We start from the raw sequence: 57,685 nt of genomic DNA on the forward strand, positions 1-57,685 counted from the left end.
CTCTGCCAGGCTGAGGAAGTGTCAGCCATCTCATCAAGAATCTCACAGGCCTCAGCATAAGGCAGCTTCATAAAATTGCCACCCCCCCCCCCGCGCTAGCTAATTCATCACACATTGATTGGTCGTGTTTATACCCCGATAAAATGTCTGTTGGATCATTTCTTCAGTCATGTGATTGTTGGGGGCATTCCTTGACTATAGTTCTATATCTATCCCAGATCTTATGAAGGGGTTCATTTGGTTCCTATTTAAATGCTAAGATCTCATCCCTTAATGCAGCCATATGTCCCGGTGAGAAAAACTTGGCTATAAACTTGTCAGCCATATCATCCCATGTAGTGATGGAATGGTTGGGGAGTCTTTCGAGGCAGTCTAAAGCTTTCCCTCTAAGTAAAAAAGGGAATAATCTCAGTCTCAATGCATCCTCTGACACATTAGTTTGTTTGCTTCCCCAGTAGGCATCCATAAAGCCTTTTAGATGTTTATAGGCATTTTGATGGGGAGCACCTGTAAAGTACCTTCTTTTCTCCAATAAGGTTAGCATGATATTTGTAATTTGGAAATTGCCCACTCGGATTCGAGGTGGGACAATTGCACTTGCGTACTGGAAGAACCCGATGAGCTACTCGTGGAGGAGCTGAGGGAAGGTCTGGCATATTTTCATTAGCCTGGCAGCCTCTTCTTTAAGCTTGAGGTACTAGAGGCACCTCATCTTCACCATTATCATCTACCTCCTCCCCAGGGAGAACATTTTTGATAGGATCATTATTTGTCATTTTGTACCTAAATCGATTAACTCACATAAGTTAGTAAAACAGAAGGAAAGAAAATAAGACACACAACTAGTCAAATAGATAGCCAAAACCGTTTAACTCCCCGGCAACGATGCCAAAAAATGATCGGCTCCAACCCTACACCATATATAATGGCGAGGAGTGGTCGATTCAGCTTTTACCCGAAGGGTCAGGATCGTTTTACACAGAGAGTTAATATTGGTTTGGAGTCGCGTTTCTATCTAATATAGCTATTTGCGTTGCTTTTAATTGCACTACTAACCATGTTTGGAATTGTTACTATTCTACTTTTAATACTGTTGATTGCTAAAAATAAACTAAGTACAATGTTTTTGTAAAGTTTTCTCAAGTGATAAAAAGCACTAGGGAAGTGACCTACACCTAGGCGAGTATCTAATGTGATCTAAAATTTAGGACAAGCTTGTTATATTTGGGGTCGTGATATAACCTTTACACAAAATTACTCACTATCTCTCGGTAGTTTGAGTGACTTTGCCCTAATTGGCTTTCTCAAGCCCAATTGGGTGTTCAAACAATACAAGTAAAATTGGCTCAAGTCGAGTATTACTATCTCTAGGTTTAACCTTTTAATTGAGGCTATCAATCTCTTGAGTGCACCCCAATTCCTTGTTAGCCTAATTTTCCTAGACTTAGTCCCCATTTCTCAAGAAGAGTCTAAGTCATAAAGGCATGAATCAGTGTTTGCAACCACCAATTCTACAATTAAAGCATGAATCAAGCTAAATATCACTAACCCATAAACAATTAAGACCTAAAATAGAAGACTCATTAAATACCCACACTAGGGTTGGGTCACAACCTTAGCTAATGGGTTTAGCTACTCATAATAAAGGCAGAAATCAAAGACGAAGATGAAATATAAGCCATAAAAGTTAATTATAAGAAGAAAATCTTAGGTTAATAGCTAAAGTTACTCTAAAATTACTCTAAGTAGTAAAATACGGCTGTTCACAAGCTCTTAAAAACAAAAGATACCCTAAAAGTTCTATTTATACATAGCTAAAATTACTGGACAAAAATACCCCTACGGTGGTTCCGCTGTCAGCGCAATACTGAGCGCCTTAGTGCTCGGACTTCCGCGGCCGCGCAAAAGTAAGCGTGGACTGCGTTTCTTCCATTTTGGACTGGGGCCGGGCTTGATTTCGCTGGTCGCGTAAAAGAGACCGCCTCAGTGTTGTCTTCAACCACGGCTACATAAAATGTTCGCGAACCGTGCTTTTCATTTAAACTCAAATTTCCAGGCCTCTGAATCTTTAATTCTCCCTCTGCAGATTTAGCATCGCGGCCACGTCAAGCAAATCGTTGTCGCTCTATTTCACTGTGGTCAGCGGTATCTGTTGTATCCACAAATGCCTTCTCTGAATCTCAATTTCGTTTGGAGCCTAATTGTGGCCGCCTCAGCGGTGAACCTTCCGCGGCCGCACTATTTCATCGTTGTCAGCGCTTTTAGCTCAACTTTGAACTTGTGCAGGTTTAACTCCTTTATGAGCTGGTTATGACTTTCTTGCTTCATTTTGACTGAACCCTGCAAACAAGCACAATAAGTTAGTTTTCGGGAATACTTTTACATATTTTTTATCCAAAACCTAAGCAAAAGAGAGCATAAGATAGACTAGAATCTGTAGTTATCGGTTATACATAATAGAATAACCAAAAAATTGGTATGGCAAAATTTTTATAAAATAAAAGGCCGAACTGAATCATTGACACCCCCAGTTTAAAGCCAATACTTGAGAAAAAATCATGATGGTGTTTACACGTTTTAAGAATGAAAAGAAAGACTTTAAAAATTCGTAGTTTGAAACAAAGTCATACAATATTCGTGTAGCTATAAATCATTTTATTAAGGATAAAATAAAAAGTTTAAATTTAGATTGTTATTACTAAATGTAGAAATATATTATTTTTAAGACTGACTAAAAAGAAAAAACTAAGAGCAACACAATACACAATACATGGCGCGTTCACACAGGGTTCGAAGAAGGACCACACCTTAAGAGGTGTGATATAGACAGTCTACCCAAATGCAAATTATAGTAGCTGCTTTCACGGCTCGAACCCATGATGCAGAGACAACTTACCGTTGCTCCAATGCTGCCTTCCAAAAAAATTGTTACATAAATTTAGAAGTGTATACGGTTAAAATAGGGCCTGTCCTGGAACGAGGTAGGCCAAGGTTCGACCCTATGTCATATCAGATCAGGGCGCAAAGTTAGATCGTCGAGCTCAAGACTAGGAGACTGATCGAGATCGAAGCTAGCTAAGATCGAAGCCGGGTAGAATAGAGATCAAACAAGGTCGAAGAAAGTATACCGCGCCAAATAACAGAAAGCCGAGATATCCTTGATAGGGCAAGGATCATGGGATTTCCTTCTGTATTTAGAATTGTACTATAAGTAGAATTCCTCTACTATAAAAAGGGTTCTAATCATTTTGTAAGTATCATATACTCTCGCATATCAAAGCAATACAACACTCTTTTTCTCTTATACTCTCTTGTTCCTCAGTTTATTTCATATTCCATAACTCTATTCTCAGTCAGTTCGAGGGCGACCTAGCTTGAGGGATGAACTGCATTTCAATACTAGTTTGCTTTACTTTACTGTTAATTTCTATTATTAATTATCATATTTATCAACTGGTACTAGGTAAAATTACGTATCCTTAAAACCATTTATAAGTTTAATTGTTATCCGATTTTACGGGTAAATAGTTTATCGCCCACCGTGGGGCTAAGGATAATAGTGATTTCCTGGTATAATTTTCATCACACACATTATTTTATGCTTGTTCTTTGAAGTGTCTTTGATTTTAGGATCAACATGTCAAACTCCCAAGTAGCACCCACACACATAGACAACGACCTTGGTCTTCATGGCGTAGCTGTCCCAAGAAACGGAGTACCTCTAGTTAACCCCGATGGAGCTCTGACTATATACCCAATCGATGTTAGCTCCCATATTGCCATTAATAGGAATTTGGGTGTCGGCCCTGAAAATAGCATCTGCAGAGATGCTCGAAAAGTCGATCAGAATGCACAGAGTGGTGAAGAAGTGGAATTAGCCTTCGAATGATATTGAAGATGTTGCAGACTCAACAAGCTATAATAGCACAACTCCAAAATCAGAATCATGCACCAAGCAGGATCGAGCTCGATCCATCACAAGAAGTTGTTCATAGAGCTGAATCGGTGCCAAAGAAATTGAATGAAGGAGAATCAGAGACTAATCCCGCTATCGTAAAGATGCTCGAAGAACTGACGAAGCAAATCGATATAGGGAAAAAGAAGATCAAGGAAAACCATAAGAAAGTGGAAACTTATAAATCCAGGGTCGACAAAATCCTGGGGGCACCACCAGTATTGAAGGGACTTGATTCCAAAAATTTTGTCCAAAAACCCTTCCCTCCAAGTGCGGCTCCGAAGCCAATCCCTAAGTAGTTTCGTATGCCTGAGATTCTGAAGTATAACGGGACGATAGATCCAAACGAACACGTCACCTCCTACGTGTGTACTTGTCACGACTCTAAAACTGACCCGATCATGATGGCGCCTATCGTGAAACTAGGCCAGCCAACACAAACCCAAAACTAACCAGAAAATCATAAGAAGTCATTTTAAGCCATTAATTAACCAAAATACCATAATATAAGTCTAAATAACTAGTGCGGAATAAATACACAGCCTGACATCGGGGTGTCACAAGTCACGAGCAACTACAACTTTGTCTCAATACCATAAAGTACAAACAAGACTGGAAGACCATACTAAATAAATCTAGGGAAGATATGAGGGAGAAGAATAGGGCTGCGAACGTCATGCAACTACCTTGTTGACTCCGAGACCTACTAAATGAATGAACAATGCTCACTATCGCGACCCGCAACTCCTGGATCTGCACGCAAGGTGCAGGGAGTAATGTGAGTACGCCAACTCAGTAAGTAATAAGAGTAAATAAAGACTGAGCAGTAAGAAAACACATAATCCACGTCATAACACCACAGTAAGTATAGTGTATTTCCAGAACAATATATAAATCAATTCATTTCATTAAAAATCCATTTTACGGTGGAAATCATTTGAAGATGTGTAAAATTCGTTTAAAACATCTTTTAGCAGTTTTCAAATAAGTGATGAAATATTGAGTAGAAATGATGAAAACATAGTCGGCCCCTCGGGAAAAACTTACTCGTATACAGCCCCTTGGGCAAAATGAATCATAAACCGCCCCTCGGGCAAAGTATCAACAGATCCAGCCCCTCAGGCTACCTCATAATCACTCGTACTCAGCTCCTCGGGCACAACATAAATCAATAATAGCCCCTCGGGCAACATCACATCACTCACACTAGGTACCCGAGCTCATTGGGGGGTGTTCAGACTCCGGAGAGGCTCCTACAGCCCAAGCGCTATCACAAGCCATCTCGTGGCATAACAGATCAGGCCCTCGACCCCTCATATATCACAATTAGTACAACATGTTGTGGGGCACAACCCTTTACCATAATATCCTCACAACAGAGGTCATCGGCCTCACTCAGTCAAAAATCTCTCAAGCCACTCGGGCAATAGTAAAACTTGATGCTTAGCCCAAAATATCTTTTAAAATATCAAAACGGAGTAAATACGGTTGAGTTATGAAAATAGTAGAATACGACATGACTGAGTACTGATATTAAGTCAAAACAGTGAGGAAATAGTAGTAAAAAGCCCCTAAGGGTCCAAAATAGTTGGCACGAGGCCTAGATAGGCATTCATACCAAAATATGGAAATACTTCCAAAACACAATGATATCAAACAGTTTTCAATTAAATACGTGACTTAACAGTCGTACGGGACGGACCAAGTCACAATTCCCAACGGTGCACGCCCCCACGCTCGTCATCTAGTGTGCGAGTCACCTCAAAATAGCACTACCATGTGAAATCCGGGGTTTCATACCCTCAGGACAATATTTATAATCATTACTTACCTCAAACCGGTCCAAACTCTAACCTGTGATGCCTTTGCCTCTGGACTCGGCCTCCAAATGCTCCGAATCTAACCAAAATCAGTATATTATCATCAATATACGCAAAAGGAACCAAACCCAAATAATCAAATTAACTCAAAAATCCCAAAATTGGCTCAAACCCGTCCTCTAGGCCCACGTCTTTGAATCCAAAAAAAATCACAAAACTGGAAAACTCATTCGCTCACGAGTCTACCCATATCAAATTCACCAAAATCCAACATCAAATGGCCATCCGAATCCCCAAAATCAACTCTCCAAATCAACTCTCAAGACATAATCATGGGATTTAACCAAATTTAAGTGAAGAACAATTACCCCAATCAATCCTCTGAAATTTCCCTCCAAAATCGCCTTCTCCTGAGCTCTCTAATGAATTTTGAGATTATGGACCAAAACTCTTGTTTTTTGAACTTAAACATTCTGCCCAATTATTTTCTTCATCGCGATCGCAGAATTTGCCTCGCGATCATGAAGCACAAAAATGTACTGCCCCTCAACTTACCTTACGCGATCGCAAAAACACACACGCAATCGCGGATAACAAACCCATCAAACACCGTGAACGCGATCCTCACTACGCAATCGCATTGAGAAATTTCTTCACCTCACGACCGCTCCAAATCCTTCTTCGTGATCGCGACCTTAGCCACGCGTTCGCGATAGCTAACTCCACAGACCTTTGCGATCACAGACCCAAGTTGGCGATCTCATGGAACAATTTCCTAGTTGCGCTCAACAGACCTACGCGATCGCGGCCCCACTCTTGCAATCACGTATAAAGAAACCGGCAGAAGAAAAAATACAGCAGCAACAGCAGTCTCTTCAAAGCTAAACATACTCCGATAACCACCCGGAACACACCTAAGGCCCTCAGAACCTCAACCAAATATACCAACACATCCCATAATATCATTCAAACTTAGTCGAGCCTTTGAATCACTCAAAACAATGCCAAAACACCGAATTAACCTCGGATTCGAACCTAAGAACTTATAAACTTTCAAATTCCATAAACGATGCTGAAACCTATCAAATCACCGCTGAATGACCTGAAATTTTTCACAAACGTCCCAAATGACACAACAGACCTACTCCAATTTCCGAAATTCCATTCCGACCTCTATATCAAGATTTCCGGAATTGAAAATGCCGAATTTTCAATTTCGCCAATTCAAGCCTAAATCTACCACGAACCTCCAAAATACATTCTGGACGCACTCCCAAGTCCATAATCACCTAACAGAACTAACCAAATCATAAAAATCTAAATCCGAGATCCAATACTACAAAGTCAAAACTTAGTCAAACCTTTCAAATTTAAAGCTTCAAATTGAGAATTATTCTTCCAAATCTATTCCAATTATCCTGAAAACCAAAACCGACGATTTACATAAGTCATAATCACACGGGGCTAGTCATGCCCAAGAACTGGAGAGCAAAGTGCAAATGCTTAAAACGATCGATCGGGTCGTTATAGTGATATCAAAGGAAATGACTTGGAAGATGACGAGATCGAATCCATCTTGTTGAAAAAATTCGGGAAAACTTTATCAAAGGGTGACATGATATGGTATCATAATTTATCATATAATTCTATTGATTTGTTTGCTATGCTTGCAGATTCTTTTGTAAAAGCGCACGTCGGAGCCATTAAGGTCGCAACAAGAAAGTCGAACCTTTTCAAGGTAAGGTAGAAGGACAACGAGATGCTCAGGAAATTCGTATCTCGATTTCAAATAGAACGAATAGATTTGCCACCAGTCACCGATTATTGGGCCGTTCAAGCTTTCACCCAAGGTCTTAACGTTTGAAATTCAGTAGTTTCCCAATAGTTGAAGTAGAATTTAATCGAATACCAGCTGTCACTTGGGCTGATGTACACAATCTGTATCAATCAAAGATCAGGGTCGAGGATGATCAACTGGGAGCTCCTTTTGGGTTTGTTTATCATAACAGGCCCGTGGATAGAATCAAGAGAGATATCAACCGAGAATCAAGGTCAAAAAGAGATCGATATCAACCGTATAATAGGGACCGTAAAAACAGCGGGTCTGGGTGAAATTCTACACAAAATGAGAGGAGAAATGATCAAGGTGAAATTTCACAGGGACTTAGTACTGAGGAAGGTCACATTAAACATCCAAAATCGAAATGAAGGTACGTATGACCCCATTTCAGTTTTTTCTATTTTTCGACTAACACTTGTAGATTATCGACAAGAAGCGGCACAAAGCTTTGGATCTTAAAGCACGCATTACACTTTTTTTCCCTTGAACCGTTTTTGTCCCAATTGGGTTTTTCAGTAAAGGTTTTTAATGAGGCAATAGCGTATCGTGTTAACTTAGAATTGAAGGCCGACCACGAATCAATGTCAAAGATAGTATTTAACAGTATTTGAGGTTCCCTACAATTAACCTCGAATATTGAAAAACATTGCCTTTGGATGTCAACTTTGTTGCGAGGAAATTACTTCATAATGATGGGTCTCGGTAGGGCAAAACGGTCGAACGAACTATGCCCACATAGGTTGTTCGAGCCCTGGCTCAAAACATGTACGCATGTGTAATCATTTTTCTCAGGAACAAAGAGAAGTATTTTTCCTTGCAATTATCTCATGTCTTAGAAAAAGTTTTTCTACTTTACAATTCCATGCTTTCAATCTATTATGGGAACGAGCTTAAGGGCCGATCTTAACCAGAGTTTGGATATCCACCCCTACACTCGAGGACTACTGTCCGAAAAATAAAACTCGAACACATCGAACTATTTAGCGTTAAGGGCTTAAAACCTTTTAGACAATCCTCGAATTTTAAAAAATCGCAGTTATTCCCACTCGGGGACTGTTATCTTAGGCACGCCTGGATAACTTAGGGAATCAAGCTCAGTGGGCTATACCCAAACAAAAAGACTATGGCTAATTTAACACGGCTCGTAGACATCCGAAACCCATAACAAAAAGGGCCCCGAAAAAGACACAAAGGAAAGCAAAAATACAAAGCCCAAGGGTTAGCTTAACCCGAGTTCGAGAAAATTCTCACTCGGGGACTATCTATCGAGCCCAAGGACCACCTTATCTCGAGTTCGTGCAAGTCCTCACTCGACTATAAAACCTAAGGGCTACTTTTACTTCAAGTTCGAGCAAATCCTTGCTCGACTATAAAGCCTAAGGGCTACTTTTACTTTGGGTTCGAGCAAGTCCTCACTCGACTGCAAAAGCCCAAGGGCTATCTTAACCCGAGTTCGAGCAAATTCTCACTTGGGGACTATTTATCCAGCCCAAGGAACAACTTATCTCGAGTTCGAGCAAGTCTTCACTCGACTATAAAGCCTAGAGGCTACTTTTACTTTGAGTTCGAGCGAGTCCTCACTCGACTACAAAGCCCAAGGACTATCTTAACCTGAGTTCGAGCAAATTCTCACTCGAGGACTATCTATTGAGCCCAAGGGCCACCTTATCTCGAGTTCGAGCAAGTCCTCACTCGACTATAAAGCCTAAGGGCTACTTTTACTTCGAGTTCGACCAAGTCCTCGCTCGACTATAAAGCCTAAGGGCTACTTTTACTTCGAGTTCGAGCAAGTCCTCACTCGACTGCAAAGCCCAAGGGCTATCTTAACCCGAGTTCGAGCAAATACTCACTCGGGGACTATCTATCGAACCCAAGGGCCACCTTATCTCAAGTTCGAGCAATTCCTCGCTCGACTATAAAGCCTAAGGCTACTTTTACTTTGAGTTCGAGTAAGTCCTCACTCGAATTCAAAGCCCAAGGGCTATCATAACCCGAGTTCGAGTAAATTCTCACTCGGGGACTATCTATCGAGCCTAAGGGCCACCTTATCTTGAGTTTGAGCAATTCCTCACTCGACTATAAATCCTAAGGGATACTTTTACTTCGAGATCGAGCAAGTCCTCACTCAACTATAAAGCCTAAGGGTTACTTTTACTTTGAGTTCGAGCAAGTCCTCACTCGACAACAAAGCCCAAGGGCTAACTTAACCTGAGTTTGGGAAAATTCTCACTCAGGGACTACCTATCAAGCCCAAGGGCTACCTTATCTTGAGTTCGAACAAGTCCTCACCCAACCATAAAACCTAAGGGCTACCTTCACTTCGAGTTCAAACAAATCCTCACTCTACTGTTAAGCCTAAGAGCTGCTCAAACTCAAGATCAAATGGTCATTCGAGGTCCATCGATCAGAAATGGTCGAGGGCAGTACTTATTATCGGTCCTTACCATCTCAAACTTTGGACCTTCAAAACCAACTTCATAATTTATGATAAGGTTCTTTGACCTGTACAAAAAGATAACAGATTCAGAATCCGTGGAAGGGAAAAAGTCTTATGTGTTCATCAAAACATTTTTACAAGGGCAAGACGGCTCGATGGAAGTCCTTTACAAAAGTCCAAAGCGGTCTCGACAGAAATACAAAAACTAACTAAAAGCCTAAGTGGCCTGGTCATCTCCGGGAGTGGCGTTTCCGCCCTCAGGGTCTTCTGTACTTTCAGATTCGCTCAAGCTTTCGGACTCGTCGTCATCATCAAGATAAGCTAATTTCTCAGCCTCAAATTCAAGCTTCTTAGCGCCCTCGATCCCGGTCGAAAGATCAAAGCCCCGAGCATGGATTTCTTCAAGGGTCTCCCTCCGAGACTTACACTTGGCATGCTCGGGAATCCTCTCTGCTCGAGTTTGAACGGTCTCAGCAACCTTCGTTGCCCAAACCTAAGCAACTTCCTTTTGCATAACAGTTTTAGATGTTTTGGCCATTTTGTTTTTGTAAGCAAGGAAGAATAAAGATTAGAATATTTGGTATTTTTGGAAGAACAAGCAAAGAAACTCAAAGACTTGGAGATAGGAAACTCTGAAGAATGCAAAGAACTATGAAGATTAGAATGAAAAAGATCTGAAAGTAAAGTTTGGGCAAAAGAAGGAAGATACATTTATAGGTTGAAGACGATGGTTCAGAACGGGTAGTGGCCGACAACAACTGACAGGCATTTAATGCCTCGACATCCAAACCGACGAGACGTTTTAGTGCGCGCTTGTCGCTGACGTCATGGTCGGGCTCGTCGCTTACGTCATGACCCATCGAGATGGGATTGGAAAAGATCATATCGTTTCTCGTCGCCTTCTCTCCGAGAAATGAGGGGACTATCTGTATACGGTCAAAATCGGGCTTGGCCTGGCCTAGAACGAGGTAGGCCGAGGTTTGACCCTATGTTATATCGGATCACGGCGCGAAATTAGATCGCCGAGCTTGAGACTAGGAGACCAATCGAGATCGAAGCTAGCTAAAATCAGAGCCGGGTAGAATAGAGATCGAACAAGGTCGGAGAAAGTATATCGTGCCAAATAACAAAAAGCCGAGATATCTATGATCGGTCAAGAATCATGGCAGAAATCTCGATAAGTATCAAGTCATGATTGGACATTTAGCCAACATAGGTTGTTCGAGCCCTGGCTCCAAACATGTACGTATGCGTAATCATTCTTCTTAGGAACAAAGAGAAGTATTTTTCCTTGCAATTATCTCATGTCTTAGAAAATGTTTTTCTACTTTATAATTCCAGGCTTTCAATCTATTATGGGAACGAGCTTAAGGGCCGATCCACCTCTACACTCGGGGACTATTGTCCGAAAAATAAAATTCGAACATGTCGAACTATTTAGCGTCAAGGGCATAAAACCTTTGAGGCAATCCTCGAATTTTAAAAAATCGCAGTTGTTCCCACTCGGGGACTGTTATCTTAAGCACGCCCGGATAACTTAGGGAATCAAGCTTAGTGGGTTATACCCAAACCAAAAGACTATGGCTAATTTAACACGGCTCGGAGACGTCCAATACCTGTAACAAAATGGCCTCGAAAAAGACACAAAGGAAAGCAAAAATACAAAGCCCAAGGGCTAGCTTATCCCAAGTTCGAGAAAATTCTCACTCGGGGACTATCTATCAATCCCAAGGGACACCTTATCTCAGTTCGAGCAAGTCCTCACTCGACTATAAAATCTAAGGGCTACTTTTACTTCGAGTTCGAGCAAATCCTAGCTCGACTATAAATCCTAAGGGCTACTTTTACTTTGAGTTCGAGCAAGTCCTTACTCGACTAGAAAGACCAAGGTCTATCTTAACCCGAGATCGAGAAAATTCTCACTCGGGGACTATATATCGAGCCCAATGGCTACCCTATCTCGACTTTGAGAAAGTCCTCACTCGACTATAAACCCTAAGGGCTACTTTTACTTTGAATTCGAGTAAGTCCTCACTCGACTATTATTCCTAAGGGCTGCTTTTACTTCGAGTTCGAGCAAGTCCTCACTCGACTGCAAAAGCCCAAAGTCTATCTTAACCCGAGTTCGAGAAAATTCTCACTCGGGGACTATCTATTGAGCCCAAGAACCACCTTATCTCGAGATCGAGCAAGTCCTCACTTGACTATAAAGCCTAAGGGCTACTTCTACTTCGAGTTCGAGCACGTCCTCACTCAACTACAAAGCCCAAGGACTATCTTAACCTGAGTTCGAGTAAATTCTCACTCGGGGACTATCTATCGAACCCAAGGGCCACCTTATCTCGAGTTCGAGCAAGTCCTCACTAGACTATAAAGCCTAAGGGCTACTTTTACTTCGAGTTCGAGAAAGTCCTCGCTCGATTATAAAGCTTAAGGGCTACTTTTACTTCAAGTTCGAGTAAGTCCTCACTCGACTGCAAAGCCCAAGGGCTATCTTAACCCGAGTTCGAGCAAATTCTCACTCGGGGACTATCTATCGAGCCCAAGGGCCACCTTATCTCGAGTTCGAGCAAGTCCTCGCTCGACTATAAAGCTTAAGGGCTACTTTTACTTTGACTTCGAGCAAGTCCTCACTCGACTGCAAAGCTCAAGGGCTATTGTAACCTGAGTTCGAGCAAATTCTCACTCGGGGACTATCTATCGAGCCCAAGGGCCACCTTATCTCGAGTTCGAGCAAGTACTCACTCGACTATAAAGCCTAACGGCTACTTTTACTTCGAGTTCGAGCAAGTCCTCACTCGACTATAAATCCTAAGGGATACTTTTACTTCGAGTTCGAGCAAGTCCTCACTCGACTACAAATCCCAAGGGCTAGTTTAACCCGAGTTTGAGAAAATTCTCACTTGGGGACTATCTATTAAGCCCAAGGGCTACCTTATCTCGAGTTGGAACAAGTCCTCACTCGACCATAAAACCTAAGGACTACCTTCACTTCGAGTTTGAGCAAATCCTTACTCTACTGTTAAGCCTAAGAGCTACTCAAACTCAAGATCAAATGGTCATTCGAGTTCCATCGATTAGAAACGGTCGAGGGCAATATTTATTATCGGTCCTTACCATCTCAAACTTTGGACCTTTAAAAACAACTTCATAATTTATGCTAAGGTGCTTTGACACGTACAAAAAGATAACATATTCAGAATCCATGGAAGGGAAAAAGTCTTATGTATTCATCAAAACATTTTTACAAGGGCAACACGGCCTGATGGAAGTCCTTTACAAAAGGCTAAAGCGGTCTCGACAAAAATACAAAAACTAACTAAAAGCCTAAGTGGCCTGGTCATCTCCGGGAGTGGCGTCTCGGCCTCAGGGTCTTCTGTACTTTCAGATTCGCTCAAGCTTTCGGACCCGTCGTCATCATCGAGATAAGCTAATTTCTTAGCCTCAACTTCAAGCTTCTTAGTGCCCTCGATCCAGGTTGAAAGATCAAAGCCCCGAGCATGGATTTCTTCAAGGGTCTCCCTCTGAAACTAACACTTGGCGCGCTCGGTAATCCTCTCTGCTCGAATTTGAGCGGCCTCAGCAACCTCCTTTGCCCAAACCTGAGCAGCTTCCTTTTGCATAACAGTTTTAGATGTTTTGGCCATTTTATTTTTGTAAGCAAGGAAGAATAGAGATTGGAATATTTGGTGTTTTTGGAAGAACAAACAAAGAAATTCAAAGACCTGGAGATAGGAAGCTCTGAAGAATGCAAAGAACTATGAAGATTAGAATGAAAAAAATTTGAAAGTAAAGTTTGGACAAAAGAAGGAAGATACATTTATAGGTTGGAGACGATGGTTCAGAACCGGTAGTGGCCGACAATAACTGACAGGCATTTAATGCCTCGACATCCAAACCGACGAGACATTTTAGAGCGCGCTTGTTGCTGACATCATGGTCGGGCTCGTCGCTTACGTCATGACCCATCGAGATAGGATTGGAAAAGATCATACCGTTTCTCGTCGCCTTCTCTCCGAGAAACGAGGGGACTATCTGTATACGGTAAAAATCGGGCTTGGCCTGGCTTAGAACGAGGTAAGCCAAGGTTCGACCCTATGTCATATCGGATCAGGGCGCGAAGTTAGATCGCCGAGCTCGAGACTAGGAAACCGATCGAGATCGAAGCTAGCTAAGATCGGAGCCGGGTAGAATAGAGATTGAACAAGGTCGAAGAAAGTATATTGTGCCAAATAACAGAAAGCCGAGATATCCGTGATCGGGCAAGGATCATGACAAAAATCTCGGTACGTATCAAGTCAAGACCGGACATTTAGCCAATCATGGGATTTCCTTCTGTATTTAGAATTGTACCATAAGTAGAATTCTTCTACTATATAAAGTGGGTTCTAATCATTTTGTAAGCACTAGATAATCTCGCAAATCAAAGCAATACAACACTATTTTCTCTTATACTCTCTTGTTCATCAGTTTATTTCATATTTCATAACTCTATTCTCAGTCAGTTCTAGGGCGACCTAGCTTGAGGGCTGAACTGTATTTCAATACTGGTTTGCTTTACTTTATTATTAATTTCTATTATTAATCATCATATTTATCAACTGGTACTAGGTAAAATTACCTATCCTTAAAACCCCTTATAAGTTTAATTGTTATCCGATTTTAAAGATAAAGAAGAAGGAAGAGTACAATGTTACACGTAGTAGGGCTTGATAAACCGTACTACTAAGTGACCCATTAGTTGTTGATATATGCACAACTTTAATGGGTGCTTCGTGGCTTAATTTGAGAGGCAACCATCGAAAATCTCACTAATTTTATCAGAATGACATTCACATTTCCTTGAAGTTCCTTAATCAGAGAGATAAAGCAACTAATATAACACAGTCAGTTCAAGAGTCACTTTTCAATGTCCCCATCACAGTGGGTACAAAGTTCTTTTTTTAAGGTCTCTTTCTTTTATGGTCTTTACTCAATTCATCCTCCAACTTTAATTTTCTCAATCAAGTTCTCACATTTTTAATAGTTCTCATTTACTTTTAGCTCTCTCTTATGTGGAATATGAGAAAATTATCAACTTCTTCAAAACGTAGGAATGAGGCAAAAGATGAGAATAAATACACTGAGAGTCAAGAGGTAAATGTTTGTATTATTGATTGGGAAGTTAGGCCTGGTGGTTTATTGGTTCAGAAAAGAAGTGGAGTTTCTGCTGAGGCCAATTTTGTTGCTTGTCCTATGATCAAGATTAAGGTTTCTTATGATTCTTGTTACCATGATCTTACTGTTCCAGCTGAATCAACATTTGGTAAATCACTTGATAATCCATAGTTTTTGCATATTAATATTGTTTATCATACTTAAGAGAGTACTTTATATGTCTAAGTTTGTTCAAATTGCCGGTCTCAAGCCGGAATAAAGGAGAAAGGTTGTAGTAGGTTAACCATTACAATTCATAAAATACAAAGAACTTCTAATATTATTTTTTTTGTTTCTTTACTTTATTTTTATTTTGTATAATGTAATATTGATTTTTTTAATGTAACTAATTTTGAATTGAGATGAACTTAAGTGGAGTGACAGGAATAATGAGAATTCATATATTGGGATAAAGACGTAATTTTTGTTGTTCTTGTTGTTCATCATACTTAACAACCTGCTTAATTAGATGGGATTTTCATAATATCGTATTCTCGGTATATCTTGATGACATCTTCTTTGTTTATGTACTTATATTAGTTAATTTTAGCTTAAGGGGTGGGGTGTCCATTAACATTCTTTCGTAGGAAAACTATGCTGTGTAGCTACTAGCTAGGTTAAAATTTTATTTTTATAATTATATATTACTCCAAATGTTGAATTCCATTAGTTTCTTCGCGTATTTACTTCTTTATATTTTAACGCCCTTGATGAAAATTTTGGCTCCGCCACTGCTTGCTGCCAATATTTACTAGCTAATTTCTTTTTCTACAATTAATTTGTGACTTAGTCGATTTGTTTTAATCAAATGAAGGGGACCTGAAGAGAATTCTTACCGACAGAATTGGGCTACATCCTACAGTTCAGAGACTATTATTTCAAGGAAAAGAAAAGGATGACAATGAATGGTTACACATTGCTGGTGTAAAAGACATGTCAAAATTGATCCTAATGGAAGATCCAGCAAGCAAAGAGATGAAGAAAATTCAAGATAATTTTATCTCTTGTGAAGCCATTGCTCGAGTAAGAGTAGAGGTCGATAAGCTCTCACACAGGGTACGTAAGTAAATCAATCTTGCTACAAGAGTCGGCTTTAATTTCACGAATGGTTATCCAACTTTTATCGTATATATCTAGTGTAAACGAAACATTAGTCATATTCACATATATATCAGTAAAAAGGTGAAGAAAGGCCAGCAAATGCTAAATTCAGTGCCAGAAACAAACAAGTTGCCACATGTATGAAATTGTCATGTAAGTATAGTCACGTCAATAATTCACTTTATGTAATATTCACATTGCACATTTATAAAATAAAAAAAAAAATCATTTCCTAACCCGACCTAATTCCCCCATGTCTTTCACCATGTTATCATAGATTTTTTTTTTTCTTGTTGTTGTTTTTAAAGTGGTACCGTGTGGATATTATATAAGGTGAGTTGCTGAAGTGGCGACGTTCTAGTTGTGTTTCGTGGACCAAATTTAGCTTTAGTGCATTTCTGACGCTTTTTATTTCTATGATATTGTATACGGATAAAATCGGAGAGTCCAATTTTATGATCATTACGATATTCCATAGCCCGTTGTTAGGAGGACCGAGGCACAGTTTAGGGCCCGACCCCGAGGGGTTCCATATGCTCGACTTCGGGGGAGAGCAAATCGGCGGCTATGATGAACGAGTGGGGAGATTCCCAAGGCACGTGATTAAAGCTGACTAAGCCTATTAGGCTAGTGCAAGCTCGTACCGTGGCATTAAATGGTTGTATCAGCCGTGTATTTTTATAATAAATGCATATGTACTATATTGGAATTCCCCCTCCTATATAAAGGGGACCCTTGTTATTTTTGGCACACATGATATTCAATACAAGAAAAAAGACATTCTCTGCTCTCTAACTTAAACGCTCTCTATTGCCTTTCCATTGATTTATTGCTTACATTTATTGTGTTTCATTGATTGTTCTTCATTTATTACTCATCATTGATCATAAAGAGCCCTCATTAAAGCTCTTAGAATTGCAGCCTAGCGCTTAGCTAGACCTCGAGACCCAGTGCAGGCTAGCTCGATACCCCGATTCCTGGCTACTCGGGTTGCTTATTATACTATCTTCAAGCTCTTGTTTCATTTTCCTAACTTACACTGAGCATCTACTGCCTAACAATTAGCATTAAAATAAATCACATATTTTTAGAACCACTAAATCAAATTTAATTGTCATTACCATTTTCAAGGTAAACAAATATATAAGTATAGTTGAGTTATTTTCGGCTTAGAAAATTAGTTTTATAACCTCGGTATAATAAATGAAAAGTTGGATGATCATCCATGAAATTAACCACTAGAGTTCTGTTTGTTTGTTTTCTCTTGTAGGTTGTTGCCGTACAGGAATCTGTGCAGAAAGGTATGAAAGTTGAGGACATGGAATTTGTTGTCCTTTCAGAGTTGTTTATGATTCAGCTTCTTACATTGGATAGTATTGAATCAGATGGAGAAGCAAGAACTCAGAGGAAGAAGGAGGTGAGTTATTGTATATCTAAAAATAGAATTAAGAACAAAGTTACTAGTCATTTTGCCTTTGCTGCTACATATTTTATGTATTTGTTGTTATAGTGGATAAAGTTCAATGATCATATGTGAAATTAAGTATCCATTTGATTTAGGCTAAAAAGATGAAGTCCGTGCCAAAAAATTTAACACACATAGGGGAAGAATTGTTGACCTCCGAGGCCTAAAGCAAAGCCTTAATAAAAGGCCTTATATATATATATATATATATATATATATATATATATATATATATATTGAGCATCATTTTTTGACAAATTAGACAAGCGAGGATGTGAAATAAAAAAATGAGAACTTGATTTTATAAAGTACAAAAAGTTGAATGAAATTAACGTTGATTGCATCACAACTGAAATGGGAGAACCCAGAAAACATACTTGCTCCTTCCCAATTTATGTGACTTCTTTTTTTTTAGTCAGCCCCCTTTCTATATTTGGTAACAATTCAACTTTAGATTTTCTTTTTTGCCCTTAAGGAGATGATTTCTAGCCCACAAATTTCTATGATTTATTTTAGATTACAAAGTTTAAAAGTCTTTCTTTATTTCATAAACTTCATGTCCAGTCAAACATTTTCATATAGATATAGTTACGTGACTAACTAATGAATAGAGAAATATAATTCAGTACAAACGTAAAATAAGATTGACAACAGAAAACTATTCTAGTTATATTAATTAGTGGAAGAAATTGAGTTATTAAAATTACTGACAATAAGAAAATAAATTTATCAACAATAAAAATAATTATATAAATAATATATTGTTATACATAGAGAAATAGTAATTTTGGGGCCCTTAAATTTGTGGGGCCTAAAGCAAGTGCTTCACTTGCTTTAGGCTTTGGCCGTCCTTGCCTCATATAGACTAATATGATTCTGCACGAGTGACGTGATGGCGGATCTACACTAAACACTTATGCTTTTGACTAGAACTATATAAAAGTTGTTTATCTGTAAAACGGTACAGTTTAATTTGTAACGTGGTTTATATACACATGACTATATATCTATTTCTCCATATCTTGACAGGTTCATCGCATTCAGAGTCTCATTGATATGCTCGACAATTTTAAGGCAAGAAACTCTTACCTTATTAGCAATTGTGCTGGTACTTCATTGGTGACTACCAAATGGGAAACGCCTGCGCCAAATCGATTACAACAATCCACAAAAATCAATCAGGAGTGGGAACTGTTTGACTGATTAATTCTTAGTTATGAGTTTCATGTGAAATGATGGTATTTTTTAACTCATTTTTTTTTTCATATAATTTTGGGGAAATATATACACAGACATCTAAAGTTGGCATGTTTTATAGGTTAAGAAATGCATGAGAGGCGGATCCAGGATTTGAGACTTATGAGTTCCTACCGTAATTTCAAACTAATATGCAGTAGTAACTAGGTTTACCGTTAGATATTTACAAATATTTAGTGAATTTCTTAATATAAATATAGGGTCTATGCAAGAGTTACTAGGTTCCCGGGAACCCGTAATCAATGCTCTAGGTCCACCCCTGATGACGGTACATCCAAAGCGAATCTAGAGCGGGCGTTGTCAGTTTAACTGAGCTCATTATTTTTTCTATTTATTTTTCTATATATAAAAAGTTTGAAAACGTTTGTATATAACAGGATAACCTTACATGAGATGGGAGCAAAGGTAAAATCACAATATAAACTTTATAGGTTCTAAATACTACAATAGCGATATGAGATTTTAGTAATTGAGTCCTAAATTTAATTTTTATATATATTTAATAAATTCCGTAATTCATATACAGGTTTAGATTAAAGTTATTAGGTTTGACCAACTCGTACACTGGCTTCTAGCTTTGCACCTGGATGAGAGCCTCTCATCTTACAACTTTATCTAAATAAAAGACACTTAAAAGGAAACTGATTGGTCTTTCCTTTGTTTTCTTCATTCGCTACTTTATCCCATTTGCAAAAGAAATCATTTTTACTTTATAGGCAACGTGATGTATCGATTTTGCATATAATCCTTTGGCTTAAAGAGAGAATGAAATAAATTCGGAGCAAAGAGTCAAAATCTTTTTGTTTTCGGTCTCAATTCAAATATAAAAATCGTTAATATTGCAAAGTAAAATTTACGTAATTAGAAATTAGATAAAAAGTAGGAGTAGTACTATACTTCAAAGTTCAAAACCTATTATTATTGAAAAATATTTAAAATTTTTGGTTAAAATAAATTGTTTGACTCTTCAAATATTAATAGTCATCCAAAAAGGAAGAATATCAAGAATAGTAACTGCCAAATTTGTCATTTTATAAGGTAATTGAGGTGAAATTTCTCGTCTCCTCCCTTCTTGTGGTTCGACAATTTTAATCATGAAACGACCAGAAACTTGATCAAATTCATATTTTAGAGAAAAATATCCTAAAACATGTTATTGAATTTGGTGATAGGTCTCTTTCTTAATTCTTTTCCTACTGCTGAACCAAAAAAATTGGTAGTTCTTTGCTTGTATTTTTGACTATTTTTAGAATTTGTGCACTAGCTAAAGCACAAATCCGTTGTAGTCTAGTTGGTCAGGATATTCGGCTCTCACCCGAAAGACCCGGGTTCAAGTCCCGGCAACGGAATACTTTTGCTTTTTCAACACCAAAATTTACTTCCAATGCTAAAGTTACAAATGTCGTAAAAAAGTTTGCTACTAATTGAATGCATCCAACGATAGACAATTCCTTTTTCCTAAAGAAATGTTGATTTCTTATTTTATTTTTTGCTCTTTGTTCTGCACAATATTGGGAAGAGTTTTCTGGAAAAATTTAAGGAAAATAGTTTGTGAAAAAAGAAAAAAAAACTTGTTTAAACAGTCGTAGTATTTTGTAAGTGAAACAAGATTTTTCAACCGCCTCCTTTGTTATTCTTCATCGGAAATGTTTTTTTTTAAAAGAACTTTAAAATAAATCTTTTTTTTAAAAAAAAAAAACTTAAAATAAATATGTTTTTTGAAAAACTTTTTTCTACTTAATTTATATACCTTTTGCAAACTAACTGTCTAGACTAAAAAGTATTGAATGCGAATTTTTCCCCAGTGATTAGGTTAAAATCATAAGAAGTAAAAGGTGTTTAAATTTGAAAGAATTAAGTATTTAATCAATTGGCACAGCAACTCAATTAAAAATGACCTAGGTTTGAAGTCTTTACCTGGTTTGGCCCAGATTGTATATAATTTGAAAGAAACTTTTTAGCCTTTGGCCCATTATTAAAGACATACTTCTAAGGTTTTTTTTTCTTTTCTTCTTTCTTCTTTCCTAGCATACTCAATCTCTCTTCACTCGCCTCTCTCTTCGTTCTCCCTAAAAATTACAGAATTTTTTTGTACACACTCGTGATAATCTTCGCATTTTATGTTAATAAGATTTTGATTTTTGAGTTAATTGACAAAAATAGGTTAAGGAACCACAATAAAATTTGGCATATCAGTCCAAAAACTATCATGTCTGTCCTAAAACTATCAGATCTTGCCTAAAAGAGCATCTCCGGCGATCTCATCTCGTATTTTCTTATTTCTCTTAGTTTTTGTTTCATCCTTTGCTACTGGTAGCTCAGATTTGAATGTCAAAACCTCGCCGGAAAAATTCAACACCAGCAACCACTGAAAACTGTAATGTGATGATGGACAGAAGGTGTCTTCTAGTGTAAATTTGTATAGGTAGTGTTTATCCTTACTTATACAATATTGTATAAATATGTATAAGTGTGTATATATGCATACAATATTATATAAATTAGATATATTTTTAATGTATAAGTGTGTATATACATTGTACGTGTAAAATAGGCATCCATGGATGTTTGACACTTTCTTTTTTTCTTCTTCTTTGTCTTATTTTTCTAATATACATTATTAGAGATTGTATATACAAGTTTATACAAAGTTATACATCATTATACATGTAATGCACATGTGCAGTTAAATCTAAAATTAAAATTTTATATGTTCAATCTATGTATAAATCGACTTTTTTTGTTGATTTATTTGCAAAATCATGAACGTGCAATAACTTTTTTAAATTTTATTTTTTATTTATGCTATTTGGAACTTGGAAAAGAAGAAAATTTAAGCTTTTCAAGTTGCATTATATAGCAATTTGAATTTTTTATAGTTGGAATAGGAATATATACAAACTTGGGGAAGAAGAATAAAAAATTACCGAATTTTCGTGCTTGAAGATCTGCAGAATAAAAAAAGAAGAAGAAAAAAATGCTTATTTTTCAAACTTTGACCTATTGTTAATGGGCTACAGATTTGCAAAACTGTAACTGAATTATTCTGTTGTAATGTATATAAATGGACTGTATTTTTTGTGTAATTCAATTTAGAGAATGCACGGGGTCTTTTTCTGTTGTTGTAGCTCTAGAAATGAGTTTAACTAAAGAAGGACAAAATTTTATCATCATTTGATAATTGAGAGGTGTTTAAAATCTTTTGAAAATTTCAATAATTATTGTCTTGTTCTAATAGTTGTGACTTTTAAATCGATAGAATTTCTGCTTTAGAATATTAAGATCATTTCTCAATTGTATTTATTAGCTATCATTAGGGAGTATTTAAAAGAAAAAAATGAATGTATTTACTCGTACCCAACATTTACCGTACTAAACTAACATATATGGCATGAATCTAAAAAAGAAACTCATCATTTTGTCGTAATTAAAAAATATAAATTGTCATTCAAAAATATTTTTCATAACCATGATATTTTAACCAATTTCAAGGTTAATTTCGTTAATGTCATATCTTTTCGTAACCACCACCACCAACAACAACAACAACAAACCTAGTAGTTTCTCACGAGTGGGGTCTGTGGAGGGTAAGATGTATGCAGCCTATCCATACCCCTGGATAGGGTAGAGAGGCTGCTTCCGATAGACCATCGGCTAGAGAACGACTGAAAAAGAAAAGGTAATTGCAACAAGCAGGAATAACAACAAGATGAAATAAGATCGAATTCAAGAATGCAGTCAAACTCTAGATAGTAATAGCCAACTATGAATAAAACATAACATACTAACACTAATGCTAGCGAACTGACTAGGACAAAGAGAAACGTTGGACTACCTACCAACCTTCTACCATAATCTTTGATCTCCACACCCTCTTGTCTAGGGCCATGTCCTCGGGGTTAAGCTCTACCCCTACCTCGACCTCTAGCACGGCCTCGACCTCGCCCTCTACCCCTCGTGGGAGCTGCTGCTGGGGGCTCGGGCTACTAAGAGGTAGATGAGAAAGCGTGTGTTCTCGCCATCTGCGAAAGAACAGAGTAGAAATTCAATTAGCATTTGAGAAACAAAACCGCACGACAAGAAAGAACAAATGTGAAGGTTTTCCTAAATCTGCATCCTCTAGGGGATAAATATAGACGACTCCGTACCGATCCCTCAGACTCTACTGAGCTTGTCCATGAATTGTGAGACCTATGTTACCTAGAGCTCTGATACCAACTTGTCAAGACACGGTTTCCCCACCCTCAGGAGTCGTGATGACGCCTACTCGTAGAAGCTAGGCAAGCCATGAACTTAGAAATCATTAACTCTTTTGTTTTAAATATTCTTCCCAATTATATTAACATGAAATAAATATTTAAATAACAGTGGAATATGAAATTTAGCAGAAGTCCTATATAAATATAAAGCCAAAATATCTCGAAGACCAACACATGCCTCTAACCAGAACCTGGTATCACAACATCCACGGACTACTAAGAGTATTAAATACAACCATTCGAAGAAAATATAACACTATTTGTCTCGAATATATGAGAAAACAAAATTAAATATAAGATAGAGGAGACGTCGGGCCTACGGACGCCTGCAAGGCTACTTCAGTGTCTCGGTGGACTGAAGGTTGGCTCCCGAGATACTGCTGCTGACCAAATGCTACTCCGGTCTCTGCACATAAGTGCAGAGTGTAGCATCAGCACAACTGACCCCATGTGCTGGTAAGTGTCTGGCCTAACCCCGGCGAGATAGTGACGAGGCTAGAACCAGACTCTAGATAAACCTGTGCAGTTATATAATATATGGCGGAAAAATAAACAGGTAATAAGCAGTTTAAAAGGGATAGGGCACATGCTTCGGGGAACAAATCAACCTAGCAGAAACCAAATAGGTATATGAAAGTACAGTACAGTACCTACAACAATACAATAACACTACTATTGCGGTGCGTAACCCGATCCCTTATCATTTAACACTGTTGCGGAGTGCACCCCGATCCATATATATATAGTTGTTGCGGTGTGCAACCCGATCCAATATAATATCTGTTATGGCGTGCAACCCGATCCAATATAATATTTGTTGTGGCGTGCAACCCAATCCAATATAATATATGATAATAAAAATGTTGCAGCGCGCAATCCGTTCCAAATATACAGCTTAGAGTGATCATAACAACAGTCCCGGCAAGGGATCAACCATAAATTATAATATCCCAACAAGGGAACTCAACAGTACAAGTACATACGTCCCGGCAAGGGAGAATCAGCTATAACCAATCTCAACTCAACTCCTAATCATCTCAATTATCACTATTTCTAAATCATAAGTAACTTCCAGGAAACTAAACTATGTCTTTGCTCGATGCCACGGGTTTACTCACTATTGCAACCATAGTATCATTCAAGAATACAACAAGTATCAAGTTAAGACTCACGGCCATGCTCGACACCAACGTATAGATACTCGTCACCATGCCTATACGTCATACTCAACAAGAAACAAGTAGCAAATATGACTTAACTCATAATCCCTCAAGCTAAGGTTAGACCAGACACTTACCTCAAACTTCCACGGCCGACTCAATCCTCAATTACCGCTTTTCCTCTCGAATTTGGCTCCAAATCAATTGTATCTATACATAAATGACTTCATAACATCAATAAATACTAAACAATTCGAATCCAATACCTAATTATAGCTTTCCAATCATTCTTCCCAAAAATCGACCCCGGGCCCGCTTGGTCAAAACACGAGGTTTGGACCAAAATCAAATCACCCATTCACCCACGAGCCCAATATATAATTATTTTCAGAATTCGACTCCAAAACGAAGTCTAAATCACAATTAATCAAAAAGCCCTAACTCTACCCAAATCCCTAATTTTCTACCCTTAATCACATGTTTTAGGCCTAGAAATCTAATAGATGTTGATAAAAATGGAAGAAAACAAGTTAAAGATTACTTACCCAAGAGATTATGGTGAAGGATTTGTCACACCTCCTTTTTCCGCCCCCACCAGGGGTGAAGGAGTTTTTTCCAATTAAAGGACAATCGAAACGGGATTTATTTATTTATTTCAGAGTCGCCACTTGGGATATTTAGGGTGTCCCAAGTCACCAATTTTAATCCCGAATCGAGGAAAAGAATGACTCCATATTACAGTCTGCGTACCAGAAATCCGGATAAGGAATTCTGTTAACCCGGGAGAAGATGTTAGGCATTCCCGAATTTCGTGGTTCTAGCACGGTCGCTCAACTGTCATATTCGGCTTATTTATCTGATTTTAATACAATTATGAACCGATGTGCCAATTTTAACTTTTTACCACTTTATTATTTTTAAAAGAATGTGAACATCACTTAAAATACGTCTTCGGACTGCGTCACATGAAATGCACCCACAATCCGGAACACATTTTATTTGATGTTTTGGGATTTGGATTTGGGTCACATGAAATGCACACCCGTGTTTAGGAATGTATTATTATTAAAATCGTGCCTAAAGCGATTAGCGTATTATTATTTCTGGGTAAGACCGTGGAATTCACTAAACAGTCCATCCCGAATTCTAAATATTCAATTAAACATTTATTGAGGGCCCCGCAATTGGTGCATTTTATTGGGCGAGGCTCATCTCATTTTATTTTTAAAGGACAGTCCTAAAATGCCTACATTTTTCTCTTATTAAATTTGTCTTTACAAAATAAAAAGAGAAAATGTCTTAATTTATTTACATGTTTGAGTTGTTATAGATGGGTTTCGAATATGATTCATAAAATCTGAAAATGATGCAAACAGGACAGTTCGTTGCCACTGCGGGCCCAGGCCCAACGTGTATGACATAAAACTAGACCTGGGCCATCTTATTCACATGTTACTACCTATTACATTATACTAAGCATGTTCTCAGTTTGTCAAATTAAAAAAAAAACTTAGCAATCTAATTTTAATCCTAGATCATTTACATGCTAAAATTAACCAATATTATTTAACTAAACAATATTCCTACCAAGTTCCTAAATGGCCTATTCGTTTGAATTTTTGACTAGACGGAATTACTACACCATTTATTTATTTTTAGGCAATATATAGATAGTTCATCCGTTAAACTATCATCGGATGTTCCACTATATATATTAAATAGCTACATGATTCTAATTTTTGCAATCTAAATAATTTATACATACAAATAAAATTCAGAATATAATTAAATTAAATTTAGAATTTCAACTCTTCATTTTCGTATTCATACTTCATATTTCGGTTTACAATAACCAGCGTGTCAGTTGTGTACCTGATATTGGAAGCAAAAGAAAAGGAAGATGAGAATCAGCAGCAGTAATAACAATACAGCACAACAACAACAGTCCAGCAACAGTAACAACCCAGGAACAGACCGGTGGAGTAGTAATCCCAAAACGAAAGCTTCAAGCTTTTATGAAACAACAACAATTAATGCTGATTTCAAACAATGAAAGAAAGCAAAAGATTTTTTTTTTAGTTTTTTTTATTTGAAAGTTTAAATATTTTTCGGAGTTTTTCTTTCTCTCTTAAATATTCCGCTCTTTTTTTTCTCTCTTATTCTCTCTATTCTTCTCTGTCCGTTCTTTTTCTTCTTCTCCTCCTCCTCTTAAATCTGATTCAAGACCTCTTATTTATCTCTCATCCCAAAACCCTTTAATCAATTAAAATCAACCACTTTCTCCTACCAAACCCATTATTTTCCCACTCATCCCCACTACATTAAACAAATATATCAAACCAACCCATTACATCTTGTTCCTCATGCCTACCATAAATAATTACCATATTCCCCTCCACTACATTTTGTTTTGTCCCCCATTTATATTAAACAATTATATCACCCACATCCCATTACATTTTGTCCCTCATGCTTAACATAAAGAATTATTCAAAAATGTTCAATTACCAAACTACCCCTTCGATCTCATTGCAATTACCATTTTACCCCGAATGTACTGCAATTTACCAAACTACCCCCATCAGCTATAAACACTTCACTTAATCAATTTCAACCAAAATATAGCAAATATGACCAATTTCTAACAATGTTCATCAACAAATTCAAACTAAATGATGAACAACAAAGAAACAACTAAAATTATCTTGATTGAACAACATCTTTAACAACAAACAAACCTAATTTCAGATTCAACACCAACAAACATGTATATTCAGATTTCTAAATTCAATAATCATTTGAACTTAAAATTAAATCTAACAACATTACAACCAACAATTTCTATATTAAAACTAAACAAGATCATGAAGCAAGCTGAAGAAATAATCATAAATGATAAACAATAAACAAGAAATCAAACTATACAAATTTCGGATTCAAGATCAACCAAACAAAGTATGAACATGAATGAAAATATTCAATAACAATAACAAACAAACTTTATTCAAACTTCGAATTAAACTTAAACAAAACAAATAAACATATTCAAATCACTAATCTTCAAATAATCAACTAATCTTTCTTAAATTAAATCCAACAAAACTTATAACAAAGATACATGATCCAAAAATTAAAACCAAAACATAACTTCGCATTAAATTACTAAATTAAAAACGAACTTCAAACAAGATGAACACGAACTATATCTATTTTTAAACAAAAAACATGACGGATTAAATGATTCAAACAACATTAATAATTTCTGGAAAATACATAACAACATGAAACAAATTGAAGAAATAATCAATTAAATTTCAATTTGAATCTGACAAACATTAAACTAACAATTCCTTTTCTTACAAAAATAAATAAAATTAACATGAAATAAACATGAAAAACAACTAATTAAATTTCCATTTGAATCTGAAAATTAAATCAACAAAACTAAAAAAAATTAATTCAACGATAAACATGAACAAACAAGAATCGATCATTTATAGATTTTAGATCCGAGAATATCAAAATAAAAATAACTGACAAAATAAAACTCAAAATCTACTAACCGGATCGAAACGAAATATGTACGGACTGTTTTGACGACCCCAACAAAAACTCGAACAAACGACGACGAACACGAACCTAAGAAGCAACTGAAGCAACGCCGAAGCAGTAGCAGCAGTTGACGCAGCAGAAGCGATGAAACAGAAGCAGCTGGGGTGCGTTTGGTTTGTTTGTGCGAAGAAGACGAAAGCAGCGATGAAACAGTAGGGGAGGTCGACGGACAGTGGCGAACAAAATCAGCAGTTGGACGCAGCTAAAGCAAACTGCGAATGGAGATGCATCAACACTGTTTGGAGCAGCCATGGCTGCTCGTCGTAGCTGGACGCATGCAGCAGTAGTGACGCGTCGGAGCAGGCTATAGCGCGACGCAGTAGCAGCGATGAAACAGATGGGGAAGTGAAGGAGGCGTCCATGGATGTTGGACGAAGAAGAAGAAACAACGAAGGTGTTCGACGGAGGGGTCGTCGCTGGTTCGAAGAAAATGAAGATGTGAGGGGTCTGTTTGGAGGGTGGTTGACGATGAGAAGGCAGCCATGGCTGCTAGGGAGTGGAGCTTGGGGAACCCATGGTTGTGTGTTTGGAGTTTGGAGAAGGAGAAGCAAAGGTGGGGGGGACGGATCATTTTTTTTGTGTTTTTAGGGTTTTTGAAAAAATGAAAAATGAAGATTAGGAAGGGTTAGGTCATTTTGGGGTTAATGGGGCGGACCGGGTCGACCCGGTTTGAAATGGACCGGGTCGTGGGGAAGGTTGGACAATTTTTTTTTTTGGCATGTGGCTTACAGTTGAAGAAATGGCTCAATCCGATTTTTCTTTGTATTTTTGCTCTCTTTTCTTCTTTTATTTTCCTAAAACTAAATTCTAAAAATCCTTAAATTATTATTAAGCACTAAATTAAGCTATAAAAGCGCAAATTAACTCCCAATAACAATTAACGCACAATTAAGTAATAATTAAGCATAAAATTGTACATTTGGACATTAAATGCTAAAAATGCAAAAGATGCCTATTTTTGTAATTTTTAATTTTTGTAAAACAAATTTAATTACTAACAATTATAGAATTAAATCCTACATGCAAAATGCAACATATTTTTGTATTTTTTATTAATTTAACAAATAAACATGCACATACAATACAAATAATTATCCACAAATGTCACAAAAATTCTCAAAATTGCACACCAAGGAAAATCATTTTATTTTGAATTTTTTGGGAGTAATTTTTATATAGGGCAAAAATCACGTGCTTACAGGATTGCTTCAAAAATCGCCTAAGAGCTTTGGAGAAGAAGGGGTTTATGAATTTTTATGAAAATCCCGTAATGGGTTCTGTTTTGAGAATTTAAAATAACTGAAGTGTTCTTCGCGATTGCGACATACCCTTCGCGTTCGCGATGGGTTAGGCCTGCTAGGCCTTCGCGTTCGCGAAATGTGGCTCGCGTTCGCGGAGCTTGGCTCCTCAAGCCTACGCGTTCACGGACCATTGGTCGCGTTCACGATGCACAAGTGGTGACCCCTCCCTTCAACCTTACGCGTTCGCGAGTGGAGGGACGAGTTTGCAATGATCTCCCCCCTCAGCTTCGCGTTCACGTCTCAACCTCCGCGTTCGCGAAGAAGAAAAATAGGCACCTGGGATCCTTGCCTTACGCATTTGCGAGAGGGACCACGCGAAGGGTAAAATCCCAGGGTACTAACAGCAGAAATCTGCAACATTTTCCTAAGTTCAAAACTTCCCGAAACACATCCGAAACATACCCGAGCCCTCGGGGCTCCTAACCAAACTCACGTACTAACTCAACAATATCATACGAACTTATCCGTGCGATGAAATCGCCAGAATAACCTCAATAACAACGAATCAAACCTCAAAATCAAGAATATTTCTCAAACTTCATCAAGCATCAAATTTAGCAATTTAGGTCTGAATCACGTCAAACGGACTCCGTTTTCAACCAATTTTTACAAAAATGACTTAAACCATATATAAGACCTGTACCGGGCGCCGGAACCAAAATACGGGCCCGATACCACCATGTTCTAATCAGATTTCTTTTCAAATTTCCTTAAATAATTTTCCTTAAAAATTCATTTCTCGGGATTGGGACCTCGGAATTCGATTCCGAGCATATGCCCAAGTCCCATATTTTCCTACGGACCCTCCGGGACCGTCGGATCACGGGTCCGGGTCTGTTTACCCAAAATATTGACCGAAGTCAAATATATTTATTTTATAATCAAAACTTAGCATTTTTCACAGATTTTCATATTTAAGCTTTCCGACTACGCGCCCGGACTGTGCACGCAAATCGAGGTGATGATAAATGAGGTTTTAAGGCATCGGAGACGCAGAATTCAATTAAAAGCAAGTGATGACCCTTTGGGTCGTCACACCCAAACTTTTATAGTATGGCTTAGCAGCTTAATCCCCCTATAATTATTGCAATTTTTGATATCGCCCTTGTTTTTATATAGAAGAATCATCGTATTCTACCTCTAATCATTGGACATATTTTTCGTCCTAAAAATAACGTTGAACAGCCTAGTGAGCCACTCCAAACCCGCCTTACTCGCATTCTTCCAAAATTCTACAGGTATTTCATCTGGCCCGATAGTTCTACCCCTGTGCATTTTCTGCATAGCCCCCTCGACCTCCTCTACTCTTATGCGCCTACAATGCCCAAAATTGTGGTGCATCTCGGAGTGCTCCAAATTGCCCAACACAATGTCCCTATCACCCCTTTCATTCAGGAGTTTATGGAAATATGTCTGCCATCTTCGTCTAATCTAAGCCTCTTCCATCAAAACTCTACCTTCCTCATCTTTGATACACTTAACTTGATCCTGATTACGGACCTTCCTCTCTCTCACCTTGGCTAACATGTATAGCTTCTTGTCCCCGCCTTTGGTCCCAAGATCTTCATACAAACGCCCAAGCGCCGCAATCTTAGTCGCAGTAACCGTTAACTTCGCCTCCTTCTTAGCCCTTCTATACCCCTCCCTGTTCTTCCTTCTCGCCTCCTCGTTCATGCTCTCTATAGGTGTTACGTACGATGCTTGCTTGGCTTCCACTTTCTCTTGTACCTCCCCACTCCACCACTAGTCACATTTGTGGTTGCTAGAGAAACCTTTCGGGACCCCTAACACTTATCTCGCAGCTACTCTAATACACTCCTTTGTCGTGCTCCACATACAACTCGCGTTCCTATTGCTCCTCTAGGCTCCCATAGCTAACAACTTCCCCCCTCCAACTCCTGCCCTTTGTCACTAGTCAAAGCACCCCACCTGATCCTGGGTTGATCATGCACGACCCTCTTCCTCCTCTTCCTCATGATCTCTAAGTCCATCACCAATAATCTATACTGAGTCATGAGATTCTCGCTTGGTATAACCTTGTGATCCATGCACAAAATCCTATCGCACTTCCGAAGGAGTAGATAATAAATTTGAGTCTTGGCCAACGAACTCCGGAAAGTAACCAAGTGCTCCTCCCCCTTTCAAAACACGAGTTGGCAATTACCAAATCAAAAGCTTTAGCATATTTCAACAACGAAGTATCTCCTCTGTGCCTAACTCCAAAGTCAAAGCCGCGATGCACACCGTTATACCCCTTCCCCCAGATGTCGCCCCAATATGACCATTGAAGTTACTTCCTACGAATAATTTCTCGGTGAGCGGAAGTCAAACACGAGTTCTCATAACCATGATATTTTAAGCAATTTCTCGTTAAAGGACAATTTCGTCAATGTGATATTTTTGTTTAAATTCGTGAAAAAGTTAACTCAAAAGGAAGTACAAGAGAAAGACAGAGGAATGGAGAAAGAGGGCACAAGCGATACTGATAATCGGAGCACGATAACGGTGAACGTTAAGTTCAGCGGCCGATCGATACCGGTGGAAATCACCTATGAGTCCACTGTCGAACACCTCAAGTCTCTCCTTCAACCTCACACTAATGTCCTCCCTCGCGGTCAAAAACTCATCTTCAAAGGTTACTTTCTTTCAATTCTACCCTATCAAGCTTTATTTTTTACTGAATTGGAATACAAGGCATGAAGTTTAAGAAAGCCAGCAACAAATTTTAAATTTGTAGTCTAAAACAAGTCATTTGACATTTCTGTGGTTATAAATCATGTCATTAAAGCTAAAAAGTACGAAGTTTAGAGTTAAATTGTTTCTAATTATATAAAGGTATCATTTCTTTTGGAATTTTTGGACAGACTAAAAAGGAAAGTATATCAATTTGTGTGTTTTTCATGGACAGGGAAAGTTTTGGTGGATGGAATGACATTGAAGTCGTCAGGGGTTTTAAATGGTGCTAAGATCATGCTTATGGGTTCCCAGGTTTTACACCAAGAGGTACTTCATGAAGTCTTCTATGATGTTTACTTTTCCTTCTTTGCCTCTATTAGAAATTTGTATGCCAGTAGAAAATAGTAGTGAATTTCTAGTAATTTTATTTTTAATTTGTGTAATGTTGGCCTGAGAGGAATTTGAATAGAGAAACATGGTCAGTGGGATTTGATAATTTATATAGCGGATCCCTACTTGTTTGAGACTGAGGTGTAGTTGTTGTCGCCTCTATTTTCATACACTCTTTGCAGTGATGATTCATATAGCCGACTCTAACTTGCTTGAGATTGAGACCTTGTTGTTGATATTTAGAAGCCTATTTAATTAGATGGGATTTTCATAGTTCTGCTAGCCCGATATATCTTATATTTACTTTTTTCCAAAGTTAATCTGGTATATCTTGATGTCATGATCTTATTTGATTATTTGCTCATGTTAGTTAAGTTCTCAACTTCAAGAAAGTAAAACATGAAGCCTAGAATTTTATTTGTTTTGGTTGTGGAAAGTATGTGAACCTTCATCTGTCTGATTTATATACAACGCCAACTCTGCAAAGAACGTGCTATTAAATTGATTGTTTATGATTGCTCTTGATTTTTAGCTAGACAGTAGACTTCCCACAAGCACCTGCAGCCACCAACATTGTCATTTAAAGTAAAAACCTAAATTTACTTTAGTATGGAAGAAAACTTATTCCTGCGGGTGGCAATTAGCAACAAGGACGGAGCTACATGTTTGGATCCCAGATGTGACATTCTTGCAGTTTTTTTAATACCCCCCTTGGTAAAAATCCTTGCTCTGCCATTGATTAGCTATTGTGACACTCTGGATACTGAATCTAGATATTGACATATTGCCCTGCCAATATTTACTAGCTATTTTTTAAAAAACGATTGTGAACTAATTGCTTTAATTTGTGTTAATCAAATGAGTGGGGCCTGAAGAAAATTCTTTGATAGAACTGGGCTGCATCCTACAGTTCAGAGGCTATTGTCCCAAGGAAAAGAATAGGATAACAATGAATTCTTACACATTGCTGGTGTACAGGACATGCCAAATGTATTGGAGGATCCAGCAGGCAAAGAGAGGAAGAATATTCAAAATACCTCGGTTTCTTATGAAGCCATTGCAGGAGTAAGAGTAGAGGTCGATAAGCTCTCACACAGGGTATGTAAGTATTCTTGCAAATCAATGTTGGCACTAGAGTTCGGGATAATTGTCACGGATGATGATCGTTAACTTTTATTTTATTGTACCAAAGTTATAAATCGAATTTGGAAAAATAACTCAACTAGACATATGTATCACAGAAAATGAAAACACCGAAAAATGTCAAATTCGGTCTCAGAAAACATAATTGCCACATATCTAAAATTGCCATACAATTATAGCCACGAAGCTGCCTTATATAATATCCACTAAAAAACTATTAAACCCCTCTTTTTCCAAACCAACCTAATACTTGGTGTTTTGCACTATGCGGCACATCATGGTTTTTTCTTTTGACTTTTCTTAAGAGGGTCAAAGAATAGTCTTTTTTTTTTCAGGAAAAAAAGTGGTTCCATGTGAATAATATGTAAGGTGAGTTGTTGAAGTTACAGTCAACGTGTGATTCAGAGACGGGTTTAGCATTTTTCGGCGTTCTTTATTTTCTGTGAGGTATAAGCATAATTGAGTATTTCTTTATTAGGAAAATTAACTTTATGACTTTATAACAGTAAGTCAGATGACCATCTGTGAAATTAACCTTAGGGTTTTGTTTGGTTTTATTTAGATGCAGGAAGTCTTGATTATGTAAATTGTACTTCTCGTGCATGTAGGTTTCGGCCATAGAGGAGGCTATGCAAAGAGGTACTAAAGTTGAGGACAGAGAATTTGTGGTGCTTACCGAGTTGTTCATGATTCAGCTTCTTAAACTGGATAGTATTGAGGCAGATGGAGAAGCAAGAGCTGAGAGGAGGAAGGAGGTGAGTTGGTGCATACTTTAGAAAGCTAGTATTAAGGCAAAATTAGTTACTAATCATCCACAGATCATCAAATAAATATCTCAATATAGCATTTAAAAACAGAGTTACTAGTCCTTACCCCTTTGCTGCAACATCTTCTGATCTAAATTTAGTGGTAGCAAATAGGTTCAACCAGATGTTTTCCAGGTCAATCTTCAGAGTTGCACCAATTATTTTTTGTCACATTAAAATAATTGAACTATGTGTGACTTGCTCGAAAATAAATATGATTCAAAGGTCAAAATTTTTGCATTCCAGTTTGTCAATCAGTCTAATTATCCAATTATGCGTGGAATAGTAGCACAGTTGGCTGTATATTAGTTCCAGTTTCTGAACTTGATTTCTTGTATTAAGTTCTGAGAAATTTTACCTTCAAAAGAGACTTTTCTTTAAATGATGGTTTAAGGGATACATCAATCTTTTGTATCATGGAGAAGTAAAACGTAATGCCCTACTTGAGTAGTGATTGATTCAATATTTAAACGCTGTGGGTTTTGAGTCGTGAGCTGAGAAAGTGAGTTTTGAAATGTGTATCTAATTCTATCTATACTTATTGTTTTGTGCGCGCGCACACACACACATATATATATATGATTGAACGGGAATCACTGGGATCTATGGATCCAATGAACCCATTGTTGGATTGTGCTTGAGTGATGTCTCTGACTACAGATTCTACATCTCCTGGCAGGTTCATCGCATTCAGAGTTTTGTTGGTATGCTTGACAATTGTAAGGCAAGAAACTTTAAATTATAATGGTACTTGAATGGTACCATATGAGAGATGTTGGATTCAGGAGTTTGAAGCCTCAATGTACCAAATAGACTACAGCAATCCACAAAAATTACTCAGCAATTGGAACTGTTTGATTCTGTATCATAGTTTCTTGTTGTTACTGATTCATTGTCCTTTTACATCGTTCATCTTGCTTATGTTAGGTAAGAGGTAATTCTTTTCATACTTCGGTTTGGCCGATTTTTGATTAAAACCAAAATCAAACCAATTTAATCGGTTTTTAAAATTTTAAAACCAAATTACATACAAACCATCGGTTTGGTTGTTGTTGGTTTGGTTCGGTTTTTCGGTTTCTAGTAAGCTAATGATAAGTCGATAATAGTAAAACAACACTAGACAACAATCTGAAAATAATCTGCTAAATTTATGTTTTTTTATATATTTATTTCGGAACTGAAAGTTTATTTACCTGTTTATACGAAAAAAATGAGCAAAAAACAAACTAAAAGTTTACTTTCTCAAGCTTTAGCTACTATAGTCTTACAATTTGAGTTTGCTTTCTTTACTCTTGTCGTAGATTTTTTTTTCTCACTCTTTTATTAGGAAAAAGTATGTGTGTAGATTAGAGAATTAGATTCTCTTTAAGGAAAAGAAAATTGGTCGATTCCTATTCTTTTGGGCTTAGGCAATCTTTTAAGATATAAGTAGGATAAATCAAAATTCAAAATAATAATTAAAATGCATAAAGTATTTAAAATTATTTACAAAAAGATATTATATCATATATCAATAATTATTCATATTTTTATATAATTAATCGGTTCGGTTTTTTATAATAGAACTAAAACCAAACCAAATATTATCGGTTTTTAAAATTAAAAACCAAAACCAATCTAAATCAAAAAAATATCGATTTACTTAATCGGTTTGGTTCGGTTTTCGGTTTGGATCGGTTTTCGGTTTGGATCGGTTTTCTGTCAAACCGTGAACAACCCTAATTGTGAACTTTGTTAAGCAACAATCCGTTGTAGTCTAGTCGGTTCTCACCCGAAAGACCTGGGTTTGATTCCCGGCACCGCAATTTTTTTCACTTTTTTTTATAAACTAAAAAATTAATACTATGTGGCAGCAGCAAAGCTATTTCAACACAAAATTTGTGAGTATTTTGTAGGTGGCAGAGTAATTTTCAGCACAAACTGCCTCTTTGGATTTCTTCATTGTAAAGGTTTCTGAATAACTTAAAAATGAATCAAGACAATACTTACAAACACGTCAAATTGTAAAAATTATTTAACAAAGTTAAAAAGAATTATTCTGGAAACAACTCTTTAGAGTTAAAATAATTGCACTTGGTTTAAATATTGAATGCGAGTAATTTAGCTTTTAATGAATAGTTTAACCGTGAAAAGTAAAAAGTATTTGAAGTGTTAGAGAATGCTCATAGGGTTTTTCTATTGTTGTAGCCCTAGAGATAAGTTTCACTAAAGAAGGATAAAATATAACCATCACTTGATAATTGAGAGGTGTTTAAAATATTTGAAAGTTTTTAGCAATAATTCTCCTGTTCTAATATAGTCAAACCTCTCTATAACAGTCTCGTTTGTTCTAAATATTTTTGGCTGCTATAGTGAAGTGTTGTTATGGAAGACATATATTATAACATAACATAAGAATCGATTCCGAAAAAAATATGACTTTTTTAACGAATGATTGTTATATAGAGATGTTGTTATCGAGAGGCCTGACGATAGTTAAACAGACGCGACTGGCACTTAGACTATTACTCTTCAACAGGCGTACTAATTCCAAGTCTAATTAAAACGTGATATCATTAACCATAAGATTATAGTCATAATAATGAATACAGCCGAAAGCTCTCAGCTACATAGCAGAAGTCTTAAGTATGACGTAAATCTAAAATCAACCACAACCTACTAGTATAACCAAGTCAAACAGCATCTGAAGTAGACTCGGAATACAAAGGTTCAAGGAACAAACACGAAATAATAACATAAAACTAAGAGAGAATTACACGTAAATATAGTCCATGAACATATGTTGCAATTAGATGACCCTAATAAAACTTCGCAAAGCTAAAAGAGCAGCCTGGCATATGAAGTATTCTGCGTTCATGCATAATCCGGAGAAGCACCGCACCTCAAGGGTGTAACGTTGACCAAGTTATAAACTAAAAAATGATAGGCTAAGATTCAACATCCAACTCCAATTAAGGGTGTATTGTGGGCTGGGCCCAACCTGGGACCGCGGGCCGGTCTCAAATGGGCCGGTCTCTAGTGGTGCAAAAGCCCATAGCGGGCCGGTCCTTACCAAAAAGCCCGGGAGTTCGGGACCGGCAAGCGGGCCTGGGTCGGTTCAACCGGGCCAAACGGGCCCAACGGCTAATTTTTTTAAAAAAAAAATATTAAAAAGGGACAACGATCAAATATTAAAATGTAGCCGTTGGACTGCATTTTTAGCCGTTTGTCACTTTAAAAAATAGCAATTTGGCTCCCAAACTTTTTATAATTACACTTTTCCCTATTCTCAACTATAAATACCCCCTCATTCTTTCATTTTTACTCACAAATTCATCAATCTCTCTCTAATTTTCTTCTATAATTGCTTATTTTATTATTGCAATTTCGTAAAATATTGTGAAGTTGGTGAATTGAAGTATTCAAGTCTTCAACGATATTCAATTTTCAAGAAGTTGTTCGTCAATTCGGTAAACTCATTCCAACTCTTAAGTTTTAATATTATAATTTTGTGTGTTTTATTTAGTATAATTATTATTAATATGGACTTTTCTTTGAAAAAAATATTTGGGGGTAAGGGTAAGGGAAAATCTAAAATTGGTGAATCTAGTCGCCAAACTACTAATCTTCCTCCGGCTCCCCGACCCAGACCTGTTACCTGTTCTCCTCCACCTGTTATTCTTGATAGTGATAACCCTTGTTTTCAATTTTTCGATAGTCAATTTTGCCATAATGTTGCACCAGGTCAACAATTAAATGAAGAAGTTATGAATGCTCTTTATCCTATCAAACTATCTTTGAAAATGTAGAGGAAAATGATGATTTAGATGAAACGCAACCGGATTTAGATGATACACCCACTAGTCATGTTAATAACCCAACTGATGCCCCGTCTGACCCTCCTGTAGTAACCCCTACTTTTAATAGACAACCTTCTAAACGGCCCGAAACATCTCTTGTTTGACACTTTTTTACTCAACTAAGAGAACAAAATAAGGCTAAGTGTAAAACTTGTGGGTCTTTGATGGATCATAAATATACTGGAGACCGTAGCAGTACGGTTAGTTTGACTAGACACATAAAGACACACCCTAGAGATAAAGCTATATATTTACAAATGAAAGCTGCGCAAGAGGGGACAAGTGTAGATAGTACGGTTAACCCTAGTATATGGTCAAATCTAGTTCAACCGGAAATTAACACTGTTACCGGTGGCATTTTATATTATGAGCCAAATAAAGATCGTGAAGAATTGGCAAAAATGGTTACTGTTATGTGCTTACGCTATAGTTTTCCTTCTAACCCTCATTTTGTGCATTATATTAGAAGAGTTTTTAATCCTACTTATAAAGGATGGCCTCGTGCAACCGTAAAGAGCGATATTTATAAATATAAACATGAATATGAACAATATTTGCGCTATTTATTTACTCATATAGATTGTCGCATTGCTATTACTACTGATATTGGTAGAAGTGGTAATGACTGTGATTATCTAACTGTTACAAGTCATTGGATAGATGAGGAGTGGATAATGCAAAAGCGCATTATTGCTTATAGAATAATTAATTCACGCCACACAGGTAAGTTTATTGCTAACACAGTTGCAGATATTTGTAGATATTTTTGCATTAGAGATAAAATTATGTCGGTTTCAATGGATAATGCTTCTAGTAACACTAACGCTATAGGCTTGCTTACAACTACACTAAATCCTGCATTTAGTAATATTTTCATGTTAGATGTATTTGTCATATTTACCATTTAATCGTCGGTGATGGTATGAAAGTTTTAAATGTAGAAATTGAAAAGGTTAAAATGGCTCTTAATTGGCTTTTTTATTCAAACCGTAGAAGTAGACTTAGAGACTATTTTAAAAAATGTGATGAATTTGGCCTTAGAGAAAGAAAGGTTCCTAAACCTTGTCCGACTAGATGGAATTACATGTATGAAAGTTTAGTTGTTGCATATGAATATAGGAACCCAATAAGCGCAACATATAATGCTCGTGTAGGTGAAAATGATGATGATGATGATGAGCACCTTACAAATCAAGATTGGACTGATGTTAAAATGCTTGTAGACTTTTTAGAACAATTTCATGTTGCTACAAATGAATTATCTGGGCAATATTATCCTACTATTTCTAACTGTTTAGTTTATATTGCAGCACTTGCAGATTTGTTTACTCAATTTTCAGAGGGTAAGGTAATTTATCAACTTGCTATTGATTCTATGAAAGCTAAGTTTAACAAATATTTTTTCCCTATCTCCCCTATTTTTGGTGTTGCTGCAATGTTAAATCCTACAATGAAATTAGGAGGTCCTCGCTTTTGGTATTCAAAAATTTATAACGCTTTATCACTTTCAGCTGAGGAATATGCTACACTTGGATATGCAAAAGCCTCAATTAAAATAAATGCTCAAACAATTTATAATACTTATCAACTTGCCTTAGATCATGCTAGACCAAATGTTTCAACTCCTACTTCGTCTAGTTCGCAATCATCTAAAAGAACTGCGGGCCTAAAAACCCTTAGTTCTTGGACAGAGTTCAGGGGTTCTCAAGGTGATAATATTGGTGATAGTTCACAACTAAATGAGCTTCAAGTTTATTTGACGCAGGGACTTGAATCAGAGAATCCCGACGGCTCCTTCGATGTTTTGAAATGGTGGAAGGACAAACAAAAACACTATCTGATTCTTTCAAGGATGGCTCGAGATATTTTAAGTATTCAAGCTTCAACAGTTGCATCGGAGAGCGCTTTCAGTCAAGCGAGACTTCAAATAGGTGATCATAGAGCATCTATGAGGGAGAGCTTGGAAAAATCAGTACTCTTCAGAGATTGGATTCATTTGGAAAGAAGAAATTTTGGACTTGCAGAATCACAACCGAAGATAGACGAAGCTTATGAAGAAATGCTAGCGGAACTTGCGCAGGATGCTGCTTCGCCCGGAAGTGGTAATGAACAAGCTTCTTTTCCACCACCACCAACGGAAATTCCTCCGGACCTTGAAGGATTTATGAGATTTGTTAGAGATAATACATAGACTAATATGTAACTTGTATTTTGGCACATCTTCCTTAGTATTTTTTCCTTTTAATGGTGGTATTAATACCTTGTTGTACTCATTCCATTGGGGGAGGAAGACTAAGAAAGATATTGCCATTTTTTGTTAATGTCGTAATAAGAAAAATTATAAGACATTCCCTTGAATATTTCTTTGCAATTTATTTTGTGTTTAAATTTGATATAGTATATATTATATATCTAATACATATAAACTATATATATATATATATATATAGCTATATATAAGCAATTTATATGAGTATTACATATATAGTTTACAAGAAATTGTCTTAGATAAAAAAATTTAAAAAAAAATAGCCCGGAACGAAAAGGCCCGTTTAGGCCCGTATGCCCGGCCCATTTAAACCGGGACCATGTGGGCTTAGGACCACAGTGGTCCAGTTCCACCCATTGGGACCGTTTGGCCCGGGACCACCAAACCCAGCCCGCCAAAGCCCGGGACCATTAGGCCCAACACGTTTGGCCCGTTTAGGCCCGGACCCGGACCACAATACAACCTTAACTCCAATCGGTTCTTGAAATTGCTGATTAGTTTTTTTTTTAAAAGCTCAAGCTTCTAACTCAATCTCTGAATCAATAATTGTGATCAAATATTAGCTCAACAAACCAAATCTATTTGGGTGGTGAACATTAGATCTTTAAGATAACCCATCATTGTTGGGCGAGTATCAATAAGTGAATTTAAATTTCGACTTTGATTTTGCGAGACATTTGAAGTGGATGTGTGTTGAACTTATTAGAAATAGTCTAAGGAGGTTTTTTTTTATTATAAAATTTGAAGTCATTTAATAGAGATTTGAATAAAAATTATATTTTATACAATGTAGCTATATTATGTATATAGGTGTATCAAAATGTATAATTATCACGACCCGGATTTCCCATCATCGGGTGTCGTGATGGCGCCTACTGTCGGAGCTAGGCAAGCCAACCTTAACATACCTTTTCAACTAATTTTCAACAAGATAATAATAAAATCAATAAATTCAAGCGGAAGCCTTAATTTAATATAAAATGAACGAAAATGCGGAAAAATTAACATCATCCTCTACCCAAGATTTAGTGTCATAATACTCACGGACTACTGTAAGATAGTACAAATAAGAGTTTGAAAGAAAATACATAAGGAGTCTGCTTCGATACAATGAAAACAAACAGAAATAAAATAGATGAGACTCAGGGCCCACACACGCCAGCGAACTACCTAGGAGTCTCTGGACTGAAGGCACGCTCCCAATCTACTGCTACTGCGGTGCGTAAGCTACTCCTGAATCTATGCACAAAAAGGGCACAGAAGTGTAGCATCAGCACAACCGACCCCATGTACTGGTAAGTGCATGGCCTAACCCCGGCGAGGTAGTGACGAGGCTAGACCGGACCTACCTCAAATAACTTGTACAGATATATGTGCAACAACAGAAAGATATACAGAATTTAAACAGATAATAGGGAGGGGACATGCTGTGGGGTGTAACAATTTAGATATAAGACCAACGAACAGAGAGATGGAAACTGAATAATTAGCATCTATGAAAGAAGAGCAAGTGAATCAACAACTGCACGGCACCAACCTTCGTGCTTTTACTCTCAATTCTCACCAAAACTGTCAAATATAGTGCACGACATCACCCTTCGTGCTTTTCCTCACATAACTCTCACATCAAGGCACGGAATGACCCTTCGTGCTCAAATAATTAGAGACATAGCACGGAAAGACCCTTCGTGCATAATTATCAAAACATGGCACGAAAAGACCCTTCGTGCATAATCGCTCTTCCTCACCCAATCAACAGTCACAACCAATCGGGGAAAGGGAATATACAACAAGATTAAACATCCCGGCAAGGGAGAACAAATCAGCAATAGGTCCCGGCAAGGGAAAAATACCACACTTCCTTCTTTAACTCATCTGTTTCTCAACTATCACTTCATAATTATATTAGCAAGTAATTAGCTCAACTATTTCACATCTTTCGAATTTAAAAGCAACTACGACTCACGGTCATGCTAGACTCCGGTGTATAGATAACCGTCACCATGCCTATACACCGTACTCCACAGTTAACACGTAGCAAATAATATCCAAATCCTAATCCCTCAAGCCAAAGTTAGAACAAACACTTACCTCGAATGCTCCAAACTCAACTCACGCTTCTAGTATAGCTTTACCTCTTGATTCCACCACCAATCCGCTCGAATCTAGTCATAAGTTACTTAATCACATTAATAATTACTAAATGAATCATCCCCAATGCATGAAAATAGATTTTTCAAGGTTTTTCCCAAAAAGGTCAAAAATACCCCCGGACCCACGTGGTCGAAACTCGAGGTTCGGACCAAAACCCGGTTACCCATTCCCCCATGAATCCAAATATATGATTTGTTTTTAAATCGGACCCCAAATTGAGGTCCAACTTCTCAATTTGTAGAAAACCTAGGTTCTACCCAAAACACCCAATTTTCCCCATGAAAATCTTTGATTTGAAGTTGAAATTATGTTAAAAGATGTTAAGGAATAAAGAAATTAAGTTAGAAATCACTTACCAATCGTTTTGGAGAAAAAACGTTGTTTGGAAAATCGCCTCTTAGGTTTTGGGTTTTTGAAAAGTGGAAAAATGACTAAAAATCCCGAATTTATACATTTTTCTGGGGGCTGGCGCGGACCGCACAGAAATGCACCGCGGCCACGCCGAGGGATTGGAGAAGTGGGCTCTCTCTGAACCCACCCAGCGCGGACCGCACTGTTTTGGTGCGCGGCCGCGCTAGTTGACCCGAAACCCTAGCCCTCAGACTCAGCCACGCGGACCGCACAGAAAGGCATCGCGGCCGCGCGGAAATGACCGCGGCCGCGCTGGTGTCTGCAACACCTGAACCTGCATTTTCTTAAGTCCAAGACCTCCCGGGCCCCATTCAAAACTCACCTGAGCTCTCGGGGTTCCAAACCAAACATGCACACAACCTTAAAAACATCTTACGGACTTACTCGTGCGATCAAATCGCCAAAATAACATCATATACATAGGATCAAGCCTCAAACACATGATTTTCTTTTCTTCAACTTTCATAACTCAAATTCTCCATTTTTTTGTCCGAAACACGTCATATGACATCCGTTTTTAGCCAAACTTTATAGATAGTGCTTAACACATATTTAAGACTTGTACCGGGCGTCGGAACTAAAATACGAGCCCGATACCTATTTTTCTAACTCCTTCTCATTTCAAATTTTCATATCAAATTTCAGAAAAACAATTTCTTTCAAAAATTCATTTCTCGGGCTTGGGACCTCAGAATTTGATTCCGGGCACACGCCCAAGTCCCATATTTTTCTACGGACCCTCCGGGACCGTCGAATCACAGGTCCGGGTCCGTTTACCCAAAATGTTGACCGAAGTCAACATTATGCATATTAATACCAAAATTCATCAAATGTTTCACATAATTCACATATTCTAACATAAAAACTTTCCGGCTACGCGCCTGAACTGCACACGCCAATCGAGGCAACTAAAAGCGAGGTTTTCAAGGCCTCGAATGAGCGGAACAAGGAAGAACTATGGTGATGACCCTTCGGGTCGTCACATTCTCCACCTCTAAAACAACCGTTCGTCCTCGAACGGACAAAAGAAAGAAGTACCTGAGTCGGAAAATAAATGAGGATAACGGCTCCGCATATCGGACTCGGACTCACAGGTCGATGCCTCAGGAGGCTGACCTCTCCACTGAACACGCACCGAAGGAAAACTCTTCGACCTCAACTGTCGAACCTGCCGGTCTAGAATAGCCACCGGCTCCTCCTCATATGACAGATCCTTGTCCAATTGGACAGTGCTGAAATCCAACACGTGCGATGGATCTCCGCGATACTTCCGGAGCATAGATACATGAAACACGGGATGCACAGCTAACAAGCTAGGTGGCAAGGCAAGTCTATAAGCCACCTCTCCCACACGATCAAGAATCTCAAATGGACTGATGAACCTAGGGCTGAGCTTGCCCTTCTTCCCAAATCTCATCACGCCCTTCATAGGCGATACACGGAGCAATACCCGCTCACCAACCATGAAAGCAACATCTCTGACCTTGCGGTCTGCATAACTCTTCTGTCTGGACTGAGCTGTACGAAGTCTATCCTGAATAATCCTGACCTTGTCCAAGGCTTCCTGAACCAGTCCGTACCCAATAATCGAGCCTCTCCTGGCTCAAACCATCCAACTAGAGACCGACATCGCCTACCATACAACGCCTCATACAGAGCCATCTGAATGCTGGACTGGTAGCTGTTGTTGTAGGCGAACTCTGCTAAAGGCAAAAACTGGTCCCACGAGCCTCCAAAATCAATGACACAGGCTCGGAGCATGTCCTCAAGAATCTGAATAGTCCTCTCGGACTGACCGTCCGTCTGGGGATGAAATGTTGTACTCAACTCAACCTGGGTGCCCAACTCTCGCTGAACCGCTCTCCAGAAATGCGAGGTAAACTGCGTACCCCGATCCGAAATGATAGATAGCGGCACCCCATGAAGGCGAACAATCTCCCTGATATAAATCTCGGCTAACCTTTCGGACGAATAGGTGGCTGCAACAGGAACAAAATGCGCTGACTTGGTCAGCCTATCAACAATGACCCAAACTGCATCAAACTTTTTCCGAGTCATCGGAAGTCCAGTAACGAAATCCATCGTAATTCTCTCCCACTTCCACTCGGAAAGTGCAATCCTCTGAACTAGACCACCGGGTCTTTGATGTTCGTACTTAACCTGCTGACAATTCAAACACCGAGCCACGTGCGCAATGATGTCTTTCTTCATCTTACGCCACCAATAGTGCTGCCTCAGATCCTGATACATCTTCGCAGCGCCCGGGTGAATAGAATACCGAGAACTGTGGGCCTCTGCTAAGATCAACTCTCGAATCCCATCAACATTGGGCACACAAACTCGCCCCTGCAATCTCAATAAACCATCATCATCTAAGGTTACTTTCTTGGCACCTCCACGCTGCACCGTGTCTCTCAAGACACACAAATGGGGATCCTCAAACTGCCGCTCGCGGATACGCTCTAATAGTGAGGAACAAGCAACCGTGCAAGCTAACACTCTGCTAGGCTCAGAAATATACAACCTCACAAGACGATTGGCCAAGGCTTGAACATCCAAAACAAGCGATCTCTGGCTGACTGGAATATAAGCAAGACTACTTATGCTGGCGGACTTCCTGCTCAATGCATCGGCCACCACATTGGCCTTCCCCGGTTGGTATAAGATAGTAACATCATAATCCTTTAGCAACTCTAACCACCTCCTCTGCCTCAAATTCAACTCTTTCTGCTTGAACAGATACTGAAGACTCTTGTGATCAGTGTAAACCTCACACGTCACGCCATATAAGTAATGCATCCAGATCTTCAGGGCATGAACAATGGCTTCCAACTCGAGATCATGAACCGGATAATTCTTCTCGTGGATCTTCAACTGCCTCGAAGCATAGGCAATGACTTTGCCTTCCTGCATCAACACTACACCAAGCCCAATACGAGACGCATCACAATAGACCGTATATGGCCCTAAACCTGTGGACAAAACCAATACCGGTGTGGTAGTCAGAGCCATCTTGAGCTTCTGAAAGCTCGCCTCACACTCGTCCGACCACCTGAACTGGACACCCTTTTGGGTCAATCTGGTCATAGGGGCTGCAATGGATGAAAACCCCTCCACGAACCGACGATAGTAACCTGCTAACCCCAGGAAACTCCGAATATTCGTAGCTGAAGCTGGTCGAGGCCAGTTCTTGACTGCCTCTATCTTCTTCGGGTCTACCTGAATACCTGTTGTTGATACGACATGACCCAGGAATGCGACCGAACTCAACCAAAATTTGCATTTTGAGAACTTAGCATACAACTGACTATCCTTTAGGGTCTGAAGGACCACTCTGAGGTGCTTCTCATGCTCCTCCTGACTGCGGAAGTATATAAGAATATCGTCAATGAAGACTATCACAAACAAGTCCAAATAAGGTCTGAACACTCGGTTCATCAACTCCATGAATGCTGCTGGGGCATTAGTCAATCCAAATGACATGACCAAAAACTCTTAGTGCCCATACCGAGTGCGAAATGCTGTCTTGGGGACATCAGACGCCCTAATCCTCAGTTGATGATAACCAGATCTCAAATCTATTTTCGAGAACACCCTCGCACCCTGAAGCTGGTCGAATAAATTATCAATCCTCGGCAGTGGATACTTATTCTTAATTGTAACCTTGTTCAATTGCCCGTAATCGATGCACATTCTCATCGAACCATCCTTTTTCTTAACAAACAACACCGGCGCACCCCAAGGTGAAACACTGGGTCTAATGAAACCTTTCTCAAGCAAATCCTGCAGCTGTTCCTTTAACTCTTTCAACTCCGGCGGGGCCATACGATATGGCGGGATGGAAATAGGTTGAGTGCCCAAAGCCAGATCAATACAGAAATCAATATCCTTGTCGGGCGGCATACCCGGCAGGTCTGAAGGGAAAACCTCAGGAAACTCCCGAACAACGGGCACAGAATCAATAGAAGGGGCCTCCGCGCTAGAATCGCGAACATATGCCAAGTAGGCCTAGACACCCCTTCTCGACCATACGTCGAGCCTTGACATACGAAATAACACTGCGGGTGGCATGGCCTGGGGTCCCTCTCCACTCAAGTTGGGGCAAATCTGGCAAGGCCAAGGTCACGGTCTTGGCGTGACAATCCAGAATAGCATGATACGGGGACAACCAGTCCATCCCCAATATAGCGTCAAAGTCCACCATATCTAAAAGCAATAAGTCGACACGGGTCTCAAGACCGTCAAATACCACCACACATGAACGATGCACTCGGTCGACCACTATAGATTCACCAACCGGTGTGGACACATATACAGGAATACCCAAAGCCTCACTAGGCATGATCAAATAGGGTGCAAAATAGGACGACACATAAGAATACGTAGATCTTGGGTCAAATAACACATAAGCACCCCTACCACAGACCAGAATAGTACCTGTAATCACAGTATCTGATGACTCGGCCTCTGGCCTGGCCGGCAAAGCATAACAACGGGGCTGACCCCCACCTCCCTGAACTGTGTCTCTAGGGCGATCGACTGCTGGCTAACCCCTGCCTCTAGCGGTCCGAGCTCTACCTCTACGGTCTCTCCCTCCACCCTTATGATCCCTACCCCCACCTCTAGCTGGCTGGGCGGCCTGTGGATCACCTACTGCCTGAATCGTAGGGCGAGGACCCTGCTGCTGAGAACTACTCGAGGCTCGGGGGCAAAACCTGACAATGTGACTCGGGTCACCACAACCATAACATGCCCTCGGCTGCTGGGGCTGCTGGCCCTGTCGACCTGTATGTCCTCCCCTGAAGCTCTGAAGTGGCGGTGCACTGATGGGGGCTGGTGGTGCGCTGAAGGTATGCTGACCCGAATAATACTGCTGAGGACCACCACCGCCTGGAGTACCATGAGAAACCTGAAGTGCCGACTGGAAGGGCCTCTGAGAGTGGCCTCTGTCATATGAATCCCTACATCCAGACGAGGTACCACTAAATCTACCGGAATAACGGGGCCTTTTATCAGACCCATGACCACCTCCCTGAGCAAGTGCCATCTCTATCCGGCGGGCACCATCTGTCGCCTCCTGAAATGAAATCTCACCACCGGCACTCATGGCCATCTGAACACGGATCGGCTGGGCCAACCCATCAACAAACCTCCGCACCCTCTCTCTCGGTGGGGAGTATCACAATGGCATGACGAGCGAGATCAATGAACCGGGTCTCATACTGGGTGACCGTCATAGGACCCTGCTGGAGACGCTCAAACTGCCTACGAAGAGCATCTCGCTGAGTAACGGGAAGGAACTTCCCCAGAAATAACTCTGAAAACTGATCCCAGGTCAATGATGGTGACCTTGCTGGCCTGGCTAAACAAAAATCCCTCCACCAAGTCTTGGCGGATCCTGCTAGGCGAAAAGTGGCGAAGTCGACCCCATTGGTCTCTACAATGCCCATAGTCCGTAGAACCTCATGACAGCTGAATATGAAATCCTGGGCATCCTCTGAGGGGGTTCCACTATATGTGGTTGTGAAGAGCTTGGTGAAACGATCAAGCCTCCACAAAGCATCCGCGGACATAGCCGCACCATCGTTGGACTGAGACGCAATACCTGGCTGGGCTGCCACAGCTGGCTGAACTGCTGGAACCTGAGCCTGAGGAGCTACCGGCTCTGGAGTACGAGTATCGGGAGTCTGAACTCCTCCCCCAGCCTGAGATGTGGCTGGAGCTACGGGAAGCAAACCCGCTCTAGAAATGCCCTCCATAAAGCCTACCAGTCGGACCAAAGCGTCCTGAAGCACTGGAGTGGCTATGAAACCCTCTGGGACCTGAGCTGGCCCCACTGGAACAGCTGGGGTCGGAACCTCCTCCTCAAAATCGACCTGAGGCTCCGTCGCTGGAAATGCTGCTCGGGGCTAAGCCCTGCCCCGGCCTCGGCCTCGCCCTCGCCCTCGCCCTCTGCCCCTAATAGGGGTTGCTGCCGGGGGCTCAGGCTGTTGCGCGGTAGAAGAGGAAGCACGTGTCCTCGCCATCTGAAAAAGAACAGAGTGGAAAGACAATCAGTACTTGAGAAACAGAATCGCACGACAAGAATGAACAAGGTGAAGTTTTCCTAACTCGGTAGCCTCTGCGGGATAAATACAGACGTCTCCGTACCGATCCCTCAGACTCTACTGAGCTTGTCCGTGAGTTGTGAGACCTAAGTAACCTAGGGCTCTGATACCAACTTATCACGACCCGGATTTCCCCACCGTCGGGAGTCGTGATGGCGCCTACTGTCGGAGCTAGGCAAGCCAACCTTAACATACCTTTTCAACTAATTTTCAACAAGATAATAATAAAAACAATAAATTCAAGCGGAAGCCTTAATTTAATATTAAATGAACGAAAATGCGGAAAAATTAACATCATCCTCTACCCAAGATTTAGTGTCACAATACTCACGGACTACTATAAGATACTACAAATAAGAGTTTGAAAGAAAATACATAAGGAGTCTGCTTCGATACAATGAAAACAAACAGAAATAAAATAGATGAGGCTCAGGGCCCACACAGGCCAGCGAACTACCTAGGAGTCTCTGGACTGAAGGCACGCTCCCAATCTACTGCTACTGCGGTCCGTAAGCTACTCCCGAATCTGTGCACAAAAAGGGCACAGAAGTGTAGCATCAGCACAACCGACCCCATGTGCTGGTAAGTGCCTGGCCTAACCCTGGCGAGGTAGTGACAAGGATAGACCGGACCTACCTCAAATAACCTGTACAGATATATGTGCAACAACGGAAAGATATACAGAATTTAAACAGATAATAAGGAGGGGACATGCTGTGGGTGTAACAATTTAGATATAAGACCAACGAACAGAGAGATGGAAACTGAATAATTAGCATCTATGAAAGAGAGCAAGTGAATCAACAACTGCACGGCACCAACCTTCGTGCTTTTACTCTCAATTCTCACCAAAACTGTCAAATATAGTGCACGACATCACCCTTCGTGCTTTTCCTCACATAACTCTCACATCAAGGCACGGAATGACCCTTCGTGCTCAAATAATTAGAGACATGGCACGGAAAGACCCTTCGTGCATAATTATCAAAACATGGCACGGAAAGACCCTTCGTGCATAATCGCTCTTCCTCACCCAATCATCAGTCACAACCAATCGGGGAAAGGGAATATACAACAAGATTAAACATCCCGGCAAGGGAGAACAAATCAACAATAGGTCCCGGCAAGGGAAAAATACCACACTTCCTTCTTTAACTCATCTGCTTCTCAACTATCACTTCATAATTATATTAGCAAGTAATTAGCTCAACTGTTTCACATCTTTCGAATTTAAAAGCAACTACGACTCACGGTCATGCTAGACTCCGGTGTATAGATAACCGTCACCATGCCTATACACCGTACTCCATAGTTAACACGTAGCAAATAATATCCAAATCCTAATCCATCAAGCCAAAGTTAGAACAAACACTTACCTCGAATGCTCCAAACTCAACTCACGCTTCTAGTATAGCTTTACCTCTTGATTCCACCACCAATCCGCTCGGATCTAGTCATAAGTTACTTAATCACATTAATAATTACTAAATGAATCATCCCCAATGCATGAAAATAGATTTTTCAAGGTTTTTCCCAAAAAGGTCAAAAATACCCCCGGACCCACGTGGTCGAAACTCGAGGTTCGGACCAAAACCCGGTTACCCATTCCCCCATGAATCCAAATATATGATTTGTTTTTAAATCGGACCCCAAATTGAGGTCCAACTTCTCAATTTGTAGAAAACCTAGGTTCTACCCAAAACACCCAATTTTCCCCATGAAAATCTTTGATTTGAAGTTGAAATTATGTTAAAAGATGTTAAGGAATAAAGAAATTAAGTTAGAAATCACTTACCAATCGTTTTGGAGAAAAAAAATTGTTTGGAAAATTGCCTCTTAGGTTTTGGGTTTTTGAAAAGTGGAAAAATGACAAAAAATCCCGAATTTATACATTTTTCTGGGGGCTGGCGCGGACCGCGCAGAAATGCACCGCGGCGGCGCCGAGGGAGGGGAGAAGTGGGCTCTCTCTGAACCCACCCAGCGCGGACCGCACTGTTTTGGTGCGCGGCCGCGCTGGTTGACCTGAAACCCTAGCCCTCAGACTCAGCCACGCGGATCGCACAGAAAGGCATCGCGGCCGCGCGGCTCCAGCGCGGACCGCGTGGAAATGACCGCGGCCGCGCTGGTGTCTGCAACACCTGAACCTGCATTTTCTTAAGTCCAAGACCTCCCGGGCCCCATTCAAAACTCACCCGAGCCCTCGGGGCTCCAAACCAAACATGCACACAACCTTAAAAATATCTTACGGACTTACTCGTGCGATCAAATCGCCAAAATAACATCATATACATAGGATCAAGCCTCAAACACATGATTTTCTTTTCTTCAACTTTCATAACTCAAATTCTCCATTTTTTTGTCTGAAACACGTCATATGACGTCCGTTTTTAGCCAAACTTTACAGATAGTGCTTAACACATATTTAAGACTTGTACCGGACGTCGGAACCAAAATACGAGCCCGATACCTATTTTTCTAACTCCTTTTCATTTTAAATTTTCATATCAAATTTCAGAAAAACAGTTTCTTTCAAAAATTTATTTCTCGGGCTTGGGACCTCAGAATTTGATTCCGAGCACACGCCCAAGTCCCATATTTTTCTACGGACCCTCCGAGACCGTCAAATCACAGGTCCGGGTCCGTTTACCCAAAATGTTGACCGAAGTCAACATTATGCATATTAATACCAAAATTCATCAAATATTTCACATCATTCACATATTCTAACATAAAAACTTTGCGGCTACGCGCCCGAACTGCGCACGCCAATCGAGGCAATTAAAAGCGAGATTTTCAAGGCCTCGAAAGCGCGGAACAAGGAAGAACTACGGTGATGACCCTTCGGGTCGTCACAATAATAACATATAAGAGGTGTTTATACATCCATATACACTATCACACAATATTAAACACTATTATACAAAAATTGACTTCGTCTTCTTTCTTACATCTCTCAGGAATTTAACTCAAATCTAGCTCATTTTGTATCAAATCACTTCAAATTTAAGTTTGAACTTTTCTTGATATTTCCAATCGATTGGAACAACTTAATGATGTTTCCAAGCAAATCCAACAATACTTATTTCAAAATTAATATCAAATCTGATGTTTGGCGATAAATATATATTGTTAGTGCATTGATTAACTTACATTTTAATGTTTCAATGATTAAATGTGCGATGTTTGAGCTTAATTATGTCGTTTTTATGTGTAGAAGCGTTGGAAGATGGAAATCCATAAAGGTTGCACACAAGGATGTCAAAGATGCACAAAAAGAGCACAGAAAGGTAAAAATCGGACAAATTCCAGAACCAAGCGCCAGGCCAGCGACGCCTGGTCCTGGACGCGGTACACCGGGCGCTGGAGTGGGCTAAGCCTGCTCTGAGACGCGCTGCACACCAGGCTAAGCCTGCTTTGAGGCTCGGTCCCCCCCCCCCAGTCTGTGAATAAGTTATTTTCTACTCAGTTTTGGACTTGGAGACTCCTACTCTAGCCTATAAATACCCTTTAAATGTGATTAGTGTGGGGGTTAGTCAATTTTGGAGGCAAGCAAAGGCAAAGAAACACAAACGGAGCACGAAATTCATCAATCTTCCATTTAGTATTCATAGCGTTTATGCTTAAAAATAATACTTTGAGTATTGTCATGAACATGAGTGGCTAAAAACCTCATTATTCTGGAGTTATGGGTTGTTATTGACTATTATAGTTTTCTAGTTGATAATATTGCTTGATTTTATCATATTAATTTGTTTATTCAATTTTGCACTTAAATATTCTATTACGTAGCTAACAATAGAGTATTATCCACCAATCTATAGTTGAACTCGAAAGTGGTAACTATATATTGCATACAAGATTGAATAGAGTAAGTTCTTGAATCCGGGCATCGAAGAATAGCTTCGCAATTAGGATAGACATATTCTAGTTGCCTTACTTGATTATTTTTGCAGGAAATACATATGCATTCTTGTTAATTCTGATTCTATAGACATATATGCATTTCACTATTTTCAAGTTTGAGCTCGGCCTAGAGGCGATTTTTCAAAAGGTTTTTCATCCAACTTCATAGGTTAGTAGATTTTAACTTATTTCATTACATTTTCATAAACACCCATTGATTTTAACTTATAATATATGCTTTTTCATGGTAGAAATTAGGGATTTAGTTTGAAATTGGAAATTTTGAGAAATTGAAATTTAGACCTCAAATTGAGGTTGGATTTCGATATTAATTACATATCCGGACTCGGGGGTGAATGGGTAATTGGGTTTTGGTCTAAATTTTGGGTTTTGACCAAGCTGACCTAGAGTTGACTTTTGTTGACTTTTTCCAAAACTAAAGATTGAATCTTTTTCACTCGTGGGTAGTTTCTAAAACCTATTTTGAATTATTTGAATTATATTTGGCTAGATTTGATTGGTTGGAGGCTAATTCTAGAGGAAAAGCCGCGGTTGAACATTGATTTAGTTGCGGAGTGAGGTTAGTATCTTGGTTAACCTTGACTTGAGGGATTATAACTTGTTTGCTACGTGAATTATGTGTGGGAATGACGTACATGTGAGGTGACGGGTACATATGCATTGTTATAGGATTAAAGCATGCGGATGGAAATTATTTCTTTGTTCTAAATTATTTTTTTGAATTTATTCTCCATGCTTAGGTTATATTATTACTTTTAATTATTCGTCTCATAACTATTGTGTATTTTGAAGATGTTGGGAATTTTTGAAAGTTTAGTTGATATCATGGCATGATAATTGAAGTGAAATTGGCCCTGCCTTGTACTTGTTGTTTGGATTTGTATAGTTGATTGGCGAGGAAGAGTGAAAAGCACGAGAGGGTATTGTCGTGCCTTATTTGCATTCATTATCATATATTGGGAAGTTGAGAGGATTAAAGCATGAAGGGTGATGCCATGCCGGAGAGTAAAAGCACGAAGGGTAATGTCGTACTATTTTATTATGATGTTACATGGTGAGGACGAGAGTAAAAGCACGAAGGGTGATGCCGTGACATCTTCATTTTATTTCCTTATTTGGTTTCCGATTTTCGTGATTTACTTAGTTATACTATTGCTTATTTCGGAAGATACTATTTGGTGATTTCGTACTTGCCATTTTTATGATATTTCCCCTTTCGCATGTTCCCTCCTAGTTAATATTTTATCGTTCTGCTTGTTATTTTACTGTATTATACATATATTTGTACAGAATTTTACGTTGGTGTCTTGGCATTGCCTCGTCACTACCTCATCGAGCTTAGGCTCGATATTTACAGAGTACATTGGGTTGGTTGTAATCATATTACACTTCCGCATCTCTTGCACAGATACTGGTGATGGTCCCATCGGTGTTTAGAGGCTCGTCTACTCAGATCATATTTGCTTCGGAGATTTGAGGTAGAGATGCCGACGTTTGCAAACCTCGAAGTTCCCTTCCATTTCCTATCTTTACAGTTTATCTCATTCGAATAGTTATATTTATTTCAAACTATAAGCACTTAAAAAAGAATCTGATAACTTTTGGTTTATTTGATACTTATTTTGACACAATTCATAAGGTCACAACACAGATAACCCGGAAATGCCCTACCACTATGGCTCCCCCTTTTCTTTCATACGCTCATCCTTCAGAAATACAGGGGAAAGTCCACTACTAGACATTCGGAAAAAAGCGACCAAAGTTGGTCGCTTACAGGTCAAAAAGCGACCAAAAAGCGTCTAAAATGGCTTGGTCGCTATTTTGCTAGTCCCTTTACCTTAGAGACCAAAGTTTATCGCTAATTAGCGACCAACTTTGGTCTCTAAGGTAAAAGGACCAAATATTCCGGGTAAACAATATACCGACCAACTTTTGGTTGCTTTAATATTTTAATAATATAAATTTAGCGACCAAAGTTGGTCGTTTTTTTTAATTTTTTAAATTTTTTTAAACATAAGCGACCAAAATTGGTCGCTAATTGAAAGAATTTAATTATTTTTTAAACATAAGCGACCAAAATTGGTCGTTATTTTCCAGAAATATTTTTTTAAATAGAATAGCGGCCAAAGTTGGTCGCTTTTTAAGAAATCTGGGTTAATTAACGATCAACCTTGGTCGCTATTGCCCAGAAAATATTTTTTTAAATAGAAAAGCGACCAAAGTTGGTCGCTTTTCCGGGTATAATTTTGGCAGAAACTGCCTGTTTTGGCAACTACACCACCTGTCAGCATACCAAATTCCCTATTACAAGCAACAACAACAATACCAAAAACAAAACCAACAACAACAACAACAACAACAACAACAACAACAACAACAACACAACAACAACATTAAAACCAACAAAGTATAAAGTTCAATAGAACTAACACATTAAGCTAACCAAACTAAGTTAACTCTTATTACAAGCCCATTCGAAAATAGGTTCTATTTGTCTAGTTCAAAGTGTATAAAAGTCAATGAGTGTTTTGTACATCATTATCATCATCGTCTGATGAACTTTCATAACCAAGACGGTATACATAAGGGTCTACTTGTCGAGGACGGGAAGAACGATCACGGGGAGGATGGGAGGAACGAGCACGGAAAGGACGGGAGGAACGAGCACGGGGAAGTCGAGCCTCTGGCGATGACTCACGAGACCGGGGAATCGGAAAACCTCTAGAAACTAGGAGAGATTTGAGCTGCTCTTGCATGCCCTGGCACTGAGCTTGCATGCCAATGTACTGAGCATCTCTAAGCTTTTCTCTTTCCTTGGCCGCTTCTAGCTCGGATGTGAGCTTTGTCACAGTCTCCCACATAGCGGAGAGGCTCTCCCCATCAAGTTGCTCGCCTTGCGAGGAAGTCCCTATTCCTTGCATTCCACACTTATAGCGATGGAATTTCTTAGTAGGAAGCTCGTATACCTTCCCCCATTTTGGACCGCCAGCAGCCTCCATCCACATTCTTTCAGCATCCTCATTCGAAGGTTGGATTGGCTCGCCCGACTCATTAGGTGGCTGACTGCGTATGAATTCCTCCGCTTCAGCTATGAAGCGACCCTATAAGAAAAATTACATTGAATTAGTATTTCAAAATTTATATAAAAGTAAATCAAAATACTTAATGAAAAGTAAAAACTTACATGTACAGTCGAGGCTCGACCCTCGACTCACCTTTCTTGATCCGTCTTTTTCTTCTTCTTTACAATATGAGTCTCCTTGAATAGCTCATCTTGGTTCATCGGACACCCCAACTTCTTTTCCTAAAAACTCATAAATTTTAGTTAATAAACAGAATAGATATACTTTGAAAATTAAAATAAATTAAGCAATTACGTACCATTCTTCTTTTTATTGTCCCAAGGCTGATTGCACCTCCAGTGTGCAAGGATCATCCCTTCTCAAATACACGAGCTTTTTTTCCTTTTTCGCTCTTCTCTAAGAACTTTGTGGTAAGCCATTGCCTTTGCAAATCCTCCCATAAATTCTGAAGCAACCAGTCAGGCTTCTGGTTCAACTTTCTAGCTTTGGAAAAACTATGCGACAACCACTTGCAAGCTTTGAGATGAAAATTTGCAGCCACTTCCGCGCTATATCGGTGTTCCCATACACAGTTGCTCTATATTTCAAAAGTTAAATATTATATGGAAATATCATAAATATAAACAATTATACTGCTTAAAAGAACATTTATACCTTAAATTGATTGAAAATTTGCTCCTTCAGTGAGAATGTGAATTCACTCCAAGTCGCATAAGGGCCATCATAAAACTTTCGGGTGGCTTTGGTGATTATCCTCGTAGTAATATTACTCGAGATGAACCTGAAATTTAATAAATAAAAAATACATTAATATCTTAGTAAAAACTGTATAAAATAATAAATGTAAAAAAAACAAATAACTCTTACCATTACCCTTAGGGACTATGATGATTCTGCCATATTGATCATAATGCACCTCCTCGTCATCAGCAGCATCACCGTCCGAAGTATGTATATCAAAGGCATATGCGGAAGGTGTAAGGGGGTCAGAGCTAGTATCTCGCAGGCGAAGACCTGAAATAGATGGAGTCCCTGATGAAGATGGATGTGATCCCTATGACTGCGACATAGCTGTATGGACTGCAAGTGGCTGTGATACTGATTGTTGTGACCCGAGTGGCTGTGACACTGATGGCTGTGATCCATGTGGATGTGACATGGATCGATGCGATCCATGCGATGCAGATGGTTGCGATCCACGTGGTCGTGAGGCAGGTGGACTGTATGTCGGACATATAGTCCTATGGCCCTATGACGAAAGACCTGGTGTCTGCACGAAGGTGTAGGGCTCGTGATGCTGTGGCAACTCAAAATAGCCCTAGGGTGGAGGCAAAGTCATAGGCATAGGCATAGGCATCTCTGAAGAGGGTGGAAAAGATTGAGTATTATCTTCTACCCTCCTCTTTGGTTTCCTAGCCTTTTTTCGACCCCAAGAACCAGTAGGGTCATTGTTATCTTGACCATTTCCTGTCATGACAAA

At 39.1% G+C, this 57,685-nt stretch overlaps 3 protein-coding genes and 1 non-coding gene across 4 annotated transcripts; 3 read left to right on the forward strand and 1 right to left on the reverse strand.

Annotated features, from left to right (window-relative positions):
• The first annotated feature begins 15,022 nt into the window (after nucleotides 1-15,022).
• LOC104212822 (BAG family molecular chaperone regulator 4-like) lies at nucleotides 15,023-19,174 on the forward strand. Its single transcript, XM_009762174.2, has 4 exons — nucleotides 15,023-15,357; nucleotides 16,063-16,304; nucleotides 17,620-17,766; nucleotides 18,844-19,174. The coding sequence occupies exons 1-4, from the start codon at nucleotides 15,105-15,107 to the stop codon at nucleotides 19,015-19,017; spliced, it is 816 nt and encodes a 271-aa protein (XP_009760476.1). The 5' UTR covers nucleotides 15,023-15,104; the 3' UTR covers nucleotides 19,018-19,174.
• Nucleotides 19,175-20,347: 1,173 nt separating this feature from the next.
• On the forward strand, nucleotides 20,348-20,420 carry TRNAE-CUC (transfer RNA glutamic acid (anticodon CUC)). Its single transcript has one exon. It is a non-coding gene; the product is annotated as a tRNA-Glu (tRNA).
• An 11,416-nt stretch (nucleotides 20,421-31,836) lies between these two features.
• Nucleotides 31,837-35,321, forward strand: LOC104212823 (BAG family molecular chaperone regulator 4-like). Its single transcript, XM_009762175.2, has 5 exons — nucleotides 31,837-32,038; nucleotides 32,312-32,406; nucleotides 33,448-33,567; nucleotides 34,221-34,367; nucleotides 35,098-35,321. Exons 1-5 carry the CDS (start codon nucleotides 31,861-31,863, stop codon nucleotides 35,161-35,163), a joined length of 606 nt encoding a protein of 201 aa, XP_009760477.1. The 5' UTR covers nucleotides 31,837-31,860; the 3' UTR covers nucleotides 35,164-35,321.
• Nucleotides 35,322-47,637: 12,316 nt separating this feature from the next.
• Nucleotides 47,638-48,138, reverse strand: LOC138886213 (uncharacterized). The gene has a single exon (XM_070167267.1). The coding sequence runs from the start codon at nucleotides 48,136-48,138 to the stop codon at nucleotides 47,638-47,640; it is 501 nt and encodes a 166-aa protein (XP_070023368.1).
• Nucleotides 48,139-57,685: the final 9,547 nt, after the last annotated feature.

Source organism: Nicotiana sylvestris, chromosome 2, assembly GCF_000393655.2.
Source record: "Nicotiana sylvestris chromosome 2, ASM39365v2, whole genome shotgun sequence".
Taxonomy (NCBI): Eukaryota; Viridiplantae; Streptophyta; class Magnoliopsida; order Solanales; family Solanaceae; genus Nicotiana; species Nicotiana sylvestris.

Coding starts and splice junctions, on each gene's coding strand:
- LOC104212822 (XM_009762174.2), top strand. CDS start 15,105: ATGTGGAATATGAGAAAATTATCAACTTCTTCAAAACGTAGGAATGAG. Junction 15,358..16,062: donor TCCAGCTGAATCAACATTTG/GTAAATCACTTG, acceptor AATCAAATGAAG/GGGACCTGAAGAGAATTCTT. Junction 16,305..17,619: donor TCGATAAGCTCTCACACAGG/GTACGTAAGTAA, acceptor TTTCTCTTGTAG/GTTGTTGCCGTACAGGAATC.
- LOC104212823 (XM_009762175.2), top strand. CDS start 31,861: ATGGAGAAAGAGGGCACAAGCGATACTGATAATCGGAGCACGATAACG. Junction 33,568..34,220: donor TCGATAAGCTCTCACACAGG/GTATGTAAGTAT, acceptor TCGTGCATGTAG/GTTTCGGCCATAGAGGAGGC. Junction 34,368..35,097: donor GAGCTGAGAGGAGGAAGGAG/GTGAGTTGGTGC, acceptor ATCTCCTGGCAG/GTTCATCGCATTCAGAGTTT.
- LOC138886213 (XM_070167267.1), bottom strand. CDS start 48,138: ATGGCACTTGCTCAGGGAGGTGGTCATGGGTCTGATAAAAGGCCCCGT.